Source organism: Pan troglodytes, chromosome 14 (assembly GCF_028858775.2).
Source record: "Pan troglodytes isolate AG18354 chromosome 14, NHGRI_mPanTro3-v2.0_pri, whole genome shotgun sequence".
In the NCBI taxonomy this organism is placed as follows: domain Eukaryota; kingdom Metazoa; phylum Chordata; class Mammalia; order Primates; family Hominidae; genus Pan; species Pan troglodytes.
The window spans coordinates 62,607,764-62,676,946 of NC_072412.2; the positions used below are offsets into that span (position 1 = coordinate 62,607,764).

The following is a 69,183-nucleotide window of genomic DNA, read 5'->3' on the forward strand; positions in this document are numbered from 1 at the left end:
AAATGACAGAAAACAATTAGAAAATATTGCCAATAAAACTGGTCTCTAGGAAACACTACAGGCTGAAGGTAAATGATACTTGAGGGAAACATGCATCTTCCAAAATGCAGAAGAAGTAACAGAAATAGTGAATAGCTATGCAAATATAAAAGACTACTATTTTCCTCAAGTTTCAAAAAATATCCAGGATTGAACAATTATATATATTATATACACATAAATATAAATATATGTGCATATATATATATATATGTCCCCCAAAATATAGAATTGTCACATATGTTAGAAAGTCTATTTATGTATGTAAAACCATGGACAATTTAGAATATTATCTTGCTTATAGAACTATACATTCTATTTATACAGGAAGCAAATACATTTTATATTTATGCTGACTTATAATTAAACTTTCATTCCAGTGATCTATCCAAACGGTGTAAAAAAATTGTTTTGAGGCCGGGCGCGGTGGCTCACGCCAGTAATCCCAGCACTTTAGGAGGCCGAGGCGGGCGGATCACGAGGTCAGGAGATCGAGACCATCCTGGCGAACACGGTGAAACCCTGTGTCTACTAAAAATGCAAAAAAATTAGCTGGGCGTGGTGACGGGCACCTGTAGTCCCAGCTACTCGGGAGGCTGAGGCAGGAGAATGGAATGAACTCGGGAGGCGGAGCTTGCAGGGAGCCGAGATCGCGCCACTGCACTCCAGCCTGGGCGACACAGCGAGACTCTGTCTCAAAAAAAAAAAAAAAAGAAAAGAAAAAAAAATTGTTTTGATTGGCAAACAAGTTTTTTTTTTAAGTTGCTTTATATATACACTTTATGGAGACAGTAAAGTTTTATCAGTTTCTGGATATGAGATATAAATGAGCAATTTTAAATTGTGAGTCTGATTATAAATTGGGGAGATTTCATTGGCTTCTGTTTTAATGATATTCGTAAATAACACAGGTCCACTTTTTTGTTTGCTTCTAAACCAATCTCTCTTTTACATGTACACAACAGGAAATAGAACGTTGCCTGCACATTCGTTGGAGGATATACTTTTCACTCGATGGTTGGACTCTTCGTAAAAAGACTGAAATGTTTGGGAGCAAGAGAGACACAGACACACACACATACATACACACACACACACACACACACACACACACACAGAGACAGACTTCAATCCTTTCCAGTTGAATCGCTTTTAAGTAATTAATTATCCCTTTTTTTGCTTTACATCTAGCTTTAAGCATAAACTTAGAATATTTACCTTTAAATGCCTACCTGTTTCAGGTTATTATCAGAACAGGGAGATCTTTGCTCAGGCAGATTGTTTTGCAGGACAAAAAACTATAACCCACTGGTGTGATTTGTTAGAAAATAATTTCATGATTTTAACAACACTAACAGAAAACAAAACATTAAAAACTCAATTGGTAGTTGGCAACATTTCACTTTTGGTAAACTTGGCAGCAGCTGTCTGTTCAGGATATCAAAGCAATGCCAGTCAAAAGGCAACATATAAAGAGAAAAAACACAGCGACAAATGGTAATTGAAGAAAATAAAACAAGTAATAAGTAACTGAGGTATACTACTCTCAATTTCTTCTCATGCTTCTATTCCAGTTTTTAGTCCTCTGAAATCAGTCCATTTGAAAGTCATTCACTTTCAATAAATTCAGTTGGCCATGATATTCGTTAGAATAATGAATATAGATCAAATACATTATACTGAATTTTCTCTACATGGAGTAAGGTGGCTTTTTTTTCTACAATAAAGTTAACGTGCTCTCTGGTACCAAATGCACTTTTATATTCACTTTCGTAAATAACTTAGAGAGCATTTGGATACTACACATATTTCTATAATGTCATAATAATTAGATTCAATGTGTTATCAGAGTGTGAATAGTTGAAGTTAATGGCATTTTAATGTTCTTTATATTCTCAGTGCGAGTCCCAATTATAGAAATTTTCCACCCTGGGACTACTAAGACTCCCAATTTCATATTTGAATGTCCCTCTAGACTCTGTCAACAGGACGCAGAGCTTTTATAAATTGTGACCCTACAAATCTCATCCTTTCTGCTCACATGGCGAGAACATTATTGTGTCCATCAGTTGTGAACATACAGGCTTATATTGTTTTAGAAAATGATCAACGTTTCCTAGAACATCAAGCTGGTTGTTTTTCTCTTCCTTTACTTTTTTTCTTTGTATTCAGTATCAAAGGACAAGTGGAAAGAGTAAGAGCAATAACCGAATTAGGCAGAGATAGACCCTATAGCTTATTCATAATTACTTTCCCTTTTAATTCAACTTACAAGTGTTTCCCAAGCATATATATTTTAAAAGCACTATTAATGCTAGTGGAGAAGGGAAGTTATTAGGATAATTAAAAGATCATAAATATTTTCAAAAATATACTGGAATGGAAGCAGGAAATTAAAAATACTTCAATAATGGATTATATTATTTTTCTCAGCAACTAATTCATTCTCTTCTCTGTTAGAAGATCAAGCATCCCCTCCCAATGTCACACATACGCAGAGCATCCTTCCTTACCTCATTTTCTGGCATTGTCATGTGGCTTTCTGGAACCAATGTGAGCAGAAGTGACAAGGTGCTAGTTCTAAGCTGAGACTTTTAAAGGAATCTCATGTTTTTGCCCCTTCTTGCCCTTTTCACTTGTCCTCAAGGGCAACAAGTTCCAAATAAGGGCTCAAATTTCAACATCAATTTCAGAAAAAGAAGTGTGGAGCAAATTAAATAGCTGAACTTGAATTGCTCATGATTAATATAATCTGAAAATAGATGTTTTGTTTAAATCACTGAGATTTGAGACTTCTTTGTTAATGAAACAAAACTGAGTAATACCATAATATTACAATACAAGCACTGAATGTTCAGTTCTATTTAAAAGCTTGAACAACCTGAAATTATGCCCATACATTTTTGTTGTTGTTGTTGTTTTTCTCCAATATTTCAAAAGACCTTTAAGGGGTATTCATATATGGAGATAAAATAAATTATTCCTTTAGACAACAAATGCCATTTGAAAAACTGAAATAATCAAAAAATTATATCTGGTAAATTTTTTAATGGTTTATACTTGATTATAATCTGGTCTTCACTGTAGAGAATAATAAAGAGTTTAAGTTATACATTTGTTTTATCAACTTGAATATATTATTATTTATTTCACAACTGGGTTATGTTACTTTGGAGAATTTGCTTTTTTTGATATTGACTTTAGTTTTCCTCCAATTATTTATAAGATTATTTATCTTCATTATAAATTACATAATGAACACATATAAACAACATTGATACACTGCTTTTAATGTGATAGTAAGCAAAATATCATCTGTCATGTTTCCTGAAAAAGAAGTCAATTTTAAAATTAGAATCTTCTGACTATAATTTAAGAAGAAATGCAATAAATCTCTTAACACATCAATTAAAGTTTTACTCTTTTCTCATGGAGTTGAGAGTTTGTCTTCATTATGGAGTTTCTCCTATCCTTCAAAGTTGAGTCCTAGAAAAAAAAAAAAAAAAGTCTTAAGAAATACTTCCTTTTTTAAAAATTTGGCTTTTGCTTTCTGAATCACGGTATTGGCCAACTCAGCATTTTGATATTTATTGAAAGGCCTTTATAAGGCAATTATTGCCTTTGGCTTGCCTTTCATATTCATTTTACTATAACTTTATGCTTCTCCAAGATCTCATAATGTAAATCAGTGTAGTGAATATTGCTAGCATTAACATCAAACATATTTTTGTAGTATAACATTTTCACATTCTTATCAGAAACAATGCTAGTTAGTTGCATTTTAAAATCTTGTTAAACAGTTACAATCATTTAAATGCATTTATCTGAGTAAATATATCTAACAGCTTATGCCTATTCAAGCAAATATATCTCAATAAAAGTGTCTGTAATTCTATTTATTTGTACATTTATTTTATCTCTTCTGTGTTTTTGTAACGAAGCCTGTATTTCATAAAAATCACAAGACTTTGTTTTACTTACTTTCTTTCTCTTCGTTTTCTTTCTCCATGCATGCTTGCTTGCATGTAGCAGTTTCAGTAGGGAGTAGTCACTAGCAATTGATTAACTTCACATCCCAACCTCCAAGCACAGCCCATAGGATTAATAAACTTGTTTGTCTTTCAAAGAACAATGAACCTTAGACCATGCAGACTTCCTTGATGGCAACTAGAAGTCGGATCAGGCCAAAGGACGCAAACAGCTTTGATTATAAGGGCATCTCACCCCTCACATACATACCTTACTCATAAAATCCACCAAATATGTTCAAAGACAGGTAGAATTTGACAGATTTCTCTCTCCTGCCCTCTTCTTTTAGCCAAATTGAATAAAACTCTCTCTGCTCCTAGAAGCTGAGGTGACAGTTTTTGGTTTACTATGTATCAGGAACATTAACCTAAATTGGGGGATTCTACAACATTTTGAACCAAGTACATGTGTTTCCCAAAATTGTTTATTACTTCATAATTTTTCTATTCAGACAGTGATAATTGCTAAAAACTAAGGTGTCCCCAAGTGCAACATTGTTTCTAGATCATAAACACAATGTGAAGCAGAATAGTATGTGTTTTGCTCAATATTTTACCCCTAGTCCCTAGACACTGCTTAGCCTGTAGTCATTAAAGGGACATCAGTGGAAAGACAACAACAACAAAAAAAAAAAAAAAAAAAAAAAAAAAAAGAGGAAGAAGAAGAAGGAGGAAAGAAGGAAAGCAGAAATGTGAGGATGAGCCAGGTTAGATATTGGGTTGTCAGTCAATTAATACAATCATGTCTAACACTTCTAAAAACACAGAAAGAAAATTTACAAGTCTCAACATTAGGTACTATTGCTCATTTTCTCTTTGACCTGCATGAAATTAAGAACTTGTCAAAATGCTTGGGATCTTAATTCAGACACAAAGTATATAGATTTATCAAGTATATAGGAAATACCGTATAGTCTTCCATGAAATCTTCATTACCCCATCCACCTTATCCATAATGTCCTCCACCTCCCAACTCCGTGTGCGCCCTTGCATCCCCTGAATAAAGAACTTACTATCTCGGGAGGGATATTCACAGCATAGAGGATTCCTTCCAAGCAGGAAACTGAAAGTTGCATGAGGAACAATTCTCGCCACTGATACAAAAGTTGGAAGGATTGTGGGATGGGTGGAGCAGGGGTGAGGGAATTTTTTTCTTTAATATTTGTTTAAATTATGCTTTAAGTTCTGGGATACATGTGCAGAACGTGCAGGTTTGTTACATAGGTATAAAGGTGCTATGATGATTTGCTGCACCCATTAACCCATCATCTACATTAGGTATTTCTCCTAATAGTCTCCCTCCCCTAGCTCCCCAGTCTCCCACAGGCCCCAGTGTGTAATATTCCCCTCCCTGTGTCTATGTGTTCACATTGATCGACTTCCACTTATGAGTCAGCACATGTGATATTTGGTTTTCTTTTCCTCTGTTAGTTTGCTGAGATGGGAGGTTGACAAAGGGACATGGACGCCAACTAAAGGAGTTCCCGGTGGCCAAAGCTGGCGACATTCAGTAACAAAGTAATTAACTAAATAATTAATAATTAAATAGTTGAGTAAAATATTTGACAAAATAATTAGTTCAATTATTAAATAATTCATCCCCTGAAGTATTGGAGTGTAAACCAAAGCATACAATAGGTGTCCATAAGTCCATACGGATATAAATAAGTGACTAAATAAACAACCATGTGGGGGAGAATGGGAAAATCCTCCACACAAGAGAACTCCACAGAATTTCGGTAGCTATTCCCCCGCAAGGAGATAAAGCAAAACTTCCCTTTTATTTAAGTATAGGCCACAGGTAGCGACTTCCAAAAAGTACAGTAGAGAAAGAGGTGGGAAAATCACTTTATGGTGGAGAAACCTAATCAACACTGCCCCAGCCAGGTGACCAGGACTAATAGCAGCAGTGATAAGCCGGCTTGATGGTGTGTACTCTAGACAGGATGGGATGGGAATGGCGCTTTCCCGCTGCAATCTTCCTTACAAAAACATATAATTCCAGTCAGATCACAAGGAATACATCACACGAACTTCAGGAGGGGACATCCCACAATATATCTGATCAGTATTCCAAGTGTCAAGGTCATCAAAAACAAGGCAAGTGTGAGAAACCGTCGCAGCCAAGGGGAACCGTGACGAATTGTAAGGTGGTACCCTGGATGGGGTCTTGGGACAGAAAAGGTATGTGAGGTGAAAACATAGCAAAACCTCACTTCAACAACATATACAACCCAAAAAAATAATTGGCCCGGCATGGTGGCTTGCGCCTGGGGTCCCAGCTACTCGGGAGGTGGAGCGGGAAGGACGGCTTGAGCTCAGGCCTTCCAAACAAGCCTGGGCACATAGCGAAACCTCGTCTCTCCAAAAAATCCGAAAATTGTCCCGATGTGGTGGCGCTCACCTGTAGTCCAGCTACTCCGGAGGCCGAGACAGGAGAATCACCTGAACTGATTCTCCTATCTCAGCCCCCCAAGTAGCCGCAGCGAGCCGAGATGGCACCGCTGCACTCCAGCCTGGGCTACAGAGCGACAACCCGTCTCTGTAAAAAAAAAAAAAAAACAAGGATGCAAACCAACCAAATAACCCACTGCCGGATTCCCCTCCAGTGTCCTGCTGTGTTTCCCGCTGTCTTCCTCCACCCGTGTGTGCAGCCACAGCAATAAAAGCCAGTGGTGTGGGTCTCACACGCATCTCCAGCCCCGTCGCCATCTCGCTGAGCTCGACTCTTTTTACAAAAGGCCACTCGACATCCTCACTTGGCAGTTCAAAAGCCCCTTCAGGCAGATGTGCGCAAGCCAAGCTCCGCAACTTCCCATTCAGAGCAGGTTCTCGGTCCACCTCTGCCTGAATGAACGGGCGGGCTACCAAGGCCGCAGTCTCTTCCTCAAGGGCTGTCCACACTGGGTCTGGCTTTCTCTGGGAAATTTCTCTCCCACCAGGGAACTTTCTCCTCCTCTACCTCCCTCAGTCTCAGTCTAACAGCACCCTGCGCCCAACCCCGAGGGCTGCAATAGCCTTCTTGCCTCTCCTGACTTAATTCTGCGGACCCTGGGTTGGCGCTCCTTCACAGCCAGGCTGGTCGTTTCTGAAATGTTAACCCGCTGCCGGACACCGTTCCACGGTTTTCCGCTGCCTTGGAACAAGACCAGCTCCTGCGCGGACCCTGCCTCCACCTCGCACCACCTCTGGGCCTGGACTTGGCCTCCGGTCCATTCCCAGAATGTGCCGGGCTCCCTTCCAGTCCGGGCCTCAGCACACCCTCTTCACTCCCTTTCCTTTCTCCCTGCCTCTCCCAACCCGGTTCAGGTTGACTAATTTCAAATTTTATGTTCCGGATTTCAGCCCAGATATCCCCCCTTTGGATGCTTTCCTTCACCGTGCTCAGATCTAAGCTAATCGCATCTTCCTATCAGCCGCTTTCCGGGCACCACACCCCATTGTGCTGACACTCAAAGGCCATTATGCATTTTGTCCCTCGATGATTAGATTAATCAATCAACCACGGGCGTCTAGAAATGGCGGCATCTCAGAAGGGCCCCATTTGACTGGCAGGGGACTGGCCCAATGCGCCTCGCAAGCCCAGCCAGGCCCGCCCCAGCCGGCCCCCCTCTGACGACGCCTGTCCCTTACGCGACTGCCTTGCTGCCATATAAGAGGGACCGCGCTCGGCCTCCAGCAGTCGGCTTTCTGCTGGGCTCGGAGCCAGAACCTGCTGCGTGCTCCCTCCAGACTCCCTGGCTGCCGGTGGACTACCTCAGAGCTACAGCGGTGAACCTGTGGACACCTCCGACTCCTCGGGCCTCTCTTCGTCGAAGAGTCTCCTAATTTTCAGATCTCCGGAGCCAGCTGTGGGAAGATCAGGTGTGTGTCTGGGAGTCCCGGAGGGGTGGACAGATCTTGGGTGGGTGCAGCTGGGGACAGAATCCTCATTCCCCTAGAAAGGCCACGGCCATCCCCCTGCCTTGTCACCTCTGTCTTCCTAAATCCGTTCTTGCTCTCTTGTTTTTCTCCCCAGCCCCTCCCGCCGATTGCTCATGGAGGAACCAAGGCCTTCGAAGCGACTTCGCTCCATGGCCCCTAATCAAGGTACATCAAACGCCTGCCACTCTCTTTTTGATTTCGTTTGTTCCCCAGTTCTTCCCCAATTGTTTGAATTCAAACTCAATCGAGCATTCTCTGTTTCACCTTCTCCTAGCCTGCCTCAACCTGGGCTGGTTGTTGGAAGTCAGCTCCCAGGTTCCACATCCTCTGGCAAATTCCCTTCCCTCTTTCGAACTGTAATCCCATTTCCCAAATCTGAGATTTGCTGTTGTTGTCGCTGTTTCCTTCTGTTTCGTTTTGTATTACTGTTTCTCCGTAGCAGAGCGAGTCCTCACGCTACGTCTTGATCTATGATAAACCGGTACTTCCACCTTGTTCTTTCCCGGAGGAGTTGGAATTTTACGGCTGTTGCCACGTTGTTCTCCAAAACATTTCCCTTCCTACGCTGAGTGTCCTAAATCTTTTAATCTTGTCTAGTTTGACAGATGCATAACAATAAAGCATCCACTGAAAGCAAATTCTTTAACATCTTGCTGGTCTGAAACATCTTCATTCTCCCCTCCCAGATTCTTTAGTGAAACTTTGGTTGGACAGGACACTTTAGGTGGGAAATTCATTTCCCTTGAAATTTCGAAGACATTTTCTGTTATGTTCTAGACTGAACTGCTGCTTTTGAGATGTCTGATTTTTGAGACATGTGGAATCCTAGCCCTTTCCATGTGACTTTTCCTTTCTCTGTCTCCCGCTCCCTACAATCTTTTAGAATCTTCTCTTTTTCCTCAGCACTCTGAAATTTTGTGGTGAAATGTCTCAGCCACAACATACCTCTAATTCTCTTATATTTCCTCCTTCTTTCCATCATTTTAGGTTTTTGCTTTGTTCTGTGGGAGATCTTCTCAACTTCATTCTCCAATTTCCATGGAGAGTTTTGTTTCTTCTCTGACAATTTTAACTTCAAAAATCCCTCTTTTCTCTGAGTATTTATTTTTAAAAGTATCCTATAACTGCTTGATGGGTAAAATTCCTTCTATCTCTCTCTGCTCACGCTCTGCTTCTCTTTTAGCCTCAGGTGGGCCTCCTCCAGAGCCAGGCTGCTGTGTTGCGGACCCTGAAGACTCCGTGGAAGCAGATGGGCCCGCACAGCCAGCCCAACCCGCAAAACCCATCGCTTACGTGAAACCCTTCAGATGGCAGCCCCCAGCTCGCCCAGAGTCACCCCGTCCTGCAGAGAGAGGCCGGCGCCGGGGAGGAAGCCGGCGGCCAGGGCGAGGCCGTGGCAGAAGGGCTGGGCCCCGCGGGGACGCTGGCCAGAGACAGGGGGCAGAAGGCGTGATGGGACCGGACGTGCACATCCCACTGGACCACCATGGAGAGCCAGGCCACCAGGGGGAACCGGAAATCACGGAGACCGCAGCCTTCTCTCTTTCTGAAACAGGTCCTCTGCCTGGAACTGTGCAGGAAGGCCCTGGCCCCGACGTGGCGCAACCTGAGCTGGGGTTTCAGGAGCCGCCCACTGCTCCTGGGCCTCAGGCTGTTGACTGGCAACCCGCGTTGACCCTCTATCCCTGCATCGGGTTTAGGGCTCTGGGGGACTCAGCTGTTTTACAAGTCATTCAAACCCCCCACGGCACCTATGTGCAAGGGGTCCCAGTGTTCCTCACCGACATTGCATATTGACCACTATCCGCCACCCACGTTGTTCCCAGCCTCCCTTTCTTCCACCTGGACGTTCCCCCCAGCCCCACTTCTGCTCCACTCCTCCCCCGACTGGACCTGAAGCCTGAGCTTCCCCTGAACTTAGAGTACGCAACTTGCAATATGCAAGCTGCCAAACCCCCTTTGTGTACAAGGCGATTGGAATGGAACTGTCATGTACAGTGAAAGTACACGTCACGTGTTTCAGCCAAGAAAGAGCCAAACCGGACAACCGGGAGGAAGTGGGATGCAACAAGGATCCGTAAGCATGGAAATTAGGAAACTGTATTCTTAAGTCCAGAGGAGTACGATTCTGGAAAAAGGATTGATGACCTAGAATTAAAATTCCAGAAGACACTCATATAGACATGTGGGGCATGCGAAAATTCAGAAGGAGCTAGAAGTTACTAAAGTTCTTGTCTAGTGCCTGGAGACGATAGACTGGCTGAATATAAGAGCGATAAAACTCTAGACTGACACATTTTTAAGTCTCAACGTGGGTACCCTTTGGAACCACTGAATGAATTGGAATAGAAGGTACAATTTCAAACAGATTGAGGAAAAAGTGGATCAAAGGACATTTGATGAATCAGACAAAAGGTGTCGGGGTGGTGGGGGGGAGGTTAACGGAAACAAGGAGAGTGCATGACTCACTGGAACCGCTAAATGAGGAATCAGTAATTTGACGGCAGTGTCCTTGGCTTCCTCCTGGCTTTAATGGGAATATTTTAAATGTTTCACCATTAACCAAGATGTTTGCTGTAAGTTTCTCATAGATGTTTAAGTTGAGTTAGTTCCCATCTTTTCAGAGTTTGATAAATGTTGTATTATGAATTTTTGTATTTTGTATTTTATTAAGTAGCCTCTTATTGGCTGGTTTTCACTCCTTTGTAAACGTCCAAATAAAATGCAGATAACTTTTTACATCAAAGATTTTTCTCTTGTGTATTCAATCCTTCTAAATAAACCTTTCTCTTCGGACTTATTTTATACAACAGTTCTTTCACTAAACTTTCACAAATCGCAAATATAAAATGTGTTTACTAAAAGCAGAAAGGAAGGTAGAAAAATGGCTCCAGTCTCTGTTCTCCATTCATATCGCATCTCTCCCCATAGTCACACAAGTCTACACCAACAAACGTACACATTAAGAGCATCGTTTGTGGCTCGCTTTTACAAACACCTGGCGTGCCATGTGCCAGGGGTCCTGCTGAAGTGACTATAAGGTCCAGGCAGGCAACACAGGTGTGGTCAGGAGCAGAGCCTCTGTGGAGTCCGTGCGTCTCCAAACTAGGAACAGGCGACTTCGTATTGAAGCATGGCATGGATCACAATGAGCACTGTGCAGTGGGAGCTGCTTCTTGGCTTGCCAGTGGGGTCTGTCATCCATAAGCCAGAAAGCCCCCTTGCAGTCATCCCACGCACATGTGCCACTCTCTTCCTGCTGTATATCTGTCTGGAAAGAGGCACAGGTTTTACATTACGCAGGTGGCGGTCTGCTGATACGCTACTTCCAGGACATTTCTACCACCAGAATGCTTCACTAAACATGTGTACGTGGAGTAAGACAGGGTCTCATTCAGTCATCCAGGCTGGAGTGCAGTGGTGCAATCACAGCTCACTGCAGCCCGCACCTCCTCAGCTCAGGTGATCCTCCAACATCAGGTTGCCAAGTAGCTCAGACTGCAGGCAGGCACCAAGACCCCTTGGTAATTCCTCCGGGTTTATTTATTCATTCATTTATTTATTTATTTATTTTGAAACAGACTCTCACTCTTTCACCCATGCTGGAGCGCGGTGGCTTCGGCTCACTGAGAACTCCAGTCCCGGGATTGAAGCGATTCTCATGTCTCGCCCTCATAAAAATAGAAAAATTAGCCAGGCACGGTGGTGGGCCACTGTAGTCCCAGCTGCTCAGGAGGCTGAGGCGGGAGAATCCTTTGAACCCAGGAGGCGGAGGTTGCAGTGAGCCCAGATTGCGCCATTGCAGTGATCCGAGATCATGCTATTGCACTCCAGCCTGGGTGACGGGAGCAAAACTTGGTCTCAAAATGGAAAAAAGAGAGAGAGAAGTTATCCCAATAAGAAAGATAAACGTTTTGAAGAGAAACTTCACAGAAGAATCTATGGGTTTGGTCAGTGAGCACACGAAATCCCAATCAGGATGAGAATATGCAAATAAGCATGGAGCATCCTGTGGTGCCAGGGAGAAAGGAGCCGCCCAAAACCAAACAAAACCAAAAGCCACAGCGATGGGAGGTTGACAAAGGGACACGGAAACCAACTAAAGGAGCTCCCGGTGGCCAAAGCTGGCGACATTCAGTAACAAAGTAATTAACTAAATAATTAATAATTAAATAGTTGAGTAAAATATTTGACAAAATAATTAGTGCAATTATTAAATAATTCATCCCCTGAAGTATTGGAGTGTAAACCAAAGCATACAATAGGTGTCCATAAGTCCATACGGATATAAATAAGTGACTAAATAAACAACCATGTGGGGGAGAATGGGAAAATCCTCCACACAGGAGAACTCCACAGAATTTCGGTAGCTATTCCCCCGCAAGGAGATAAAGCAAAACTTCCCTTTTATTTAAGTATAGGCCACAGGTAGCGACTTCCAAAAAGTACAGTAGAGAAAGAGGTGGGAAAATCACTTTATGGTGGAGAAACCTAATCAACACTGCCCCAGCCAGGTGACCAGGACTAATAGCAGCAGTGATAAGCCGGCTTGATGGTGTGTACTCTAGACAGGATGGGATGGGAATGGCGCTTTCCCGCTGCAATCTTCCTTACAAAAACATATAATTCCAGTCAGATCACAAGGAATACATCACACGAACTTCAGGAGGGGACATCCCACAATATATCTGATCAGTATTCCAAGTGTCAAGGTCATCAAAAACAAGGCAAGTGTGAGAAACCGTCGCAGCCAAGGGGAACCGTGACGAATTGTAAGGTGGTACCCTGGATGGGGTCTTGGGACAGAAAAGGTATGTGAGGTGAAAACATAGCAAAACCTCACTTCAACAACATATACAACCCAAAAAAATAATTGGCCCGGCATGGTGGCTTGCGCCTGGGGTCCCAGCTACTCGGGAGGTGGAGCGGGAAGGACGGCTTGAGCTCAGGCCTTCCAAACAAGCCTGGGCACATAGCGAAACCTCGTCTCTCCAAAAAATCCGAAAATTGTCCCGATGTGGTGGCGCTCACCTGTAGTCCAGCTACTCCGGAGGCCGAGACAGGAGAATCACTTGAACTGATTCTCCTATCTCAGCCCCCCAAGTAGCCGCAGCGAGCCGAGATGGCACCGCTGCACTCCAGCCTGGGCTACAGAGCGACAACCCGTCTCTGTAAAAAAAAAACAACAAGGATGCAAACCAACCAAATAACCCACTGCCGGATTCCCCTCCAGTGTCCTGCTGTGTTTCCCGCTGTCTTCCTCCACCCGTGTGTGCAGCCACAGCAATAAAAGCCAGTGGTGTGGGTCTCACACGCATCTCCAGCCCCGTCGCCATCGCGCTGAGCTCGACTCTTTTTACAAAAGGCCACTCGACATCCTCACTTGGCAGTTCAAAAGCCCCTTCAGGCAGATGTGCGCAAGCCAAGCTCCGCAACTTCCCATTCAGAGCAGGTTCTCGGTCCACCTCTGCCTGAATGAACGGGCGGGCTACCAAGGCCGCAGTCTCTTCCTCAAGGGCTGTCCACACTGGGTCTGGCTTTCTCTGGGAAATTTCTCTCCCACCAGGGAACTTTCTCCTCCTCTACCTCCCTCAGTCTCAGTCTAACAGCACCCTGCGCCCAACCCCGAGGGCTGCAATAGCCTTCTTGCCTCTCCTGACTTAATTCTGCGGACCCTGGGTTGGCGCTCCTTCACAGCCAGGCTGGTCGTTTCTGAAATGTTAACCCGCTGCCGGACACCGTTCCACGGTTTTCCGCTGCCTTGGAACAAGACCAGCTCCTGCGCGGACCCTGCCTCCACCTCGCACCACCTCTGGGCCTGGACTTGGCCTCCGGTCCATTCCCAGAATGTGCCGGGCTCCCTTCCAGTCCGGGCCTCAGCACACCCTCTTCACTCCCTTTCCTTTCTCCCTGCCTCTCCCAACCCGGTTCAGGTTGACTAATTTCAAATTTTATGTTCCGGATTTCAGCCCAGATATCCCCCCTTTGGATGCTTTCCTTCACCGTGCTCAGATCTAAGCTAATCGCATCTTCCTATCAGCCGCTTTCCGGGCACCACACCCCATTGTGCTGACACTCAAAGGCCATTATGCATTTTGTCCCTCGATGATTAGATTAATCAATCAACCACGGGCGTCTAGAAATGGCGGCATCTCAGAAGGGCCCCATTTGACTGGCAGGGGACTGGCCCAATGCGCCTCGCAAGCCCAGCCAGGCCCGCCCCAGCCGGCCCCCCTCTGACGACGCCTGTCCCTTACGCCACTGCCTTGCTGCCATATAAGAGGGACCGCGCTCGGCCTCCAGCAGTCGGCTTTCTGCTGGGCTCGGAGCCAGAACCTGCTGCGTGCTCCCTCCAGACTCCCTGGCTGCGGGTGGACTACCTCAGAGCTACAGCGGTGAACCTGTGGACACCTCCGACTCCTCGGGCCTCTCTTCGTCGAAGAGTCTCCTAATTTTCAGATCTCCGGAGCCAGCTGTGAGAAGATCAGGTGTGTGTCTGGGAGTCCCGGAGGGGTGGACAGATCTTGGGTGGGTGCAGCTGGGGACAGAATCCTCATTCCCCTAGAAAGGCCACGGCCATCCCCCTGCCTTGTCACCTCTGTCTTCCTAAATCCGTTCTTGCTCTCTTGTTTTTCTCCCCAGCCCCTCCCGCCGATTGCTCATGGAGGAACCAAGGCCTTCGAAGCGACTTCGCTCCATGGCCCCTAATCAAGGTACATCAAACGCCTGCCACTCTCTTTTTGATTTCGTTTGTTCCCCAGTTCTTCCCCAATTGTTTGAATTCAAACTCAATCGAGCATTCTCTGTTTCACCTTCTCCTAGCCTGCCTCAACCTGGGCTGGTTGTTGGAAGTCAGCTCCCAGGTTCCACATCCTCTGGCAAATTCCCTTCCCTCTTTCGAACTGTAATCCCATTTCCCAAATCTGAGATTTGCTGTTGTTGTCGCTGTTTCCTTCTGTTTCGTTTTGTATTACTGTTTCTCCGTAGCAGAGCGAGTCCTCACGCTACGTCTTGATCTATGATAAACCGGTACTTCCACCTTGTTCTTTCCCGGAGGAGTTGGAATTTTACGGCTGTTGCCACGTTGTTCTCCAAAACATTTCCCTTCCTACGCTGAGTGTCCTAAATCTTTTAATCTTGTCTAGTTTGACAGATGCATAACAATAAAGCATCCACTGAAAGCAAATTCTTTAACATCTTGCTGGTCTGAAACATCTTCATTCTCCCCTCCCAGATTCTTTAGTGAAACTTTGGTTGGACAGGACACTTTAGGTGGGAAATTCATTTCCCTTGAAATTTCGAAGACATTTTCTGTTATGTTCTAGACTGAACTGCTGCTTTTGAGATGTCTGATTTTTGAGACATGTGGAATCCTAGCCCTTTCCATGTGACTTTTCCTTTCTCTGTCTCCCGCTCCCTACAATCTTTTAGAATCTTCTCTTTTTCCTCAGCACTCTGAAATTTTGTGGTGAAATGTCTCAGCCACAACATACCTCTAATTCTCTTATATTTCCTCCTTCTTTCCATCATTTTAGGTTTTTGCTTTGTTCTGTGGGAGATCTTCTCAACTTCATTCTCCAATTTCCATGGAGAGTTTTGTTTCTTCTCTGACAATTTTAACTTCAAAAATCCCTCTTTTCTCTGAGTATTTATTTTTAAAAGTATCCTATAACTGCTTGATGGGTAAAATTCCTTCTATCTCTCTCTGCTCACGCTCTGCTTCTCTTTTAGCCTCAGGTGGGCCTCCTCCAGAGCCAGGCTGCTGTGTTGCGGACCCTGAAGACTCCGTGGAAGCAGATGGGCCCGCACAGCCAGCCCAACCCGCAAAACCCATCGCTTACGTGAAACCCTTCAGATGGCAGCCCCCAGCTCGCCCAGAGTCACCCCGTCCTGCAGAGAGAGGCCGGCGCCGGGGAGGAAGCCGGCGGCCAGGGCGAGGCCGTGGCAGAAGGGCTGGGCCCCGCGGGGACGCTGGCCAGAGACAGGGGGCAGAAGGCGTGATGGGACCGGACGTGCACATCCCACTGGACCACCATGGAGAGCCAGGCCACCAGGGGGAACCGGAAATCACGGAGACCGCAGCCTTCTCTCTTTCTGAAACAGGTCCTCTGCCTGGAACTGTGCAGGAAGGCCCTGGCCCCGACGTGGCGCAACCTGAGCTGGGGTTTCAGGAGCCGCCCACTGCTCCTGGGCCTCAGGCTGTTGACTGGCAACCCGCGTTGACCCTCTATCCCTGCATCGGGTTTAGGGCTCTGGGTGACTCAGCTGTTTTACAAGTCATTCAAACCCCCCACGGCACCTATGTGCAAGGGGTCCCAGTGTTCCTCACCGACATTGCATATTGACCACTATCCGCCACCCACGTTGTTCCCAGCCTCCCTTTCTTCCACCTGGACGTTCCCCCCAGCCCCACTTCTGCTCCACTCCTCCCCGGACTGGACCTGAAGCCTGAGCTTCCCCTGAACTTAGAGTACGCAACTTGCAATATGCAAGCTGCCAAACCCCCTTTGTGTACAAGGCGATTGGAATGGAACTGTCATGTACAGTGAAAGTACACGTCACGTGTTTCAGCCAAGAAAGAGCCAAACCGGACAACCGGGAGGAAGTGGGATGCAACAAGGATCCGTAAGCATGGAAATTAGGAAACTGTATTCTTAAGTCCAGAGGAGTACGATTCTGGAAAAAGGATTGATGACCTAGAATTAAAATTCCAGAAGACACTCATATAGACATGTGGGGCATGCGAAAATTCAGAAGGAGCTAGAAGTTACTAAAGTTCTTGTCTAGTGCCTGGAGACGATAGACTGGCTGAATATAAGAGCGATAAAACTCTAGACTGACACATTTTTAAGTCTCAACGTGGGTACCCTTTGGGAACCACTAAATGAATTGGAATAGAAGGTACAATTTCAAACAGATTGAGGAAAAAGTGGATCAAAGGACATTTGATGAATCAGACAAAAGGTGTCGGGGTGGGGGGGGGGAGGTTAACGGAAACAAGGAGAGTGCATGACTCACTGGAACCGCTAAATGAGGAATCAGTAATTTGACGGCAGTGTCCTTGGCTTCCTCCTGGCTTTAATGGGAATATTATAAATGTTTCACCATTAACCAAGATGTTTGCTGTAAGTTTCTCATAGATGTTTAAGTTGAGTTAGTTCCCATCTTTTCAGAGTTTGATAAATGTTGTATTATGAATTTTTGTATTTTGTATTTTATTAAGTAGCCTCTTATTGGCTGGTTTTCACTCCTTTGTAAACGTCCAAATAAAATGCAGATAACTTTTTACATCAAAGATTTTTCTCTTGTGTATTCAATCCTTCTAAATAAACCTTTCTCTTCGGACTTATTTTATACAACAGTTCTTTCACTAAACTTTCACAAATCGCAAATATAAAATGTGTTTACTAAAAGCAGAAAGGAAGGTAGAAAAATGGCTCCAGTCTCTGTTCTCCATTCATATCGCATCTCTCCCCATAGTCACACAAGTCTACACCAACAAACGTACACATTAAGAGCATCGTTTGTGGCTCGCTTTTACAAACACCTGGCGTGCCATGTGCCAGGGGTCCTGCTGAAGTGACTATAAGGTCCAGGCAGGCAACACAGGTGTGGTCAGGAGCAGAGCCTCTGTGGAGTCCGTGCGTCTCCAAACTAGGAACAGGCGACTTCGTATTGAAGCATGGCATGGATCACAATGAGCACTGTGCAGTGGGAGCTGCTTCTTGGCTTGCCATTGGGGTCTGTCATCCATAAGCCAGAAAGCCCCCTTGCAGTCATCCCACGCACATGTGCCACTCTCTTCCTGCTGTATATCTGTCTGGAAAGAGGCACAGGTTTTACATTCCGCAGGTGGCGGTCTGCTGATACGCTACTTCCAGGACACTTCTACCACCAGAATGCTTCACTAAACATGTGTACGTGGAGTAAGACAGGGTCTCATTCAGTCATCCAGGCTGGAGTGCAGTGGTGCAATCACAGCTCACTGCAGCCCGCACCTCCTCAGCTCAGGTGATCCTCCAACATCAGGTTGCCAAGTAGCTCAGACTGCAGGCAGGCACCAAGACCCCTTGGTAATTCCTCCGGGTTTATTTATTCATTTATTTATTTATTTATTTATTTTGAAACAGACTCTCACTCTTTCACCCACGCTGGAGCGCGGTGGCTTCGGCTCACTGAGAACTCCATCCCCGGGATGGAAGCGATTCTCATGTCTCGCCCTCATAAAAATAGAAAAATTAGCCAGGCATGGTGGTGGGCCACTGTAGTCCCAGCTGCTCAGGAGGCTGAGGCGGGAGAATCCTTTGAACCCAGGAGGTGGAGGTTGCAGTGAGCCCAGATTGCGCCATTGCAGTGATCCGAGATCATGCTATTGCACTCTAGCCTGGGTGACGGGAGCAAAACTTTGTCTCAAAATGGAAAAGAGAGAGAGAGAAGTTATCCCAATAAGAAAGATAAACGTTTTGAAGAGAAACTTCACAGAAGAATCTATGGGTTTGGTCAGTGAGCGCACGAAATCCCAATAAGGATGAGAATATGCAAATAAGCATGGAGCATCCTGTGGTGCCAGGGAGAAAGGAGCCGCCCAAAACCAAACAAAACCAAAAGCCACAGCGATGGGAGGTTGACAAAGGGACACGGAAGCCAACTAAAGGAGCTCCCGGTGGCCAAAGCTGGCGACATTCAGTAACAAAGTAATTAACTAAATAATTAATAATTAAATAGTTGAGTAAAATATCTGACAAAATAATTAGTTCAATTATTAAATAATTCATCCCCTGAAGTACTGGAGTGTAAACCAAAGCATACAATAGGTGTCCATAAGTCCATACGGATATAAATAAGTGACTAAATAAACAACCATGTGGGGGAGAATGGGAAAATCCTCCACACAGGAGAACTCCACAGAATTTCGGTAGCTATTCCCCTGCACGGAGATAAAGCAAAACTTCCCTTTTATTTAAGTATAGGCCACAGGTAGCGACTTCCAAAAAGTACAGTAGAGAAAGAGGTGGGAAAATCACTTTATGGTGGAGAAACCTAATCAACACTGCCCCAGCCAGGTGACCAGGACTAATAGCAGCAGTGATAAGCCGGCTTGATGGTGTGTACTCTAGACAGGATGGGATGGGAATGGCGCTTTCCCGCTGCAATCTTCCTTACAAAAACATATAATTCCAGTCAGATCACAAGGAATACATCACACGAACTTCAGGAGGGGACATCCCACAATATATGTGATCAGTATTCCAAGTGTCAAGTTCATCAAAAACAAGGCAAGTGTGAGAAACCGTCGCAGCCAAGGGGAACCGTGACGAATTGTAAGGTGGTACCCTGGATGGGGTCTTGGGACAGAAAAGGTATGTGAGGTGAAAACATAGCAAAACCTCACTTCAACAACATATACAACCCAAAAAAATAATTGGCCCGGCATGGTGGCTTGCGCCTGGGGTCCCAGCTACTCGGGAGGTGGAGCGGGAAGGACGGCTTGAGCTCAGGTCTTCCAAACAAGCCTGGGCACATAGCGAAACCTCGTCTCTCCAAAAAATCCGAAAATTGTCCCGATGTGGTGGCGCTCACCTGTAGTCCAGCTACTCCGGAGGCCGAGACAGGAGAATCACCTGAACTGATTCTCCTATCTCAGCCCCCCAAGTAGCCGCAGCGAGCCGAGATGGCACCGCTGCACTCCAGCCTGGGCTACAGAGCGACAACCCGTCTCTGTAAAAAAAAAAAAAAAAACAAGGATGCAAACCAACCAAATAACCCACTGCCGGATTCCCCTCCAGTGTCCTGCTGTGTTTCCCGCTGTCTTCCTCCACCCGTGTGTGCAGCCACAGCAATAAAAGCCAGTGGTGTGGGTCTCACACGCATCTCCAGCCCCGTCGCCATCGCGCTGAGCTCGACTCTTTTTACAAAAGGCCACTCGACATCCTCACTTGGCAGTTCAAAAGCCCCTTCAGGCAGATGTGCGCAAGCCAAGCTCCGCAACTTCCCATTCAGAGCAGGTTCTCGGTCCACCTCTGCCTGAATGAACGGGCGGGCTACCAAGGCCGCAGTCTCTTCCTCAAGGGCTGTCCACACTGGGTCTGGCTTTCTCTGGGAAATTTCTCTCCCACCAGGGAACTTTCTCCTCCTCTACCTCCCTCAGTCTCAGTCTAACAGCACCCTGCGCCCAACCCCGAGGGCTGCAATAGCCTTCTTGCCTCTCCTGACTTAATTCTGCGGACCCTGGGTTGGCGCTCCTTCACAGCCAGGCTGGTCGTTTCTGAAATGTTAACCCGCTGCCGGACACCGTTCCACGGTTTTCCGCTGCCTTGGAACAAGACCAGCTCCTGCGCGGACCCTGCCTCCACCTCGCACCACCTCTGGGCCTGGACTTGGCCTCCGGTCCATTCCCAGAATGTGCCGGGCTCCCTTCCAGTCCGGGCCTCAGCACACCCTCTTCACTCCCTTTCCTTTCTCCCTGCCTCTCCCAACCCGGTTCAGGTTGACTAATTTCAAATTTTATGTTCCGGATTTCAGCCCAGATATCCCCCCTTTGGATGCTTTCCTTCACCGTGCTCAGATCTAAGCTAATCGCATCTTCCTATCAGCCGCTTTCCGGGCACCACACCCCATTGTGCTGACACTCAAAGGCCATTATGCATTTTGTCCCTCGATGATTAGATTAATCAATCAACCACGGGCGTCTAGAAATGGCGGCATCTCAGAAGGGCCCCATTTGACTGGCAGGGGACTGGCCCAATGCGCCTCGCAAGCCCAGCCAGGCCCGCCCCAGCCGGCCCCCCTCTGACGACGCCTGTCCCTTACGCCACTGCCTTGCTGCCATATAAGAGGGACCGCGCTCGGCCTCCAGCAGTCGGCTTTCTGCTGGGCTCGGAGCCAGAACCTGCTGCGTGCTCCCTCCAGACTCCCTGGCTGCGGGTGGACTACCTCAGAGCTACAGCGGTGAACCTGTGGACACCTCCGACTCCTCGGGCCTCTCTTCGTCGAAGAGTCTCCTAATTTTCAGATCTCCGGAGCCAGCTGTGAGAAGATCAGGTGTGTGTCTGGGAGTCCCGGAGGGGTGGACAGATCTTGGGTGGGTGCAGCTGGGGACAGAATCCTCATTCCCCTAGAAAGGCCACGGCCATCCCCCTGCCTTGTCACCTCTGTCTTCCTAAATCCGTTCTTGCTCTCTTGTTTTTCTCCCCAGCCCCTCCCGCCGATTGCTCATGGAGGAACCAAGGCCTTCGAAGCGACTTCGCTCCATGGCCCCTAATCAAGGTACATCAAACGCCTGCCACTCTCTTTTTGATTTCGTTTGTTCCCCAGTTCTTCCCCAATTGTTTGAATTCAAACTCAATCGAGCATTCTCTGTTTCACCTTCTCCTAGCCTGCCTCAACCTGGGCTGGTTGTTGGAAGTCAGCTCCCAGGTTCCACATCCTCTGGCAAATTCCCTTCCCTCTTTCGAACTGTAATCCCATTTCCCAAATCTGAGATTTGCTGTTGTTGTCGCTGTTTCCTTCTGTTTCGTTTTGTATTACTGTTTCTCCGTAGCAGAGCGAGTCCTCACGCTACGTCTTGATCTATGATAAACCGGTACTTCCACCTTGTTCTTTCCCGGAGGAGTTGGAATTTTACGGCTGTTGCCACGTTGTTCTCCAAAACATTTCCCTTCCTACGCTGAGTGTCCTAAATCTTTTAATCTTGTCTAGTTTGACAGATGCATAACAATAAAGCATCCACTGAAAGCAAATTCTTTAACATCTTGCTGGTCTGAAACATCTTCCTTCTCCCCTCCCAGATTCTTTAGTGAAACTTTGGTTGGACAGGACACTTTAGGTGGGAAATTCATTTCCCTTGAAATTTCGAAGACATTTTCTGTTATGTTCTAGACTGAACTGCTGCTTTTGAGATGTCTGATTTTTGAGACATGTGGAATCCTAGCCCTTTCCATGTGACTTTTCCTTTCTCTGTCTCCCGCTCCCTACAATCTTTTAGAATCTTCTCTTTTTCCTCAGCACTCTGAAATTTTGTGGTGAAATGTCTCAGCCACAACATACCTCTAATTCTCTTATATTTCCTCCTTCTTTCCATCATTTTAGGTTTTTGCTTTGTTCTGTGGGAGATCTTCTCAACTTCATTCTCCAATTTCCATGGAGAGTTTTGTTTCTTCTCTGACAATTTTAACTTCAAAAATCCCTCTTTTCTCTGAGTATTTATTTTTAAAAGTATCCTATAACTGCTTGATGGGTAAAATTCCTTCTATCTCTCTCTGCTCACGCTCTGCTTCTCTTTTAGCCTCAGGTGGGCCTCCTCCAGAGCCAGGCTGCTGTGTTGCGGACCCTGAAGACTCCGTGGAAGCAGATGGGCCCGCACAGCCAGCCCAACCCGCAAAACCCATCGCTTACGTGAAACCCTTCAGATGGCAGCCCCCAGCTCGCCCAGAGTCACCCCGTCCTGCAGAGAGAGGCCGGCGCCGGGGAGGAAGCCGGCGGCCAGGGCGAGGCCGTGGCAGAAGGGCTGGGCCCCGCGGGGACGCTGGCCAGAGACAGGGGGCAGAAGGCGTGATGGGACCGGACGTGCACATCCCACTGGACCACCATGGAGAGCCAGGCCACCAGGGGGAACCGGAAATCACGGAGACCGCAGCCTTCTCTCTTTCTGAAACAGGTCCTCTGCCTGGAACTGTGCAGGAAGGCCCTGGCCCCGACGTGGCGCAACCTGAGCTGGGGTTTCAGGAGCCGCCCACTGCTCCTGGGCCTCAGGCTGTTGACTGGCAACCCGCGTTGACCCTCTATCCCTGCATCGGGTTTAGGGCTCTGGGTGACTCAGCTGTTTTACAAGTCATTCAAACCCCCCACGGCACCTATGTGCAAGGGGTCCCAGTGTTCCTCACCGACATTGCATATTGACCACTATCCGCCACCCACGTTGTTCCCAGCCTCCCTTTCTTCCACCTGGACGTTCCCCCCAGCCCCACTTCTGCTCCACTCCTCCCCGGACTGGACCTGAAGCCTGAGCTTCCCCTGAACTTAGAGTACGCAACTTGCAATATGCAAGCTGCCAAACCCCCTTTGTGTACAAGGCGATTGGAATGGAACTGTCATGTACAGTGAAAGTACACGTCACGTGTTTCAGCCAAGAAAGAGCCAAACCGGACAACCGGGAGGAAGTGGGATGCAACAAGGATCCGTAAGCATGGAAATTAGGAAACTGTATTCTTAAGTCCAGAGGAGTACGATTCTGGAAAAAGGATTGATGACCTAGAATTAAAATTCCAGAAGACACTCATATAGACATGTGGGGCATGCGAAAATTCAGAAGGAGCTAGAAGTTACTAAAGTTCTTGTCTAGTGCCTGGAGACGATAGACTGGCTGAATATAAGAGCGATAAAACTCTAGACTGACACATTTTTAAGTCTCAACGTGGGTACCCTTTGGGAACCACTAAATGAATTGGAATAGAAGGTACAATTTCAAACAGATTGAGGAAAAAGTGGATCAAAGGACATTTGATGAATCAGACAAAAGGTGTCGGGGTGGGGGGGGGGAGGTTAACGGAAACAAGGAGAGTGCATGACTCACTGGAACCGCTAAATGAGGAATCAGTAATTTGACGGCAGTGTCCTTGGCTTCCTCCTGGCTTTAATGGGAATATTATAAATGTTTCACCATTAACCAAGATGTTTGCTGTAAGTTTCTCATAGATGTTTAAGTTGAGTTAGTTCCCATCTTTTCAGAGTTTGATAAATGTTGTATTATGAATTTTTGTATTTTGTATTTTATTAAGTAGCCTCTTATTGGCTGGTTTTCACTCCTTTGTAAACGTCCAAATAAAATGCAGATAACTTTTTACATCAAAGATTTTTCTCTTGTGTATTCAATCCTTCTAAATAAACCTTTCTCTTCGGACTTATTTTATACAACAGTTCTTTCACTAAACTTTCACAAATCGCAAATATAAAATGTGTTTACTAAAAGCAGAAAGGAAGGTAGAAAAATGGCTCCAGTCTCTGTTCTCCATTCATATCGCATCTCTCCCCATAGTCACACAAGTCTACACCAACAAACGTACACATTAAGAGCATCGTTTGTGGCTCGCTTTTACAAACACCTGGCGTGCCATGTGCCAGGGGTCCTGCTGAAGTGACTATAAGGTCCAGGCAGGCAACACAGGTGTGGTCAGGAGCAGAGCCTCTGTGGAGTCCGTGCGTCTCCAAACTAGGAACAGGCGACTTCGTATTGAAGCATGGCATGGATCACAATGAGCACTGTGCAGTGGGAGCTGCTTCTTGGCTTGCCATTGGGGTCTGTCATCCATAAGCCAGAAAGCCCCCTTGCAGTCATCCCACGCACATGTGCCACTCTCTTCCTGCTGTATATCTGTCTGGAAAGAGGCACAGGTTTTACATTCCGCAGGTGGCGGTCTGCTGATACGCTACTTCCAGGACACTTCTACCACCAGAATGCTTCACTAAACATGTGTACGTGGAGTAAGACAGGGTCTCATTCAGTCATCCAGGCTGGAGTGCAGTGGTGCAATCACAGCTCACTGCAGCCTGCACCTCCTCAGCTCAGGTGATCCTCCAACATCAGGTTGCCAAGTAGCTCAGACTGCAGGCAGGCACCAAGACCCCTTGGTAATTCCTCCGGGTTTATTTATTCATTTATTTATTTATTTATTTATTTTGAAACAGACTCTCACTCTTTCACCCACGCTGGAGCGCGGTGGCTTCGGCTCACTGAGAACTCCATCCCCGGGATGGAAGCGATTCTCATGTCTCGCCCTCATAAAAATAGAAAAATTAGCCAGGCATGGTGGTGGGCCACTGTAGTCCCAGCTGCTCAGGAGGCTGAGGCGGGAGAATCCTTTGAACCCAGGAGGTGGAGGTTGCAGTGAGCCCAGATTGCGCCATTGCAGTGATCCGAGATCATGCTATTGCACTCTAGCCTGGGTGACGGGAGCAAAACTTTGTCTCAAAATGGAAAAGAGAGAGAGAGAAGTTATCCCAATAAGAAAGATAAACGTTTTGAAGAGAAACTTCACAGAAGAATCTATGGGTTTGGTCAGTGAGCGCACGAAATCCCAATAAGGATGAGAATATGCAAATAAGCATGGAGCATCCTGTGGTGCCAGGGAGAAAGGAGCCGCCCAAAACCAAACAAAACCAAAAGCCACAGCGATGGGAGGTTGACAAAGGGACACGGAAGCCAACTAAAGGAGCTCCCGGTGGCCAAAGCTGGCGACATTCAGTAACAAAGTAATTAACTAAATAATTAATAATTAAATAGTTGAGTAAAATATCTGACAAAATAATTAGTTCAATTATTAAATAATTCATCCCCTGAAGTACTGGAGTGTAAACCAAAGCATACAATAGGTGTCCATAAGTCCATACGGATATAAATAAGTGACTAAATAAACAACCATGTGGGGGAGAATGGGAAAATCCTCCACACAGGAGAACTCCACAGAATTTCGGTAGCTATTCCCCTGCACGGAGATAAAGCAAAACTTCCCTTTTATTTAAGTATAGGCCACAGGTAGCGACTTCCAAAAAGTACAGTAGAGAAAGAGGTGGGAAAATCACTTTATGGTGGAGAAACCTAATCAACACTGCCCCAGCCAGGTGACCAGGACTAATAGCAGCAGTGATAAGCCGGCTTGATGGTGTGTACTCTAGACAGGATGGGATGGGAATGGCGCTTTCCCGCTGCAATCTTCCTTACAAAAACATATAATGCCAGTCAGATCACAAGGAATACATCACACGAACTTCAGGAGGGGACATCCCACAATATATGTGATCAGTATTCCAAGTGTCAAGTTCATCAAAAACAAGGCAAGTGTGAGAAACCGTCGCAGCCAAGGGGAACCGTGACGAATTGTAAGGTGGTACCCTGGATGGGGTCTTGGGACAGAAAAGGTATGTGAGGTGAAAACATAGCAAAACCTCACTTCAACAACATATACAACCCAAAAAAATAATTGGCCCGGCATGGTGGCTTGCGCCTGGGGTCCCAGCTACTCGGGAGGTGGAGCGGGAAGGACGGCTTGAGCTCAGGTCTTCCAAACAAGCCTGGGCACATAGCGAAACCTCGTCTCTCCAAAAAATCCGAAAATTGTCCCGATGTGGTGGCGCTCACCTGTAGTCCAGCTACTCCGGAGGCCGAGACAGGAGAATCACCTGAACTGATTCTCCTATCTCAGCCCCCCAAGTAGCCGCAGCGAGCCGAGATGGCACCGCTGCACTCCAGCCTGGGCTACAGAGCGACAACCCGTCTCTGTAAAAAAAAAAAAAAAAACAAGGATGCAAACCAACCAAATAACCCACTGCCGGATTCCCCTCCAGTGTCCTGCTGTGTTTCCCGCTGTCTTCCTCCACCCGTGTGTGCAGCCACAGCAATAAAAGCCAGTGGTGTGGGTCTCACACGCATCTCCAGCCCCGTCGCCATCGCGCTGAGCTCGACTCTTTTTACAAAAGGCCACTCGACATCCTCACTTGGCAGTTCAAAAGCCCCTTCAGGCAGATGTGCGCAAGCCAAGCTCCGCAACTTCCCATTCAGAGCAGGTTCTCGGTCCACCTCTGCCTGAATGAACGGGCGGGCTACCAAGGCCGCAGTCTCTTCCTCAAGGGCTGTCCACACTGGGTCTGGCTTTCTCTGGGAAATTTCTCTCCCACCAGGGAACTTTCTCCTCCTCTACCTCCCTCAGTCTCAGTCTAACAGCACCCTGCGCCCAACCCCGAGGGCTGCAATAGCCTTCTTGCCTCTCCTGACTTAATTCTGCGGACCCTGGGTTGGCGCTCCTTCACAGCCAGGCTGGTCGTTTCTGAAATGTTAACCCGCTGCCGGACACCGTTCCACGGTTTTCCGCTGCCTTGGAACAAGACCAGCTCCTGCGCGGACCCTGCCTCCACCTCGCACCACCTCTGGGCCTGGACTTGGCCTCCGGTCCATTCCCAGAATGTGCCGGGCTCCCTTCCAGTCCGGGCCTCAGCACACCCTCTTCACTCCCTTTCCTTTCTCCCTGCCTCTCCCAACCCGGTTCAGGTTGACTAATTTCAAATTTTATGTTCCGGATTTCAGCCCAGATATCCCCCCTTTGGATGCTTTCCTTCACCGTGCTCAGATCTAAGCTAATCGCATCTTCCTATCAGCCGCTTTCCGGGCACCACACCCCATTGTGCTGACACTCAAAGGCCATTATGCATTTTGTCCCTCGATGATTAGATTAATCAATCAACCACGGGCGTCTAGAAATGGCGGCATCTCAGAAGGGCCCCATTTGACTGGCAGGGGACTGGCCCAATGCGCCTCGCAAGCCCAGCCAGGCCCGCCCCAGCCGGCCCCCCTCTGACGACGCCTGTCCCTTACGCGACTGCCTTGCTGCCATATAAGAGGGACCGCGCTCGGCCTCCAGCAGTCGGCTTTCTGCTGGGCTCGGAGCCAGAACCTGCTGCGTGCTCCCTCCAGACTCCCTGGCTGCGGGTGGGCTACCTCAGAGCTACAGCGGTGAACCTGTGGACACCTCCGACTCCTCGGGCCTCTCTTCGTCGAAGAGTCTCCTAATTTTCAGATCTCCGGAGCCAGCTGTGGGAAGATCAGGTGTGTGTCTGGGAGTCCCGGAGGGGTGGACAGATCTTGGGTGGGTGCAGCTGGGGACAGAATCCTCATTCCCCTAGAAAGGCCACGGCCATCCCCCTGCCTTGTCACCTCTGTCTTCCTAAATCCGTTCTTGCTCTCTTGTTTTTCTCCCCAGCCCCTCCCGCCGATTGCTCATGGAGGAACCAAGGCCTTCGAAGCGACTTCGCTCCATGGCCCCTAATCAAGGTACATCAAACGCCTGCCACTCTCTTTTTGATTTCGTTTGTTCCCCAGTTCTTCCCCAATTGTTTGAATTCAAACTCAATCGAGCATTCTCTGTTTCACCTTCTCCTAGCCTGCCTCAACCTGGGCTGGTTGTTGGAAGTCAGCTCCCAGGTTCCACATCCTCTGGCAAATTCCCTTCCCTCTTTCGAACTGTAATCCCATTTCCCAAATCTGAGATTTGCTGTTGTTGTCGCTGTTTCCTTCTGTTTCGTTTTGTATTACTGTTTCTCCGTAGCAGAGCGAGTCCTCACGCTACGTCTTGATCTATGATAAACCGGTACTTCCACCTTGTTCTTTCCCGGAGGAGTTGGAATTTTACGGCTGTTGCCACGTTGTTCTCCAAAACATTTCCCTTCCTACGCTGAGTGTCCTAAATCTTTTAATCTTGTCTAGTTTGACAGATGCATAACAATAAAGCATCCACTGAAAGCAAATTCTTTAACATCTTGCTGGTCTGAAACATCTTCCTTCTCCCCTCCCAGATTCTTTAGTGAAACTTTGGTTGGACAGGACACTTTAGGTGGGAAATTCATTTCCCTTGAAATTTCGAAGACATTTTCTGTTATGTTCTAGACTGAACTGCTGCTTTTGAGATGTCTGATTTTTGAGACATGTGGAATCCTAGCCCTTTCCATGTGACTTTTCCTTTCTCTGTCTCCCGCTCCCTACAATCTTTTAGAATCTTCTCTTTTTCCTCAGCACTCTGAAATTTTGTGGTGAAATGTCTCAGCCACAACATACCTCTAATTCTCTTATATTTCCTCCTTCTTTCCATCATTTTAGATTTTTGCTTTGTTCTGTGGGAGATCTTCTCAACTTCATTCTCCAATTTCCATGGAGAGTTTTGTTTCTTCTCTGACAATTTTAACTTCAAAAATCCCTCTTTTCTCTGAGTATTTATTTTTAAAAGTATCCTATAACTGCTTGATGGGTAAAATTCCTTCTATCTCTCTCTGCTCACGCTCTGCTTCTCTTTTAGCCTCAGGTGGGCCTCTTCCAGAGCCAGGCTGCTGTGTTACGGACCCTGAAGACTCCGTGGAAGCAGATGGGCCCGCACAGCCAGCCCAACCCGCAAAACCCATCGCTTACGTGAAACCCTTCAGATGGCAGCCCCCAGCTCGCCCAGAGTCACCCCGTCCTGCAGAGAGAGGCCGGCGCCGGGGAGGAAGCCGGCGGCCAGGGCGAGGCCGTGGCAGAAGGGCTGGGCCCCGCGGGGACGCTGGCCAGAGACAGGGGGCAGAAGGCGTGATGGGACCGGACGTGCACATCCCACTGGACCACCATGGAGAGCCAGGCCACCAGGGGGAACCGGAAATCACGGAGACCGCAGCCTTCTCTCTTTCTGAAACAGGTCCTCTGCCTGGAACTGTGCAGGAAGGCCCTGGCCCCGACGTGGCGCAACCTGAGCTGGGGTTTCAGGAGCCGCCCACTGCTCCTGGGCCTCAGGCTGTTGACTGGCAACCCGCGTTGACCCTCTATCCCTGCATCGGGTTTAGGGCTCTGGGTGACTCAGCTGTTTTACAAGTCATTCAAACCCCCCACGGCACCTATGTGCAAGGGGTCCCAGTGTTCCTCACCGACATTGCATATTGACCACTATCCGCCACCCACGTTGTTCCCAGCCTCCCTTTCTTCCACCTGGACGTTCCCCCCAGCCCCACTTCTGCTCCACTCCTCCCCGGACTGGACCTGAAGCCTGAGCTTCCCCTGAACTTAGAGTACGCAACTTGCAATATGCAAGCTGCCAAACCCCCTTTGTGTACAAGGCGATTGGAATGGAACTGTCATGTACAGTGAAAGTACACGTCACGTGTTTCAGCCAAGAAAGAGCCAAACCGGACAACCGGGAGGAAGTGGGATGCAACAAGGATCCGTAAGCATGGAAATTAGGAAACTGTATTCTTAAGTCCAGAGGAGTACGATTCTGGAAAAAGGATTGATGACCTAGAATTAAAATTCCAGAAGACACTCATATAGACATGTGGGGCATGCGAAAATTCAGAAGGAGCTAGAAGTTACTAAAGTTCTTGTCTAGTGCCTGGAGACGATAGACTGGCTGAATATAAGAGCGATAAAACTCTAGACTGACACATTTTTAAGTCTCAACGTGGGTACCCTTTGGGAACCACTAAATGAATTGGAATAGAAGGTACAATTTCAAACAGATTGAGGAAAAAGTGGATCAAAGGACATTTGATGAATCAGACAAAAGGTGTCGGGGTGGGGGGGGGGAGGTTAACGGAAACAAGGAGAGTGCATGACTCACTGGAACCGCTAAATGAGGAATCAGTAATTTGACGGCAGTGTCCTTGGCTTCCTCCTGGCTTTAATGGGAATATTATAAATGTTTCACCATTAACCAAGATGTTTGCTGTAAGTTTCTCATAGATGTTTAAGTTGAGTTAGTTCCCATCTTTTCAGAGTTTGATAAATGTTGTATTATGAATTTTTGTATTTTGTATTTTATTAAGTAGCCTCTTATTGGCTGGTTTTCACTCCTTTGTAAACGTCCAAATAAAATGCAGATAACTTTTTACATCAAAGATTTTTCTCTTGTGTATTCAATCCTTCTAAATAAACCTTTCTCTTCGGACTTATTTTATACAACAGTTCTTTCACTAAACTTTCACAAATCGCAAATATAAAATGTGTTTACTAAAAGCAGAAAGGAAGGTAGAAAAATGGCTCCAGTCTCTGTTCTCCATTCATATCGCATCTCTCCCCATAGTCACACAAGTCTACACCAACAAACGTACACATTAAGAGCATCGTTTGTGGCTCGCTTTTACAAACACCTGGCGTGCCATGTGCCAGGGGTCCTGCTGAAGTGACTATAAGGTCCAGGCAGGCAACACAGGTGTGGTCAGGAGCAGAGCCTCTGTGGAGTCCGTGCGTCTCCAAACTAGGAACAGGCGACTTCGTATTGAAGCATGGCATGGATCACAATGAGCACTGTGCAGTGGGAGCTGCTTCTTGGCTTGCCATTGGGGTCTGTCATCCATAAGCCAGAAAGCCCCCTTGCAGTCATCCCACGCACATGTGCCACTCTCTTCCTGCTGTATATCTGTCTGGAAAGAGGCACAGGTTTTACATTCCGCAGGTGGCGGTCTGCTGATACGCTACTTCCAGGACACTTCTACCACCAGAATGCTTCACTAAACATGTGTACGTGGAGTAAGACAGGGTCTCATTCAGTCATCCAGGCTGGAGTGCAGTGGTGCAATCACAGCTCACTGCAGCCTGCACCTCCTCAGCTCAGGTGATCCTCCAACATCAGGTTGCCAAGTAGCTCAGACTGCAGGCAGGCACCAAGACCCCTTGGTAATTCCTCCGGGTTTATTTATTCATTTATTTATTTATTTATTTATTTTGAAACAGACTCTCACTCTTTCACCCACGCTGGAGCGCGGTGGCTTCGGCTCACTGAGAACTCCATCCCCGGGATGGAAGCGATTCTCATGTCTCGCCCTCATAAAAATAGAAAAATTAGCCAGGCATGGTGGTGGGCCACTGTAGTCCCAGCTGCTCAGGAGGCTGAGGCGGGAGAATCCTTTGAACCCAGGAGGTGGAGGTTGCAGTGAGCCCAGATTGCGCCATTGCAGTGATCCGAGATCATGCTATTGCACTCTAGCCTGGGTGACGGGAGCAAAACTTTGTCTCAAAATGGAAAAGAGAGAGAGAGAAGTTATCCCAATAAGAAAGATAAACGTTTTGAAGAGAAACTTCACAGAAGAATCTATGGGTTTGGTCAGTGAGCGCACGAAATCCCAATAAGGATGAGAATATGCAAATAAGCATGGAGCATCCTGTGGTGCCAGGGAGAAAGGAGCCGCCCAAAACCAAACAAAACCAAAAGCCACAGCGATGGGAGGTTGACAAAGGGACACGGAAGCCAACTAAAGGAGCTCCCGGTGGCCAAAGCTGGCGACATTCAGTAACAAAGTAATTAACTAAATAATTAATAATTAAATAGTTGAGTAAAATATCTGACAAAATAATTAGTTCAATTATTAAATAATTCATCCCCTGAAGTACTGGAGTGTAAACCAAAGCATACAATAGGTGTCCATAAGTCCATACGGATATAAATAAGTGACTAAATAAACAACCATGTGGGGGAGAATGGGAAAATCCTCCACACAGGAGAACTCCACAGAATTTCGGTAGCTATTCCCCTGCACGGAGATAAAGCAAAACTTCCCTTTTATTTAAGTATAGGCCACAGGTAGCGACTTCCAAAAAGTACAGTAGAGAAAGAGGTGGGAAAATCACTTTATGGTGGAGAAACCTAATCAACACTGCCCCAGCCAGGTGACCAGGACTAATAGCAGCAGTGATAAGCCGGCTTGATGGTGTGTACTCTAGACAGGATGGGATGGGAATGGCGCTTTCCCGCTGCAATCTTCCTTACAAAAACATATAATTCCAGTCAGATCACAAGGAATACATCACACGAACTTCAGGAGGGGACATCCCACAATATATGTGATCAGTATTCCAAGTGTCAAGTTCATCAAAAACAAGGCAAGTGTGAGAAACCGTCGCAGCCAAGGGGAACCGTGACGAATTGTAAGGTGGTACCCTGGATGGGGTCTTGGGACAGAAAAGGTATGTGAGGTGAAAACATAGCAAAACCTCACTTCAACAACATATACAACCCAAAAAAATAATTGGCCCGGCATGGTGGCTTGCGCCTGGGGTCCCAGCTACTCGGGAGGTGGAGCGGGAAGGACGGCTTGAGCTCAGGTCTTCCAAACAAGCCTGGGCACATAGCGAAACCTCGTCTCTCCAAAAAATCCGAAAATTGTCCCGATGTGGTGGCGCTCACCTGTAGTCCAGCTACTCCGGAGGCCGAGACAGGAGAATCACCTGAACTGATTCTCCTATCTCAGCCCCCCAAGTAGCCGCAGCGAGCCGAGATGGCACCGCTGCACTCCAGCCTGGGCTACAGAGCGACAACCCGTCTCTGTAAAAAAAAAAAAAAAAACAAGGATGCAAACCAACCAAATAACCCACTGCCGGATTCCCCTCCAGTGTCCTGCTGTGTTTCCCGCTGTCTTCCTCCACCCGTGTGTGCAGCCACAGCAATAAAAGCCAGTGGTGTGGGTCTCACACGCATCTCCAGCCCCGTCGCCATCGCGCTGAGCTCGACTCTTTTTACAAAAGGCCACTCGACATCCTCACTTGGCAGTTCAAAAGCCCCTTCAGGCAGATGTGCGCAAGCCAAGCTCCGCAACTTCCCATTCAGAGCAGGTTCTCGGTCCACCTCTGCCTGAATGAACGGGCGGGCTACCAAGGCCGCAGTCTCTTCCTCAAGGGCTGTCCACACTGGGTCTGGCTTTCTCTGGGAAATTTCTCTCCCACCAGGGAACTTTCTCCTCCTCTACCTCCCTCAGTCTCAGTCTAACAGCACCCTGCGCCCAACCCCGAGGGCTGCAATAGCCTTCTTGCCTCTCCTGACTTAATTCTGCGGACCCTGGGTTGGCGCTCCTTCACAGCCAGGCTGGTCGTTTCTGAAATGTTAACCCGCTGCCGGACACCGTTCCACGGTTTTCCGCTGCCTTGGAACAAGACCAGCTCCTGCGCGGACCCTGCCTCCACCTCGCACCACCTCTGGGCCTGGACTTGGCCTCCGGTCCATTCCCAGAATGTGCCGGGCTCCCTTCCAGTCCGGGCCTCAGCACACCCTCTTCACTCCCTTTCCTTTCTCCCTGCCTCTCCCAACCCGGTTCAGGTTGACTAATTTCAAATTTTATGTTCCGGATTTCAGCCCAGATATCCCCCCTTTGGATGCTTTCCTTCACCGTGCTCAGATCTAAGCTAATCGCATCTTCCTATCAGCCGCTTTCCGGGCACCACACCCCATTGTGCTGACACTCAAAGGCCATTATGCATTTTGTCCCTCGATGATTAGATTAATCAATCAACCACGGGCGTCTAGAAATGGCGGCATCTCAGAAGGGCCCCATTTGACTGGCAGGGGACTGGCCCAATGCGCCTCGCAAGCCCAGCCAGGCCCGCCCCAGCCGGCCCCCCTCTGACGACGCCTGTCCCTTACGCCACTGCCTTGCTGCCATATAAGAGGGACCGCGCTCGGCCTCCAGCAGTCGGCTTTCTGCTGGGCTCGGAGCCAGAACCTGCTGCGTGCTCCCTCCAGACTCCCTGGCTGCGGGTGGACTACCTCAGAGCTACAGCGGTGAACCTGTGGACACCTCCGACTCCTCGGGCCTCTCTTCGTCGAAGAGTCTCCTAATTTTCAGATCTCCGGAGCCAGCTGTGAGAAGATCAGGTGTGTGTCTGGGAGTCCCGGAGGGGTGGACAGATCTTGGGTGGGTGCAGCTGGGGACAGAATCCTCATTCCCCTAGAAAGGCCACGGCCATCCCCCTGCCTTGTCACCTCTGTCTTCCTAAATCCGTTCTTGCTCTCTTGTTTTTCTCCCCAGCCCCTCCCGCCGATTGCTCATGGAGGAACCAAGGCCTTCGAAGCGACTTCGCTCCATGGCCCCTAATCAAGGTACATCAAACGCCTGCCACTCTCTTTTTGATTTCGTTTGTTCCCCAGTTCTTCCCCAATTGTTTGAATTCAAACTCAATCGAGCATTCTCTGTTTCACCTTCTCCTAGCCTGCCTCAACCTGGGCTGGTTGTTGGAAGTCAGCTCCCAGGTTCCACATCCTCTGGCAAATTCCCTTCCCTCTTTCGAACTGTAATCCCATTTCCCAAATCTGAGATTTGCTGTTGTTGTCGCTGTTTCCTTCTGTTTCGTTTTGTATTACTGTTTCTCCGTAGCAGAGCGAGTCCTCACGCTACGTCTTGATCTATGATAAACCGGTACTTCCACCTTGTTCTTTCCCGGAGGAGTTGGAATTTTACGGCTGTTGCCACGTTGTTCTCCAAAACATTTCCCTTCCTACGCTGAGTGTCCTAAATCTTTTAATCTTGTCTAGTTTGACAGATGCATAACAATAAAGCATCCACTGAAAGCAAATTCTTTAACATCTTGCTGGTCTGAAACATCTTCCTTCTCCCCTCCCAGATTCTTTAGTGAAACTTTGGTTGGACAGGACACTTTAGGTGGGAAATTCATTTCCCTTGAAATTTCGAAGACATTTTCTGTTATGTTCTAGACTGAACTGCTGCTTTTGAGATGTCTGATTTTTGAGACATGTGGAATCCTAGCCCTTTCCATGTGACTTTTCCTTTCTCTGTCTCCCGCTCCCTACAATCTTTTAGAATCTTCTCTTTTTCCTCAGCACTCTGAAATTTTGTGGTGAAATGTCTCAGCCACAACATACCTCTAATTCTCTTATATTTCCTCCTTCTTTCCATCATTTTAGGTTTTTGCTTTGTTCTGTGGGAGATCTTCTCAACTTCATTCTCCAATTTCCATGGAGAGTTTTGTTTCTTCTCTGACAATTTTAACTTCAAAAATCCCTCTTTTCTCTGAGTATTTATTTTTAAAAGTATCCTATAACTGCTTGATGGGTAAAATTCCTTCTATCTCTCTCTGCTCACGCTCTGCTTCTCTTTTAGCCTCAGGTGGGCCTCCTCCAGAGCCAGGCTGCTGTGTTGCGGACCCTGAAGACTCCGTGGAAGCAGATGGGCCCGCACAGCCAGCCCAACCCGCAAAACCCATCGCTTACGTGAAACCCTTCAGATGGCAGCCCCCAGCTCGCCCAGAGTCACCCCGTCCTGCAGAGAGAGGCCGGCGCCGGGGAGGAAGCCGGCGGCCAGGGCGAGGCCGTGGCAGAAGGGCTGGGCCCCGCGGGGACGCTGGCCAGAGACAGGGGGCAGAAGGCGTGATGGGACCGGACGTGCACATCCCACTGGACCACCATGGAGAGCCAGGCCACCAGGGGGAACCGGAAATCACGGAGACCGCAGCCTTCTCTCTTTCTGAAACAGGTCCTCTGCCTGGAACTGTGCAGGAAGGCCCTGGCCCCGACGTGGCGCAACCTGAGCTGGGGTTTCAGGAGCCGCCCACTGCTCCTGGGCCTCAGGCTGTTGACTGGCAACCCGCGTTGACCCTCTATCCCTGCATCGGGTTTAGGGCTCTGGGTGACTCAGCTGTTTTACAAGTCATTCAAACCCCCCACGGCACCTATGTGCAAGGGGTCCCAGTGTTCCTCACCGACATTGCATATTGACCACTATCCGCCACCCACGTTGTTCCCAGCCTCCCTTTCTTCCACCTGGACGTTCCCCCCAGCCCCACTTCTGCTCCACTCCTCCCCGGACTGGACCTGAAGCCTGAGCTTCCCCTGAACTTAGAGTACGCAACTTGCAATATGCAAGCTGCCAAACCCCCTTTGTGTACAAGGCGATTGGAATGGAACTGTCATGTACAGTGAAAGTACACGTCACGTGTTTCAGCCAAGAAAGAGCCAAACCGGACAACCGGGAGGAAGTGGGATGCAACAAGGATCCGTAAGCATGGAAATTAGGAAACTGTATTCTTAAGTCCAGAGGAGTACGATTCTGGAAAAAGGATTGATGACCTAGAATTAAAATTCCAGAAGACACTCATATAGACATGTGGGGCATGCGAAAATTCAGAAGGAGCTAGAAGTTACTAAAGTTCTTGTCTAGTGCCTGGAGACGATAGACTGGCTGAATATAAGAGCGATAAAACTCTAGACTGACACATTTTTAAGTCTCAACGTGGGTACCCTTTGGGAACCACTAAATGAATTGGAATAGAAGGTACAATTTCAAACAGATTGAGGAAAAAGTGGATCAAAGGACATTTGATGAATCAGACAAAAGGTGTCGGGGTGGGGGGGGGGAGGTTAACGGAAACAAGGAGAGTGCATGACTCACTGGAACCGCTAAATGAGGAATCAGTAATTTGACGGCAGTGTCCTTGGCTTCCTCCTGGCTTTAATGGGAATATTATAAATGTTTCACCATTAACCAAGATGTTTGCTGTAAGTTTCTCATAGATGTTTAAGTTGAGTTAGTTCCCATCTTTTCAGAGTTTGATAAATGTTGTATTATGAATTTTTGTATTTTGTATTTTATTAAGTAGCCTCTTATTGGCTGGTTTTCACTCCTTTGTAAACGTCCAAATAAAATGCAGATAACTTTTTACATCAAAGATTTTTCTCTTGTGTATTCAATCCTTCTAAATAAACCTTTCTCTTCGGACTTATTTTATACAACAGTTCTTTCACTAAACTTTCACAAATCGCAAATATAAAATGTGTTTACTAAAAGCAGAAAGGAAGGTAGAAAAATGGCTCCAGTCTCTGTTCTCCATTCATATCGCATCTCTCCCCATAGTCACACAAGTCTACACCAACAAACGTACACATTAAGAGCATCGTTTGTGGCTCGCTTTTACAAACACCTGGCGTGCCATGTGCCAGGGGTCCTGCTGAAGTGACTATAAGGTCCAGGCAGGCAACACAGGTGTGGTCAGGAGCAGAGCCTCTGTGGAGTCCGTGCGTCTCCAAACTAGGAACAGGCGACTTCGTATTGAAGCATGGCATGGATCACAATGAGCACTGTGCAGTGGGAGCTGCTTCTTGGCTTGCCATTGGGGTCTGTCATCCATAAGCCAGAAAGCCCCCTTGCAGTCATCCCACGCACATGTGCCACTCTCTTCCTGCTGTATATCTGTCTGGAAAGAGGCACAGGTTTTACATTCCGCAGGTGGCGGTCTGCTGATACGCTACTTCCAGGACACTTCTACCACCAGAATGCTTCACTAAACATGTGTACGTGGAGTAAGACAGGGTCTCATTCAGTCATCCAGGCTGGAGTGCAGTGGTGCAATCACAGCTCACTGCAGCCTGCACCTCCTCAGCTCAGGTGATCCTCCAACATCAGGTTGCCAAGTAGCTCAGACTGCAGGCAGGCACCAAGACCCCTTGGTAATTCCTCCGGGTTTATTTATTTATTTATTTATTTATTTATTTATTTTGAAACAGACTCTCACTCTTTCACCCACGCTGGAGCGCGGTGGCTTCGGCTCACTGAGAACTCCATCCCCGGGATGGAAGCGATTCTCATGTCTCGCCCTCATAAAAATAGAAAAATTAGCCAGGCATGGTGGTGGGCCACTGTAGTCCCAGCTGCTCAGGAGGCTGAGGCGGGAGAATCCTTTGAACCCAGGAGGTGGAGGTTGCAGTGAGCCCAGATTGCGCCATTGCAGTGATCCGAGATCATGCTATTGCACTCTAGCCTGGGTGACGGGAGCAAAACTTTGTCTCAAAATGGAAAAGAGAGAGAGAGAAGTTATCCCAATAAGAAAGATAAACGTTTTGAAGAGAAACTTCACAGAAGAATCTATGGGTTTGGTCAGTGAGCGCACGAAATCCCAATAAGGATGAGAATATGCAAATAAGCATGGAGCATCCTGTGGTGCCAGGGAGAAAGGAGCCGCCCAAAACCAAACAAAACCAAAAGCCACAGCGATGGGAGGTTGACAAAGGGACACGGAAGCCAACTAAAGGAGCTCCCGGTGGCCAAAGCTGGCGACATTCAGTAACAAAGTAATTAACTAAATAATTAATAATTAAATAGTTGAGTAAAATATCTGACAAAATAATTAGTTCAATTATTAAATAATTCATCCCCTGAAGTACTGGAGTGTAAACCAAAGCATACAATAGGTGTCCATAAGTCCATACGGATATAAATAAGTGACTAAATAAACAACCATGTGGGGGAGAATGGGAAAATCCTCCACACAGGAGAACTCCACAGAATTTCGGTAGCTATTCCCCTGCACGGAGATAAAGCAAAACTTCCCTTTTATTTAAGTATAGGCCACAGGTAGCGACTTCCAAAAAGTACAGTAGAGAAAGAGGTGGGAAAATCACTTTATGGTGGAGAAACCTAATCAACACTGCCCCAGCCAGGTGACCAGGACTAATAGCAGCAGTGATAAGCCGGCTTGATGGTGTGTACTCTAGACAGGATGGGATGGGAATGGCGCTTTCCCGCTGCAATCTTCCTTACAAAAACATATAATGCCAGTCAGATCACAAGGAATACATCACACGAACTTCAGGAGGGGACATCCCACAATATATGTGATCAGTATTCCAAGTGTCAAGTTCATCAAAAACAAGGCAAGTGTGAGAAACCGTCGCAGCCAAGGGGAACCGTGACGAATTGTAAGGTGGTACCCTGGATGGGGTCTTGGGACAGAAAAGGTATGTGAGGTGAAAACATAGCAAAACCTCACTTCAACAACATATACAACCCAAAAAAATAATTGGCCCGGCATGGTGGCTTGCGCCTGGGGTCCCAGCTACTCGGGAGGTGGAGCGGGAAGGACGGCTTGAGCTCAGGTCTTCCAAACAAGCCTGGGCACATAGCGAAACCTCGTCTCTCCAAAAAATCCGAAAATTGTCCCGATGTGGTGGCGCTCACCTGTAGTCCAGCTACTCCGGAGGCCGAGACAGGAGAATCACCTGAACTGATTCTCCTATCTCAGCCCCCCAAGTAGCCGCAGCGAGCCGAGATGGCACCGCTGCACTCCAGCCTGGGCTACAGAGCGACAACCCGTCTCTGTAAAAAAAAAAAAAAAAACAAGGATGCAAACCAACCAAATAACCCACTGCCGGATTCCCCTCCAGTGTCCTGCTGTGTTTCCCGCTGTCTTCCTCCACCCGTGTGTGCAGCCACAGCAATAAAAGCCAGTGGTGTGGGTCTCACACGCATCTCCAGCCCCGTCGCCATCGCGCTGAGCTCGACTCTTTTTACAAAAGGCCACTCGACATCCTCACTTGGCAGTTCAAAAGCCCCTTCAGGCAGATGTGCGCAAGCCAAGCTCCGCAACTTCCCATTCAGAGCAGGTTCTCGGTCCACCTCTGCCTGAATGAACGGGCGGGCTACCAAGGCCGCAGTCTCTTCCTCAAGGGCTGTCCACACTGGGTCTGGCTTTCTCTGGGAAATTTCTCTCCCACCAGGGAACTTTCTCCTCCTCTACCTCCCTCAGTCTCAGTCTAACAGCACCCTGCGCCCAACCCCGAGGGCTGCAATAGCCTTCTTGCCTCTCCTGACTTAATTCTGCGGACCCTGGGTTGGCGCTCCTTCACAGCCAGGCTGGTCGTTTCTGAAATGTTAACCCGCTGCCGGACACCGTTCCACGGTTTTCCGCTGCCTTGGAACAAGACCAGCTCCTGCGCGGACCCTGCCTCCACCTCGCACCACCTCTGGGCCTGGACTTGGCCTCCGGTCCATTCCCAGAATGTGCCGGGCTCCCTTCCAGTCCGGGCCTCAGCACACCCTCTTCACTCCCTTTCCTTTCTCCCTGCCTCTCCCAACCCGGTTCAGGTTGACTAATTTCAAATTTTATGTTCCGGATTTCAGCCCAGATATCCCCCCTTTGGATGCTTTCCTTCACCGTGCTCAGATCTAAGCTAATCGCATCTTCCTATCAGCCGCTTTCCGGGCACCACACCCCATTGTGCTGACACTCAAAGGCCATTATGCATTTTGTCCCTCGATGATTAGATTAATCAATCAACCACGGGCGTCTAGAAATGGCGGCATCTCAGAAGGGCCCCATTTGACTGGCAGGGGACTGGCCCAATGCGCCTCGCAAGCCCAGCCAGGCCCGCCCCAGCCGGCCCCCCTCTGACGACGCCTGTCCCTTACGCGACTGCCTTGCTGCCATATAAGAGGGACCGCGCTCGGCCTCCAGCAGTCGGCTTTCTGCTGGGCTCGGAGCCAGAACCTGCTGCGTGCTCCCTCCAGACTCCCTGGCTGCGGGTGGACTACCTCAGAGCTACAGCGGTGAACCTGTGGACACCTCCGACTCCTCGGGCCTCTCTTCGTCGAAGAGTCTCCTAATTTTCAGATCTCCGGAGCCAGCTGTGGGAAGATCAGGTGTGTGTCTGGGAGTCCCGGAGGGGTGGACAGATCTTGGGTGGGTGCAGCTGGGGACAGAATCCTCATTCCCCTAGAAAGGCCACGGCCATCCCCCTGCCTTGTCACCTCTGTCTTCCTAAATCCGTTCTTGCTCTCTTGTTTTTCTCCCCAGCCCCTCCCGCCGATTGCTCATGGAGGAACCAAGGCCTTCGAAGCGACTTCGCTCCATGGCCCCTAATCAAGGTACATCAAACGCCTGCCACTCTCTTTTTGATTTCGTTTGTTCCCCAGTTCTTCCCCAATTGTTTGAATTCAAACTCAATCGAGCATTCTCTGTTTCACCTTCTCCTAGCCTGCCTCAACCTGGGCTGGTTGTTGGAAGTCAGCTCCCAGGTTCCACATCCTCTGGCAAATTCCCTTCCCTCTTTCGAACTGTAATCCCATTTCCCAAATCTGAGATTTGCTGTTGTTGTCGCTGTTTCCTTCTGTTTCGTTTTGTATTACTGTTTCTCCGTAGCAGAGCGAGTCCTCACGCTACGTCTTGATCTATGGTAAACGGGTACTTCCACCTTGTTCTTTCCCGGAGGAGTTGGAATTTTACGGCTGTTGCCACGTTGTTCTCCAAAACATTTCCCTTCCTACGCTGAGTGTCCTAAATCTTTTAATCTTGTCTAGTTTGACAGATGCATAACAATAAAGAATCCACTGAAAGCAAATTCTTTAACATCTTGCTGGTCTGAAACATCTTCATTCTCCCCTCCCAGATTCTTTAGTGAAACTTTGGTTGGACAGGACATTTTAGGTGGGAAATTCCTTTCCCTTGAAATTTCGAAGACATTTTCTGTTATGTTCTAGACTGAACTGCTGCTTTTGAGATGTCTGATTTTTGAGACATGTGGAATCCTAGCCCTTTCCATGTGACTTTTCCTTTCTCTGTCTCCCGCTCCCTACAATCTTTTAGAATCTTCTCTTTTTCCTCAGCACTCTGAAATTTTGTGGTGAAATGTCTCAGCCACAACATACCTCTAATTCTCTTATATTTCATCTTTCTGTCCATCATTTTAGATTTTTGCTTTGTTCTGTGGGAGATCTTCTCAACTTCATTCTCCAATTTCCATGGAGAGTTTTGTTTCTTCTCTGACAATTTTAACTTCAAAAATCCCTCTTTTCTCTGAGTATTTATTTTTAAAAGTATCCTATAACTGCTTGATGGGTAAAATTCCTTCCATCTCTCTCTGCTCACGCTCTGCTTCTCTTTTAGCCTCAGGTGGGCCTCCTCCAGAGCCAGGCTGCTGTGTTGCGGACCCTGAAGACTCCGTGGAAGCAGATGGGCCCGCACAGCCAGCCCAACCCGCAAAACCCATCGCTTACGTGAAACCCTTCAGATGGCAGCCCCCAGCTCGCCCAGAGTCACCCCGTCCTGCAGAGAGAGGCCGGCGCCGGGGAGGAAGCCGGCGGCCAGGGCGAGGCCGTGGCAGAAGGGCTGGGCCCCGCGGGGACGCTGGCCAGAGACAGGGGGCAGAAGGCGTGATGGGACCGGACGTGCACATCCCACTGGACCACCATGGAGAGCCAGGCCACCAGGGGGAACCGGAAATCACGGAGACCGCAGCCTTCTCTCTTTCTGAAACAGGTCCTCTGCCTGGAACTGTGCAGGAAGGCCCTGGCCCCGACGTGGCGCAACCTGAGCTGGGGTTTCAGGAGCCGCCCACTGCTCCTGGGCCTCAGGCTGTTGACTGGCAACCCGCGTTGACCCTCTATCCCTGCATCGGGTTTAGGGCTCTGGGGGACTCAGCTGTTTTACAAGTCATTCAAACCCCCCACGGCACCTATGTGCAAGGGGTCCCAGTGTTCCTCACCGACATTGCATATTGACCACTATCCGCCACCCACGTTGTTCCCAGCCTCCCTTTCTTCCACCTGGACGTTCCCCCCAGCCCCACTTCTGCTCCACTCCTCCCCGGACTGGACCTGAAGCCTGAGCTTCCCCTGAACTTAGAGTACGCAACTTACAATATGCAAGCTGCCAAACCCCCTTTCTGTACAAGGCGATTGGAATGGAACTGTCATGTACAGTGAAAGTACACGTCACGTGTTTCAGCCAAGAAAGAGCCAAACCAGACGACCGGGAGGAAGTGGGATGCAACAAGGATCAGTAAGCATGGAAATTAGGAAACTGTATTCTTAAGTCCAGAGGAGTACGATTCTGGAAAAAGGATTGATGACCTAGAATTAAAATTCCAGAAGACACTCATATAGACATGTGGGGCATGCGAAAATTCAGAAGGAGCTAGAAGTTACTAAAGTTCTTGTCTAGTGCCTGGAGACGATAGACTGGCTGAATATAAGAGCGATAAAACTCTAGACTGACACATTTTTAAGTCTCAACGTGGGTACCCTTTGGGAACCACTAAATGAATTGGAATAGAAGGTAAAATTTCAAACAGATTGAGGAAAAAGTGGATCAAAGGACATTTGATGAATCAGACAAAAGGTGTCGGGGTGGTGGGAGGGAGGTTAACGGAAACAAGGAGAGTGCATGACTCACTGGAACCGCTAAATGAGGAATCAGTAATTTGACGGCAGTGTCCTTGGCTTCCTCCTGGCTTTAATGGGAATATTTTAAATGTTTCACCATTAACCAAGATGTTTGCTGTAAGTTTCTCATAGATGTTTAAGTTGAGTTAGTTCCCATCTTTTCAGAGTTTGATAAATGTTGTATTATGAATTTTTGTATTTTGTATTTTATTAAGTAGCCTCTTATTGGCTGGTTTTCACTCCTTTGTAAACGTCCAAATAAAATACAGATAACTTTTTACATCAAAGATTTTTCTCTTGTGTATTCAATCCTTCTAAATAAACCTTTCTCTTCGGACTTATTTTATACAACAGTTCTTTCACTAAACTTTCACAAATCGCAAATATAAAATGTGTTTACTAAAAGCAGAAAGGAAGGTAGAAAAATGGCTCCAGTCTCTGTTCTCCATTCATATCGCATCTCTCCCCATAGTCACACAAGTCTACACCAACAAACGTACACATTAAGAGCATCGTTTGTGGCTCGCTTTTACAAACACCTGGCGTGCCATGTGCCAGGGGTCCTGCTGAAGTGACTATAAGGTCCAGGCAGGCAACACAGGTGTGGTCAGGAGCAGAGCCTCTGTGGAGTCCGTGCGTCTCCAGACTAGGAACAGGCGACTTCGTATTGAAGCATGGCATGGATCACAATGAGCACTGTGCAGTGGGAGCTGCTTCTTGGCTTGCCAGTGGGGTCTGTCATCCATAAGCCAGAAAGACCCCTTGCAGTCATCCCACGCACATGTGCCACTCTCTTCCTGCTGTATATCTGTCTGGAAAGAGGCACAGGTTTTACATTCCGCAGGTGGCGGTCTGCTGATACGCTACTTCCAGGACACTTCTACCACCAGAATGCTTCACTAAACATGTGTACGTGGAGTAAGACAGGGTCTCATTCAGTCATCCAGGCTGGAGTGCAGTGGTGCAATCACAGCTCACTGCAGCCCGCACCTCCTCAGCTCAGGTGATCCTCCAACATCAGGTTGCCAAATAGCTCAGACTGCAGGCAGGCACCAAGACCCCTTGGTAATTCCTCCGGGTTTATTTATACATTTATTTATTTATTTATTTATTTATTTATTTATTTTGAAACAGACTCTCACTCTTTCACCCACGCTGGAGCGCGGTGGCTTCGGCTCACTGAGAACTCCATCCCCGGGATGGAAGCGATTCTCATGTCTCGCCCTCATAAAAATAGAAAAATTAGCCAGGCATGGTGGTGGGCCACTGTAGTCCCAGCTGCTCAGGAGGCTGAGGCGGGAGAATCCTTTGAACCCAGGAGGCGGAGGTTGCAGTGAGCCCAGATTGCGCCGTTGCAGTGATCCGAGATCATGCTATTGCACTCCAGCCTGGGTGACGGGAGCAAAACTTTGTCTCAAAATGGAAAAGAGAGAGAGAGAAGTTATCCCAATAAGAAAGATAAACGTTTTGAAGAGAAACTACACAGAAGCATCTATGGGTTTGGTCAGTGAGCGCACGAAATCCCAATAAGGATGAGAATATGCAAATAAGCATGGAGCATCCTGTGGTGCCAGGAAGAAAGGAGCCGCCCAAAACCAAACAAAACCAAAAGCCACAGCGATGGGAGGTTGACAAAGGGACACGGAAGCCAACTAAAGGAGCTCCCGGTGGCCAAAGCTGGCGACATTCAGTAACAAAGTAATTAACTAAATAATTAATAATTAAATAGTTGAGTAAAATATCTGACAAAATAATTAGTTCAATTATTAAATAATTCATCCCCTGAAGTATTGGAGTGTAAACCAAAGCATACAATAGGTGTCCATAAGTCCATACGGATATAAATAAGTGACTAAATAAACAACCATGTGGGGGAGAATGGGAAAATCCTCCACACAGGAGAACTCCACAGAATTTCGGTAGCTATTCCCCTGCACGGAGATAAAGCAAAACTTCCCTTTTATTTAAGTATAGGCCACAGGTAGCGACTTCCAAAAAGTACAGTAGAGAAAGAGGTGGGAAAATCACTTTATGGTGGAGAAACCTAATCAACACTGCCCCAGCCAGGTGACCAGGACTAATAGCAGCAGTGATAAGCCGGCTTGATGGTGTGTACTCTAGACAGGATGGGATGGGAATGGCGCTTTCCCGCTGCAGTCTTCCTTACAAAAACATATAATTCCAGTCAGATCACAAGGAATACATCACACGAACTTCAGGAGGGGACATCCCACAATATATGTGATCAGTATTCCAAGTGTCAAGGTCATCAAAAACAAGGCAAGTGTGAGAAACCGTCGCAGCCAAGGGGAACCGTGACGAATTGTAAGGTGGTACCCTGGATGGGGTCTTGGGACAGAAAAGGTATGTGAGGTGAAAACATAGCAAAACCTCACTTCAACAACATATACAACCCAAAAAAATAATTGGCCCGGCATGGTGGCTTGCGCCTGGGGTCCCAGCTACTCGGGAGGTGGAGCGGGAAGGACGGCTTGAGCTCAGGCCTTCCAAACAAGCCTGGGCACATAGCGAAACCTCGTCTCTCCAAAAAATCCGAAAATTGTCCCGATGTGGTGGCGCTCACCTGTAGTCCAGCTACTCCGGAGGCCGAGACAGGAGAATCACTTGAACTGATTCTCCTATCTCAGCCCCCCAAGTAGCCGCAGCGAGCCGAGATGGCACCGCTGCACTCCAGCCTGGGCTACAGAGCGACAACCCGTCTCTGTAAAAAAAAAAACAACAAGGATGCAAACCAACCAAATAACCCACTGCCGGATTCCCCTCCAGTGTCCTGCTGTGTTTCCCGCTGTCTTCCTCCACCCGTGTGTGCAGCCACAGCAATAAAAGCCAGTGGTGTGGGTCTCACACGCATCTCCAGCCCCGTCGCCATCGCGCTGAGCTCGACTCTTTTTACAAAAGGCCACTCGACATCCTCACTTGGCAGTTCAAAAGCCCCTTCAGGCAGATGTGCGCAAGCCAAGCTCCGCAACTTCCCATTCAGAGCAGGTTCTCGGTCCACCTCTGCCTGAATGAACGGGCGGGCTACCAAGGCCGCAGTCTCTTCCTCAAGGGCTGTCCACACTGGGTCTGGCTTTCTCTGGGAAATTTCTCTCCCACCAGGGAACTTTCTCCTCCTCTACCTCCCTCAGTCTCAGTCTAACAGCACCCTGCGCCCAACCCCGAGGGCTGCAATAGCCTTCTTGCCTCTCCTGACTTAATTCTGCGGACCCTGGGTTGGCGCTCCTTCACAGCCAGGCTGGTCGTTTCTGAAATGTTAACCCGCTGCCGGACACCGTTCCACGGTTTTCCGCTGCCTTGGAACAAGACCAGCTCCTGCGCGGACCCTGCCTCCACCTCGCACCACCTCTGGGCCTGGACTTGGCCTCCGGTCCATTCCCAGAATGTGCCGGGCTCCCTTCCAGTCCGGGCCTCAGCACACCCTCTTCACTCCCTTTCCTTTCTCCCTGCCTCTCCCAACCCGGTTCAGGTTGACTAATTTCAAATTTTATGTTCCGGATTTCAGCCCAGATATCCCCCCTTTGGATGCTTTCCTTCACCGTGCTCAGATCTAAGCTAATCGCATCTTCCTATCAGCCGCTTTCCGGGCACCACACCCCATTGTGCTGACACTCAAAGGCCATTATGCATTTTGTCCCTCGATGATTAGATTAATCAATCAACCACGGGCGTCTAGAAATGGCGGCATCTCAGAAGGGCCCCATTTGACTGGCAGGGGACTGGCCCAATGCGCCTCGCAAGCCCAGCCAGGCCCGCCCCAGCCGGCCCCCCTCTGACGACGCCTGTCCCTTACGCGACTGCCTTGCTGCCATATAAGAGGGACCGCGCTCGGCCTCCAGCAGTCGGCTTTCTGCTGGGCTCGGAGCCAGAACCTGCTGCGTGCTCCCTCCAGACTCCCTGGCTGCGGGTGGACTACCTCAGAGCTACAGCGGTGAACCTGTGGACACCTCCGACTCCTCGGGCCTCTCTTCGTCGAAGAGTCTCCTAATTTTCAGATCTCCGGAGCCAGCTGTGGGAAGATCAGGTGTGTGTCTGGGAGTCCCGGAGGGGTGGACAGATCTTGGGTGGGTGCAGCTGGGGACAGAATCCTCATTCCCCTAGAAAGGCCACGGCCATCCCCCTGCCTTGTCACCTCTGTCTTCCTAAATCCGTTCTTGCTCTCTTGTTTTTCTCCCCAGCCCCTCCCGCCGATTGCTCATGGAGGAACCAAGGCCTTCGAAGCGACTTCGCTCCATGGCCCCTAATCAAGGTACATCAAACGCCTGCCACTCTCTTTTTGATTTCGTTTGTTCCCCAATTCTTCCCCAATTGTTTGAATTCAAACTCAATCGAGCATTCTCTGTTTCACCTTCTCCTAGCCTGCCTCAACCTGGGCTGGTTGTTGGAAGTCAGCTCCCAGGTTCCACATCCTCTGGCAAATTCCCTTCCCTCTTTCGAACTGTAATCCCATTTCCCAAATCTGAGATTTGCTGTTGTTGTCGCTGTTTCCTTCTGTTTCGTTTTGTATTACTGTTTCTCCGAAGCAGAGCGAGTCCTCACGCTACGTCTTGATCTATGATAAACCGGTACTTCCACCTTGTTCTTTCCCGGAGGAGTTGGAATTTTACGGCTGTTGCCACGTTGTTCTCCAAAACATTTCCCTTCCTACGCTGAGTGTCCCAAATCTTTTAATCTTGTCTAGTTTGACAGATGCATAACAATAAAGCATCCACTGAAAGCAAATTCTTTAACATCTTGCTGGTCTGAAACATCTTCATTCTCCCCTCCCAGATTCTTTAGTGAAACTTTGGTTGGACAGGACATTTTAGGTGGGAAATTCATTTCCCTTGAAATTTCGAAGACATTTTCTGTTATGTTCTAGACTGAACTGCTGCTTTTGAGATGTCTGATTTTTGAGACATGTGGAATCCTAGCCCTTTCCATGTGACTTTTCCTTTCTCTGTCTCCCGCTCCCTACAATCTTTTAGAATCTTCTCTTTTTCCTCAGCACTCTGAAATTTTGTGGTGAAATGTCTCAGCCACAACATACCTCTAATTCTCTTATATTTCCTCCTTCTTTCCATCATTTTATGTTTTTGCTTTGTTCTGTGGGAGATCTTCTCAACTTCATTCTCCAATTTCCATGGAGAGTTTTGTTTCTTCTCTGACAATTTTAACTTCAAAAATCCCTCTTTTCTCTGAGTATTTATTTTTAAAAGTATCCTATAACTGCTTGATGGGTAAAATTCCTTCTATCTCTCTCTGCTCACGCTCTGCTTCTCTTTTAGCCTCAGGTGGGCCTCCTCCAGAGCCAGGCTGCTGTGTTGCGGACCCTGAAGACTCCGTGGAAGCAGATGGGCCCGCACAGCCAGCCCAACCCGCAAAACCCATCGCTTACGTGAAACCCTTCAGATGGCAGCCCCCAGCTCGCCCAGAGTCACCCCGTCCTGCAGAGAGAGGCCGGCGCCGGGGAGGAAGCCGGCGGCCAGGGCGAGGCCGTGGCAGAAGGGCTGGGCCCCGCGGGGACGCTGGCCAGAGACAGGGGGCAGAAGGCGTGATGGGACCGGACGTGCACATCCCACTGGACCACCATGGAGAGCCAGGCCACCAGGGGGAACCGGAAATCACGGAGACCGCAGCCTTCTCTCTTTCTGAAACAGGTCCTCTGCCTGGAACTGTGCAGGAAGGCCCTGGCCCCGACGTGGCGCAACCTGAGCTGGGGTTTCAGGAGCCGCCCACTGCTCCTGGGCCTCAGGCTGTTGACTGGCAACCCGCGTTGACCCTCTATCCCTGCATCGGGTTTAGGGCTCTGGGTGACTCAGCTGTTTTACAAGTCATTCAAACCCCCCACGGCACCTATGTGCAAGGGGTCCCAGTGTTCCTCACCGACATTGCATATTGACCACTATCCGCCACCCACGTTGTTCCCAGCCTCCCTTTCTTCCACCTGGACGTTCCCCCCAGCCCCACTTCTGCTCCACTCCTCCCCGGACTGGACCTGAAGCCTGAGCTTCCCCTGAACTTAGAGTAAGCAACTTACAATATGCAATCTGCCAAACCCCCTTTCTGTACAAGGCGATTGGAATGGAACTGTCATGTACAGTGAAAGTACACGTCACGTGTTTCAGCCAAGAAAGAGCCAAACCAGACGACCGGGAGGAAGTGGGATGCAACAAGGATCAGTAAGCATGGAAATTAGGAAACTGTATTCTTAAGTCCAGAGGAGTACGATTCTGGAAAAAGGATTGATGACCTAGAATTAAAATTCCAGAAGACACTCATATAGACATGTGGGGCATGCGAAAATTCAGAAGGAGCTAGAAGTTACTAAAGTTCTTGTCTAGTGCCTGGAGACGATAGACTGGCTGAATATAAGAGCGATAAAACTCTAGACTGACACATTTTTAAGTCTCAACGTGGGTACCCTTTGGGAACCACTAAATGAATTGGAATAGAAGGTACAATTTCAAACAGATTGAGGAAAAAGTGGATCAAAGGACATTTGATGAATCAGACAAAAGGTGTCGGGGTGGTGGGAGGGAGGTTAACGGAAACAAGGAGAGTGCATGACTCACTGGAACCGCTAAATGAGGAATCAGTAATTTGACGGCAGTGTCCTTGGCTTCCTCCTGGCTTTAATGGGAATATTTTAAATGTTTCACCATTAACCAAGATGTTTGCTGTAAGTTTCTCATAGATGTTTAAGTTGAGTTAGTTCCCATCTTTTCAGAGTTTGATAAATGTTGTATTATGAATTTTTGTATTTTGTATTTTATTAAGTAGCCTCTTATTGGCTGGTTTTCACTCCTTTGTAAACGTCCAAATAAAATGCAGATAACTTTTTACATCAAAGATTTTTCTCTTGTGTATTCAATCCTTCTAAATAAACCTTTCTCTTCGGACTTATTTTATACAACAGTTCTTTCACTAAACTTTCACAAATCGCAAATATAAAATGTGTTTACTAAAAGCAGAAAGGAAGGTAGAAAAATGGCTCCAGTCTCTGTTCTCCATTCATATCGCATCTCTCCCCATAGTCACACAAGTCTACACCAACAAACGTACACATTAAGAGCATCGTTTGTGGCTCGCTTTTACAAACACCTGGCGTGCCATGTGCCAGGGGTCCTGCTGAAGTGACTATAAGGTCCAGGCAGGCAACACAGGTGTGGTCAGGAGCAGAGCCTCTGTGGAGTCCGTGCGTCTCCAAACTAGGAACAGGCGACTTCGTATTGAAGCATGGCATGGATCACAATGAGCACTGTGCAGTGGGAGCTGCTTCTTGGCTTGCCATTGGGGTCTGTCATCCATAAGCCAGAAAGCCCCCTTGCAGTCATCCCACGCACATGTGCCACTCTCTTCCTGCTGTATATCTGTCTGGAAAGAGGCACAGGTTTTACATTACGCAGGTGGCGGTCTGCTGATACGCTACTTCCAGGACACTTCTACCACCAGAATGCTTCACTAAACATGTGTACGTGGAGTAAGACAGGGTCTCATTCAGTCATCCAGGCTGGAGTGCAGTGGTGCAATCACAGCTCACTGCAGCCCGCACCTCCTCAGCTCAGGTGATCCTCCAACATCAGGTTGCCAAGTAGCTCAGACTGCAGGCAGGCACCAAGACCCCTTGGTAATTCCTCCGGGTTTATTTATTCATTCATTTATTTATTTATTTATTTTGAAACAGACTCTCACTCTTTCACCCACGCTGGAGCGCGGTGGCTTCGGCTCACTGAGAACTCCATCCCCGGGATGGAAGCGATTCTCATGTCTCGCCCTCATAAAAATAGAAAAATTAGCCAGGCATGGTGGTGGGCCACTGTAGTCCCAGCTGCTCAGGAGGCTGAGGCGGGAGAATCCTTTGAACCCAGGAGGTGGAGGTTGCAGTGAGCCCAGATTGCGCCATTGCAGTGATCCGAGATCATGCTATTGCACTCTAGCCTGGGTGACGGGAGCAAAACTTTGTCTCAAAATGGAAAAGAGAGAGAGAGAAGTTATCCCAATAAGAAAGATAAACGTTTTGAAGAGAAACTTCACAGAAGAATCTATGGGTTTGGTCAGTGAGCGCACGAAATCCCAATAAGGATGAGAATATGCAAATAAGCATGGAGCATCCTGTGGTGCCAGGGAGAAAGGAGCCGCCCAAAACCAAACAAAACCAAAAGCCACAGCGATGGGAGGTTGACAAAGGGACACGGAAGCCAACTAAAGGAGCTCCCGGTGGCCAAAGCTGGCGACATTCAGTAACAAAGTAATTAACTAAATAATTAATAATTAAATAGTTGAGTAAAATATCTGACAAAATAATTAGTTCAATTATTAAATAATTCATCCCCTGAAGTACTGGAGTGTAAACCAAAGCATACAATAGGTGTCCATAAGTCCATACGGATATAAATAAGTGACTAAATAAACAACCATGTGGGGGAGAATGGGAAAATCCTCCACACAGGAGAACTCCACAGAATTTCGGTAGCTATTCCCCTGCACGGAGATAAAGCAAAACTTCCCTTTTATTTAAGTATAGGCCACAGGTAGCGACTTCCAAAAAGTACAGTAGAGAAAGAGGTGGGAAAATCACTTTATGGTGGAGAAACCTAATCAACACTGCCCCAGCCAGGTGACCAGGACTAATAGCAGCAGTGATAAGCCGGCTTGATGGTGTGTACTCTAGACAGGATGGGATGGGAATGGCGCTTTCCCGCTGCAATCTTCCTTACAAAAACATATAATTCCAGTCAGATCACAAGGAATACATCACACGAACTTCAGGAGGGGACATCCCACAATATATGTGATCAGTATTCCAAGTGTCAAGTTCATCAAAAACAAGGCAAGTGTGAGAAACCGTCGCAGCCAAGGGGAACCGTGACGAATTGTAAGGTGGTACCCTGGATGGGGTCTTGGGACAGAAAAGGTATGTGAGGTGAAAACATAGCAAAACCTCACTTCAACAACATATACAACCCAAAAAAATAATTGGCCCGGCATGGTGGCTTGCGCCTGGGGTCCCAGCTACTCGGGAGGTGGAGCGGGAAGGACGGCTTGAGCTCAGGCCTTCCAAACAAGCCTGGGCACATAGCGAAACCTCGTCTCTCCAAAAAATCCGAAAATTGTCCCGATGTGGTGGCGCTCACCTGTAGTCCAGCTACTCCGGAGGCCGAGACAGGAGAATCACCTGAACTGATTCTCCTATCTCAGCCCCCCAAGTAGCCGCAGCGAGCCGAGATGGCACCGCTGCACTCCAGCCTGGGCTACAGAGCGACAACCCGTCTCTGTAAAAAAAAAAAAAAAAACAAGGATGCAAACCAACCAAATAACCCACTGCCGGATTCCCCTCCAGTGTCCTGCTGTGTTTCCCGCTGTCTTCCTCCACCCGTGTGTGCAGCCACAGCAATAAAAGCCAGTGGTGTGGGTCTCACACGCATCTCCAGCCCCGTCGCCATCGCGCTGAGCTCGACTCTTTTTACAAAAGGCCACTCGACATCCTCACTTGGCAGTTCAAAAGCCCCTTCAGGCAGATGTGCGCAAGCCAAGCTCCGCAACTTCCCATTCAGAGCAGGTTCTCGGTCCACCTCTGCCTGAATGAACGGGCGGGCTACCAAGGCCGCAGTCTCTTCCTCAAGGGCTGTCCACACTGGGTCTGGCTTTCTCTGGGAAATTTCTCTCCCACCAGGGAACTTTCTCCTCCTCTACCTCCCTCAGTCTCAGTCTAACAGCACCCTGCGCCCAACCCCGAGGGCTGCAATAGCCTTCTTGCCTCTCCTGACTTAATTCTGCGGACCCTGGGTTGGCGCTCCTTCACAGCCAGGCTGGTCGTTTCTGAAATGTTAACCCGCTGCCGGACACCGTTCCACGGTTTTCCGCTGCCTTGGAACAAGACCAGCTCCTGCGCGGACCCTGCCTCCACCTCGCACCACCTCTGGGCCTGGACTTGGCCTCCGGTCCATTCCCAGAATGTGCCGGGCTCCCTTCCAGTCCGGGCCTCAGCACACCCTCTTCACTCCCTTTCCTTTCTCCCTGCCTCTCCCAACCCGGTTCAGGTTGACTAATTTCAAATTTTATGTTCCGGATTTCAGCCCAGATATCCCCCCTTTGGATGCTTTCCTTCACCGTGCTCAGATCTAAGCTAATCGCATCTTCCTATCAGCCGCTTTCCGGGCACCACACCCCATTGTGCTGACACTCAAAGGCCATTATGCATTTTGTCCCTCGATGATTAGATTAATCAATCAACCACGGGCGTCTAGAAATGGCGGCATCTCAGAAGGGCCCCATTTGACTGGCAGGGGACTGGCCCAATGCGCCTCGCAAGCCCAGCCAGGCCCGCCCCAGCCGGCCCCCCTCTGACGACGCCTGTCCCTTACGCCACTGCCTTGCTGCCATATAAGAGGGACCGCGCTCGGCCTCCAGCAGTCGGCTTTCTGCTGGGCTCGGAGCCAGAACCTGCTGCGTGCTCCCTCCAGACTCCCTGGCTGCGGGTGGGCTACCTCAGAGCTACAGCGGTGAACCTGTGGACACCTCCGACTCCTCGGGCCTCTCTTCGTCGAAGAGTCTCCTAATTTTCAGATCTCCGGAGCCAGCTGTGGGAAGATCAGGTGTGTGTCTGGGAGTCCCGGAGGGGTGGACAGATCTTGGGTGGGTGCAGCTGGGGACAGAATCCTCATTCCCCTAGAAAGGCCACGGCCATCCCCCTGCCTTGTCACCTCTGTCTTCCTAAATCCGTTCTTGCTCTCTTGTTTTTCTCCCCAGCCCCTCCCGCCGATTGCTCATGGAGGAACCAAGGCCTTCGAAGCGACTTCGCTCCATGGCCCCTAATCAAGGTACATCAAACGCCTGCCACTCTCTTTTTGATTTCGTTTGTTCCCCAGTTCTTCCCCAATTGTTTGAATTCAAACTCAATCGAGCATTCTCTGTTTCACCTTCTCCTAGCCTGCCTCAACCTGGGCTGGTTGTTGGAAGTCAGCTCCCAGGTTCCACATCCTCTGGCAAATTCCCTTCCCTCTTTCGAACTGTAATCCCATTTCCCAAATCTGAGATTTGCTGTTGTTGTCGCTGTTTCCTTCTCTTTCGTTTTGTATTACTGTTTCTCCGTAGCAGAGCGAGTCCTCACGCTACGTCTTGATCTATGATAAACCGGTACTTCCACCTTGTTCTTTCCCGGAGGAGTTGGAATTTTACGGCTGTTGCCACGTTGTTCTCCAAAACATTTCCCTTCCTACGCTGAGTGTCCTAAATCTTTTAATCTTGTCTAGTTTGACAGATGCATAACAATAAAGCATCCACTGAAAGCAAATTCTTTAACATCTTGCTGGTCTGAAACATCTTCCTTCTCCCCTCCCAGATTCTTTAGTGAAACTTTGGTTGGACAGGACACTTTAGGTGGGAAATTCATTTCCCTTGAAATTTCGAAGACATTTTCTGTTATGTTCTAGACTGAACTGCTGCTTTTGAGATGTCTGATTTTTGAGACATGTGGAATCCTAGCCCTTTCCATGTGACTTTTCCTTTCTCTGTCTCCCGCTCCCTACAATCTTTTAGAATCTTCTCTTTTTCCTCAGCACTCTGAAATTTTGTGGTGAAATGTCTCAGCCACAACATACCTCTAATTCTCTTATATTTCCTCCTTCTTTCCATCATTTTAGATTTTTGCTTTGTTCTGTGGGAGATCTTCTCAACTTCATTCTCCAATTTCCATGGAGAGTTTTGTTTCTTCTCTGACAATTTTAACTTCAAAAATCCCTCTTTTCTCTGAGTATTTATTTTTAAAAGTATCCTATAACTGCTTGATGGGTAAAATTCCTTCTATCTCTCTCTGCTCACGCTCTGCTTCTCTTTTAGCCTCAGGTGGGCCTCTTCCAGAGCCAGGCTGCTGTGTTGCGGACCCTGAACACTCCGTGGAAGCAGATGGGCCCGCACAGCCAGCCCAACCCGCAAAACCCATCGCTTACGTGAAACCCTTCAGATGGCAGCCCCCAGCTCGCCCAGAGTCACCCCGTCCTGCAGAGAGAGGCCGGCGCCGGGGAGGAAGCCGGCGGCCAGGGCGAGGCCGTGGCAGAAGGGCTGGGCCCCGCGGGGACGCTGGCCAGAGACAGGGGGCAGAAGGCGTGATGGGACCGGACGTGCACATCCCACTGGACCACCATGGAGAGCCAGGCCACCAGGGGGAACCGGAAATCACGGAGACCGCAGCCTTCTCTCTTTCTGAAACAGGTCCTCTGCCTGGAACTGTGCAGGAAGGCCCTGGCCCCGACGTGGCGCAACCTGAGCTGGGGTTTCAGGAGCCGCCCACTGCTCCTGGGCCTCAGGCTGTTGACTGGCAACCCGCGTTGACCCTCTATCCCTGCATCGGGTTTAGGGCTCTGGGTGACTCAGCTGTTTTACAAGTCATTCAAACCCCCCACGGCACCTATGTGCAAGGGGTCCCAGTGTTCCTCACCGACATTGCATATTGACCACTATCCGCCACCCACGTTGTTCCCAGCCTCCCTTTCTTCCACCTGGACGTTCCCCCCAGCCCCACTTCTGCTCCACTCCTCCCCGGACTGGACCTGAAGCCTGAGCTTCCCCTGAACTTAGAGTACGCAACTTGCAATATGCAAGCTGCCAAACCCCCTTTGTGTACAAAGCGATTGGAATGGAACTTTCATGTACAGTGAAAGTACACGTCACGTGTTTCAGCCAAGAAAGAGCCAAACCGGACAACCGGGAGGAAGTGGGATGCAACAAGGATCCGTAAGCATGGAAATTAGGAAACTGTATTCTTAAGTCCAGAGGAGTACGATTCTGGAAAAAGGATTGATGACCTAGAATTAAAATTCCAGAAGACACTCATATAGACATGTGGGGCATGCGAAAATTCAGAAGGAGCTAGAAGTTACTAAAGTTCTTGTCTAGTGCCTGGAGACGATAGACTGGCTGAATATAAGAGCGATAAAACTCTAGACTGACACATTTTTAAGTCTCAACGTGGGTACCCTTTGGGAACCACTAAATGAATTGGAATAGAAGGTACAATTTCAAACAGATTGAGGAAAAAGTGGATCAAAGGACATTTGATGAATCAGACAAAAGGTGTCGGGGTGGGGGGGGGGAGGTTAACGGAAACAAGGAGAGTGCATGACTCACTGGAACCGCTAAATGAGGAATCAGTAATTTGACGGCAGTGTCCTTGGCTTCCTCCTGGCTTTAATGGGAATATTATAAATGTTTCACCATTAACCAAGATGTTTGCTGTAAGTTTCTCATAGATGTTTAAGTTGAGTTAGTTCCCATCTTTTCAGAGTTTGATAAATGTTGTATTATGAATTTTTGTATTTTGTATTTTATTAAGTAGCCTCTTATTGGCTGGTTTTCACTCCTTTGTAAACGTCCAAATAAAATACAGATAACTTTTTACATCAAAGATTTTTCTCTTGTGTATTCAATCCTTCTAAATAAACCTTTCTCTTCGGACTTATTTTATACAACAGTTCTTTCACTAAACTTTCACAAATCGCAAATATAAAATGTGTTTACTAAAAGCAGAAAGGAAGGTAGAAAAATGGCTCCAGTCTCTGTTCTCCATTCATATCGCATCTCTCCCCATAGTCACACAAGTCTACACCAACAAACGTACACATTAAGAGCATCGTTTGTGGCTCGCTTTTACAAACACCTGGCGTGCCATGTGCCAGGGGTCCTGCTGAAGTGACTGTAAGGTCCAGGCAGGCAACACAGGTGTGGTCAGGAGCAGAGCCTCTGTGGAGTCCGTGCGTCTCCAAACTAGGAACAGGCGACTTCGTATTGAAGCATGGCATGGATCACAATGAGCACTGTGCAGTGGGAGCTGCTTCTTGGCTTGCCATTGGGGTCTGTCATCCATAAGCCAGAAAGCCCCCTTGCAGTCATCCCACGCACATGTGCCACTCTCTTCCTGCTGTATATCTGTCTGGAAAGAGGCACAGGTTTTACATTCCGCAGGTGGCGGTCTGCTGATACGCTACTTCCAGGACACTTCTACCACCAGAATGCTTCACTAAACATGTGTACGTGGAGTAAGACAGGGTCTCATTCAGTCATCCAGGCTGGAGTGCAGTGGTGCAATCACAGCTCACTGCAGCCCGCACCTCCTCAGCTCAGGTGATCCTCCAACATCAGGTTGCCAAGTAGCTCAGACTGCAGGCAGGCACCAAGACCCCTTGGTAATTCCTCCGGGTTTATTTATTCATTTATTTATTTATTTATTTATTTATTTATTTTGAAACAGACTCTCACTCTTTCACCCACGCTGGAGCGCGGTGGCTTCGGCTCACTGAGAACTCCATCCCCGGGATGGAAGCGATTCTCATGTCTCGCCCTCATAAAAATAGAAAAATTAGCCAGGCATGGTGGTGGGCCACTGTAGTCCCAGCTGCTCAGGAGGCTGAGGCGGGAGAATCCTTTGAACCCAGGAGGCGGAGGTTGCAGTGAGCCCAGATTGCGCCATTGCAGTGATCCGAGATCATGCTATTGCACTCTAGCCTGGGTGACGGGAGCAAAACTTTGTCTCAAAATGGAAAAGAGAGAGAGAGAAGTTATCCCAATAAGAAAGATAAACGTTTTGAAGAGAAACTTCACAGAAGAATCTATGGGTTTGGTCAGTGAGCGCACGAAATCCCAATAAGGATGAGAATATGCAAATAAGCATGGAGCATCCTGTGGTGCCAGGGAGAAAGGAGCCGCCCAAAACCAAACAAAACCAAAAGCCACAGCGATGGGAGGTTGACAAAGGGACACGGAAGCCAACTAAAGGAGCTCCCGGTGGCCAAAGCTGGCGACATTCAGTAACAAAGTAATTAACTAAATAATTAATAATTAAATAGTTGAGTAAAATATCTGACAAAATAATTAGTTCAATTATTAAATAATTCATCCCCTGAAGTACTGGAGTGTAAACCAAAGCATACAATAGGTGTCCATAAGTCCATACGGATATAAATAAGTGACTAAATAAACAACCATGTGGGGGAGAATGGGAAAATCCTCCACACAGGAGAACTCCACAGAATTTCGGTAGCTATTCCCCTGCACGGAGATAAAGCAAAACTTCCCTTTTATTTAAGTATAGGCCACAGGTAGCGACTTCCAAAAAGTACAGTAGAGAAAGAGGTGGGAAAATCACTTTATGGTGGAGAAACCTAATCAACACTGCCCCAGCCAGGTGACCAGGACTAATAGCAGCAGTGATAAGCCGGCTTGATGGTGTGTACTCTAGACAGGATGGGATGGGAATGGCGCTTTCCCGCTGCAATCTTCCTTACAAAAACATATAATTCCAGTCAGATCACAAGGAATACATCACACGAACTTCAGGAGGGGACATCCCACAATATATGTGATCAGTATTCCAAGTGTCAAGTTCATCAAAAACAAGGCAAGTGTGAGAAACCGTCGCAGCCAAGGGGAACCGTGACGAATTGTAAGGTGGTACCCTGGATGGGGTCTTGGGACAGAAAAGGTATGTGAGGTGAAAACATAGCAAAACCTCACTTCAACAACATATACAACCCAAAAAAATAATTGGCCCGGCATGGTGGCTTGCGCCTGGGGTCCCAGCTACTCGGGAGGTGGAGCGGGAAGGACGGCTTGAGCTCAGGCCTTCCAAACAAGCCTGGGCACATAGCGAAACCTCGTCTCTCCAAAAAATCCGAAAATTGTCCCGATGTGGTGGCGCTCACCTGTAGTCCAGCTACTCCGGAGGCCGAGACAGGAGAATCACCTGAACTGATTCTCCTATCTCAGCCCCCCAAGTAGCCGCAGCGAGCCGAGATGGCACCGCTGCACTCCAGCCTGGGCTACAGAGCGACAACCCGTCTCTGTAAAAAAAAAAAAAAAAAACAAGGATGCAAACCAACCAAATAACCCACTGCCGGATTCCCCTCCAGTGTCCTGCTGTGTTTCCCGCTGTCTTCCTCCACCCGTGTGTGCAGCCACAGCAATAAAAGCCAGTGGTGTGGGTCTCACACGCATCTCCAGCCCCGTCGCCATCGCGCTGAGCTCGACTCTTTTTACAAAAGGCCACTCGACATCCTCACTTGGCAGTTCAAAAGCCCCTTCAGGCAGATGTGCGCAAGCCAAGCTCCGCAACTTCCCATTCAGAGCAGGTTCTCGGTCCACCTCTGCCTGAATGAACGGGCGGGCTACCAAGGCCGCAGTCTCTTCCTCAAGGGCTGTCCACACTGGGTCTGGCTTTCTCTGGGAAATTTCTCTCCCACCAGGGAACTTTCTCCACCTCTACCTCCCTCAGTCTCAGTCTAACAGCACCCTGCGCCCAACCCCGAGGGCTGCAATAGCCTTCTTGCCTCTCCTGACTTAATTCTGCGGACCCTGGGTTGGCGCTCCTTCACAGCCAGGCTGGTCGTTTCTGAAATGTTAACCCGCTGCCGGACACCGTTCCACGGTTTTCCGCTGCCTTGGAACAAGACCAGCTCCTGCGCGGACCCTGCCTCCACCTCGCACCACCTCTGGGCCTGGACTTGGCCTCCGGTCCATTCCCAGAATGTGCCGGGCTCCCTTCCAGTCCGGGCCTCAGCACACCCTCTTCACTCCCTTTCCTTTCTCCCTGCCTCTCCCAACCCGGTTCAGGTTGACTAATTTCAAATTTTATGTTCCGGATTTCAGCCCAGATATCCCCCCTTTGGATGCTTTCCTTCACCGTGCTCAGATCTAAGCTAATCGCATCTTCCTATCAGCCGCTTTCCGGGCACCACACCCCATTGTGCTGACACTCAAAGGCCATTATGCATTTTGTCCCTCGATGATTAGATTAATCAATCAACCACGGGCGTCTAGAAATGGCGGCATCTCAGAAGGGCCCCATTTGACTGGCAGGGGACTGGCCCAATGCGCCTCGCAAGCCCAGCCAGGCCCGCCCCAGCCGGCCCCCCTCTGACGACGCCTGTCCCTTACGCGACTGCCTTGCTGCCATATAAGAGGGACCGCGCTCGGCCTCCAGCAGTCGGCTTTCTGCTGGGCTCGGAGCCAGAACCTGCTGCGTGCTCCCTCCAGACTCCCTGGCTGCGGGTGGGCTACCTCAGAGCTACAGCGGTGAACCTGTGGACACCTCCGACTCCTCGGGCCTCTCTTCGTCGAAGAGTCTCCTAATTTTCAGATCTCCGGAGCCAGCTGTGGGAAGATCAGGTGTGTGTCTGGGAGTCCCGGAGGGGTGGACAGATCTTGGGTGGGTGCAGCTGGGGACAGAATCCTCATTCCCCTAGAAAGGCCACGGCCATCCCCCTGCCTTGTCACCTCTGTCTTCCTAAATCCGTTCTTGCTCTCTTGTTTTTCTCCCCAGCCCCTCCCGCCGATTGCTCATGGAGGAACCAAGGCCTTCGAAGCGACTTCGCTCCATGGCCCCTAATCAAGGTACATCAAACGCCTGCCACTCTCTTTTTGATTTCGTTTGTTCCCCAGTTCTTCCCCAATTGTTTGAATTCAAACTCAATCGAGCATTCTCTGTTTCACCTTCTCCTAGCCTGCCTCAACCTGGGCTGGTTGTTGGAAGTCAGCTCCCAGGTTCCACATCCTCTGGCAAATTCCCTTCCCTCTTTCGAACTGTAATCCCATTTCCCAAATCTGAGATTTGCTGTTGTTGTCGCTGTTTCCTTCTGTTTCGTTTTGTATTACTGTTTCTCCGTAGCAGAGCGAGTCCTCACGCTACGTCTTGATCTATGATAAACCGGTACTTCCACCTTGTTCTTTCCCGGAGGAGTTGGAATTTTACGGCTGTTGCCACGTTGTTCTCCAAAACATTTCCCTTCCTACGCTGAGTGTCCTAAATCTTTTAATCTTGTCTAGTTTGACAGATGCATAACAATAAAGCATCCACTGAAAGCAAATTCTTTAACATCTTGCTGGTCTGAAACATCTTCCTTCTCCCCTCCCAGATTCTTTAGTGAAACTTTGGTTGGACAGGACACTTTAGGTGGGAAATTCATTTCCCTTGAAATTTCGAAGACATTTTCTGTTATGTTCTAGACTGAACTGCTGCTTTTGAGATGTCTGATTTTTGAGACATGTGGAATCCTAGCCCTTTCCATGTGACTTTTCCTTTCTCTGTCTCCCGCTCCCTACAATCTTTTAGAATCTTCTCTTTTTCCTCAGCACTCTGAAATTTTGTGGTGAAATGTCTCAGCCACAACATACCTCTAATTCTCTTATATTTCATCCTTCTTTCCATCATTTTAGATTTTTGCTTTGTTCTGTGGGAGATCTTCTCAACTTCATTCTCCAATTTCCATGGAGAGTTTTGTTTCTTCTCTGACAATTTTAACTTCAAAAATCCCTCTTTTCTCTGAGTATTTATTTTTAAAAGTATCCTATAACTGCTTGATGGGTAAAATTCCTTCTATCTCTCTCTGCTCACGCTCTGCTTCTCTTTTAGCCTCAGGTGGGCCTCTTCCAGAGCCAGGCTGCTGTGTTGCGGACCCTGAAGACTCCGTGGAAGCAGATGGGCCCGCACAGCCAGCCCAACCCGCAAAACCCATCGCTTACGTGAAACCCTTCAGATGGCAGCCCCCAGCTCGCCCAGAGTCACCCCGTCCTGCAGAGAGAGGCCGGCGCCGGGGAGGAAGCCGGCGGCCAGGGCGAGGCCGTGGCAGAAGGGCTGGGCCCCGCGGGGACGCTGGCCAGAGACAGGGGGCAGAAGGCGTGATGGGACCGGACGTGCACATCCCACTGGACCACCATGGAGAGCCAGGCCACCAGGGGGAACCGGAAATCACGGAGACCGCAGCCTTCTCTCTTTCTGAAACAGGTCCTCTGCCTGGAACTGTGCAGGAAGGCCCTGGCCCCGACGTGGCGCAACCTGAGCTGGGGTTTCAGGAGCCGCCCACTGCTCCTGGGCCTCAGGCTGTTGACTGGCAACCCGCGTTGACCCTCTATCCCTGCATCGGGTTTAGGGCTCTGGGTGACTCAGCTGTTTTACAAGTCATTCAAACCCCCCACGGCACCTATGTGCAAGGGGTCCCAGTGTTCCTCACCGACATTGCATATTGACCACTATCCGCCACCCACGTTGTTCCCAGCCTCCCTTTCTTCCACCTGGACGTTCCCCCCAGCCCCACTTCTGCTCCACTCCTCCCCGGACTGGACCTGAAGCCTGAGCTTCCCCTGAACTTAGAGTACGCAACTTGCAATATGCAAGCTGCCAAACCCCCTTTGTGTACAAGGCGATTGGAATGGAACTGTCATGTACAGTGAAAGTACACGTCACGTGTTTCAGCCAAGAAAGAGCCAAACCGGACAACCGGGAGGAAGTGGGATGCAACAAGGATCCGTAAGCATGGAAATTAGGAAACTGTATTCTTAAGTCCAGAGGAGTACGATTCTGGAAAAAGGATTGATGACCTAGAATTAAAATTCCAGAAGACACTCATATAGACATGTGGGGCATGCGAAAATTCAGAAGGAGCTAGAAGTTACTAAAGTTCTTGTCTAGTGCCTGGAGACGATAGACTGGCTGAATATAAGAGCGATAAAACTCTAGACTGACACATTTTTAAGTCTCAACGTGGGTACCCTTTGGGAACCACTGAATGAATTGGAATAGAAGGTACAATTTCAAACAGATTGAGGAAAAAGTGGATCAAAGGACATTTGATGAATCAGACAAAAGGTGTCGGGGTGGGGGGGGGGAGGTTAACGGAAACAGGGAGAGTGCATGACTCACTGGAACCGCTAAATGAGGAATCAGTAATTTGACGGCAGTGTCCTTGGCTTTCTCCTGGCTTTAATGGGAATATTTTAAATGTTTCACCATTAACCAAGATGTTTGCTGTAAGTTTCTCATAGATGTTTAAGTTGAGTTAGTTCCCATCTTTTCAGAGTTTGATAAATGTTGTATTATGAATTTTTGTATTTTGTATTTTATTAAGTAGCCTCTTATTGGCTGGTTTTCACTCCTTTGTAAACGTCCAAATAAAATACAGATAACTTTTTACATCAAAGATTTTTCTCTTGTGTATTCAATCCTTCTAAATAAACCTTTCTCTTCGGACTTATTTTATACAACAGTTCTTTCACTAAACTTTCACAAATCGCAAATATAAAATGTGTTTACTAAAAGCAGAAAGGAAGGTAGAAAAATGGCTCCAGTCTCTGTTCCCCATTCATATCGCATCTCTCCCCATAGTCACACAAGTCTACACCAACAAACGTACACATTAAGAGCATCGTTTGTGGCTCGCTTTTACAAACACCTGGCGTGCCATGTGCCAGGGGTCCTGCTGAAGTGACTATAAGGTCCAGGCAGGCAACACAGGTGTGGTCAGGAGCAGAGCATCTGTGGTGTCCGTGCGTCTCCAGACTAGGAACAGGCGACTTCGTATTGAAGCATGGCATGGATCACAATGAGCACTGTGCAGTGGGAGCTGCTTCTTGGCTTGCCAGTGGGGTCTGTCATCCATAAGCCAGAAAGCCCCCTTGCAGTCATCCCACGCACATGTGCCACTCTCTTCCTGCTGTATATCTGTCTGGAAAGAGGCACAGGTTTTACATTCCGCAGGTGGCGGTCTGCTGATACGCTACTTCCAGGACACTTCTACCACCAGAATGCTTCACTAAACATGTGTACGTGGAGTAAGACAGGGTCTCATTCAGTCATCCAGGCTGGAGTGCAGTGGTGCAATCACAGCTCACTGCAGCCCGCACCTCCTCAGCTCAGGTGATCCTCCAACATCAGGTTGCCAAGTAGCTCAGACTGCAGGCAGGCACCAAGACCCCTTGGTAATTCCTCCGGGTTTATTTATACATTTATTTATTTTTTTATTTAATTATTTATTTTGAAACAGACTCTCACTCTTTCACCCACGCTGGAGCGCGGTGGCTTCGGCTCACTGAGAACTCCATCCCCGGGATGGAAGCGATTCTCATGTCTCGCCCTCATAAAAATAGAAAAATTAGCCAGGCATGGTGGTGGGCCACTGTAGTCCCAGCTGCTCAGGAGGCTGAGGCGGGAGAATCCTTTGAACCCAGGAGGCGGAGGTTGCAGTGAGCCCAGATTGCGCCGTTGCAGTGATCCGAGATCATGCTATTGCACTCCAGCCTGGGTGACGGGAGCAAAACTTTGTCTCAAAATGGAAAAGAGAGAGAGAGAAGTTATCCCAATAAGAAAGATAAACGTTTTGAAGAGAAACTTCACAGAAGCATCTATGGGTTTGGTCAGTGAGCGCACGAAATCCCAATAAGGATGAGAATATGCAAATAAGCATGGAGCATCCTGTGGTGCCAGGAAGAAAGGAGCCGCCCAAAACCAAACAAAACCAAAAGCCACAGCGATGGGAGGTTGACAAAGGGACACGGAAGCCAACTAAAGGAGCTCCCGGTGGCCAAAGCTGGCGACATTCAGTAACAAAGTAATTAACTAAATAATTAATAATTAAATAGTTGAGTAAAATATCTGACAAAATAATTAGTTCAATTATTAAATAATTCATCCCCTGAAGTATTGGAGTGTAAACCAAAGCATACAATAGGTGTCCATAAGTCCATACGGATATAAATAAGTGACTAAATAAACAACCATGTGGGGGAGAATGGGAAAATCCTCCACACAGGAGAACTCCACAGAATTTCGGTAGCTATTCCCCTGCACGGAGATAAAGCAAAACTTCCCTTTTATTTAAGTATAGGCCACAGGTAGCGACTTCCAAAAAGTACAGTAGAGAAAGAGGTGGGAAAATCACTTTATGGTGGAGAAACCTAATCAACACTGCCCCAGCCAGGTGACCAGGACTAATAGCAGCAGTGATAAGCCGGCTTGATGGTGTGTACTCTAGACAGGATGGGATGGGAATGGCGCTTTCCCGCTGCAGTCTTCCTTACAAAAACATATAATTCCAGTCAGATCACAAGGAATACATCACACGAACTTCAGGAGGGGACATCCCACAATATATGTGATCAGTATTCAAAGTGTCAAGGTCATCAAAAACAAGGCAAGTGTGAGAAACCGTCGCAGCCAAGGGGAACCGTGACGAATTGTAAGGTGGTACCCTGGATGGGGTCTTGGGACAGAAAAGGTATGTGAGGTGAAAACATAGCAAAACCTCACTTCAACAACATATACAACCCAAAAAAATAATTGGCCCGGCATGGTGGCTTGCGCCTGGGGTCCCAGCTACTCGGGAGGTGGAGCGGGAAGGACGGCTTGAGCTCAGGCCTTCCAAACAAGCCTGGGCACATAGCGAAACCTCGTCTCTCCAAAAAATCCGAAAATTGTCCCGATGTGGTGGCGCTCACCTGTAGTCCAGCTACTCCGGAGGCCGAGACAGGAGAATCACTTGAACTGATTCTCCTATCTCAGCCCCCCAAGTAGCCGCAGCGAGCCGAGATGGCACCGCTGCACTCCAGCCTGGGCTACAGAGCGACAACCCGTCTCTGTAAAAAAAAAACAACAAGGATGCAAACCAACCAAATAACCCACTGCCGGATTCCCCTCCAGTGTCCTGCTGTGTTTCCCGCTGTCTTCCTCCACCCGTGTGTGCAGCCACAGCAATAAAAGCCAGTGGTGTGGGTCTCACACGCATCTCCAGCCCCGTCGCCATCGCGCTGAGCTCGACTCTTTACAAAAGGCCACTCGACATCCTCACTTGGCAGTTCAAAAGCCCCTTCAGGCAGATGTGCGCAAGCCAAGCTCCGCAACTTCCCATTCAGAGCAGGTTCTCGGTCCACCTCTGCCTGAATGAACGGGCGGGCTACCAAGGCCGCAGTCTCTTCCTCAAGGGCTGTCCACACTGGGTCTGGCTTTCTCTGGGAAATTTCTCTCCCACCAGGGAACTTTCTCCTCCTCTACCTCCCTCAGTCTCAGTCTAACAGCACCCTGCGCCCAACCCCGAGGGCTGCAATAGCCTTCTTGCCTCTCCTGACTTAATTCTGCGGACCCTGGGTTGGCGCTCCTTCACAGCCAGGCTGGTCGTTTCTGAAATGTTAACCCGCTGCCGGACACCGTTCCACGGTTTTCCGCTGCCTTGGAACAAGACCAGCACCTGCGCGGACCCTGCCTCCACCTCGCACCACCTCTGGGCCTGGACTTGGCCTCCGGTCCATTCCCAGAATGTGCCGGGCTCCCTTCCAGTCCGGGCCTCAGCACACCCTCTTCACTCCCTTTCCTTTCTCCCTGCCTCTCCCAACCCGGTTCAGGTTGACTAATTTCAAATTTTATGTTCCGGATTTCAGCCCAGATATCCCCCCTTTGGATGCTTTCCTTCACCGTGCTCAGATCTAAGCTAATCGCATCTTCCTATCAGCCGCTTTCCGGGCACCACACCCCATTGTGCTGACACTCAAAGGCCATTATGCATTTTGTCCCTCGATGATTAGATTAATCAATCAACCACGGGCGTCTAGAAATGGCGGCATCTCAGAAGGGCCCCATTTGACTGGCAGGGGACTGGCCCAATGCGCCTCGCAAGCCCAGCCAGGCCCGCCCCAGCCGGCCCCCCTCTGACGACGCCTGTCCCTTACGCGACTGCCTTGCTGCCATATAAGAGGGACCGCGCTCGGCCTCCAGCAGTCGGCTTTCTGCTGGGCTCGGAGCCAGAACCTGCTGCGTGCTCCCTCCAGACTCCCTGGCTGCGGGTGGACTACCTCAGAGCTACAGCGGTGAACCTGTGGACACCTCCGACTCCTCGGGCCTCTCTTCGTCGAAGAGTCTCCTAATTTTCAGATCTCCGGAGCCAGCTGTGGGAAGATCAGGTGTGTGTCTGGGAGTCCCGGAGGGGTGGACAGATCTTGGGTGGGTGCAGCTGGGGACAGAATCCTCATTCCCCTAGAAAGGCCACGGCCATCCCCCTGCCTTGTCACCTCTGTCTTCCTAAATCCGTTCTTGCTCTCTTGTTTTTCTCCCCAGCCCCTCCCGCCGATTGCTCATGGAGGAACCAAGGCCTTCGAAGCGACTTCGCTCCATGGCCCCTAATCAAGGTACATCAAACGCCTGCCACTCTCTTTTTGATTTCGTTTGTTCCCCAATTCTTCCCCAATTGTTTGAATTCAAACTCAAACGAGCATTCTCTGTTTCACCTCCTCCTAGCCTGCCTCAACCTGGGCTGGTTGTTGGAAGTCAGCTCCCAGGTTCCACATCCTCTGGCAAATTCCCTTCCCTCTTTCGAACTGTAATCCCATTTCCCAAATCTGAGATTTGCTGTTGTTGTCGCTGTTTCCTTCTGTTTCGTTTTGTATTACTGTTTCTCCGTAGCAGAGCGAGTCCTCACGCTACGTCTTGATCTATGATAAACCGGTACTTCCACCTTGTTCTTTCCCGGAGGAGTTGGAATTTTACGGCTGTTGCCACGTTGTTCTCCAAAACATTTCCCTTCCTACGCTGAGTGTCCTAAATCTTTTAATCTTGTCTAGTTTGACAGATGCATAACAATAAAGCATCCACTGAAAGCAAATTCTTTAACATCTTGCTGGTCTGAAACATCTTCCTTCTCCCCTCCCAGATTCTTTAGTGAAACTTTGGTTGGACAGGACACTTTAGGTGGGAAATTCATTTCCCTTGAAATTTCGAAGACATTTTCTGTTATGTTCTAGACTGAACTGCTGCTTTTGAGATGTCTGATTTTTGAGACATGTGGAATCCTAGCCCTTTCCATGTGACTTTTCCTTTCTCTGTCTCCCGCTCCCTACAATCTTTTAGAATCTTCTCTTTTTCCTCAGCACTCTGAAATTTTGTGGTGAAATGTCTCAGCCACAACATACCTCTAATTCTCTTATATTTCATCCTTCTTTCCATCATTTTAGATTTTTGCTTTGTTCTGTGGGAGATCTTCTCAACTTCATTCTCCAATTTCCATGGAGAGTTTTGTTTCTTCTCTGACAATTTTAACTTCAAAAATCCCTCTTTTCTCTGAGTATTTATTTTTAAAAGTATCCTATAACTGCTTGATGGGTAAAATTCCTTCTATCTCTCTCTGCTCACGCTCTGCTTCTCTTTTAGCCTCAGGTGGGCCTCCTCCAGAGCCAGGCTGCTGTGTTGCGGACCCTGAAGACTCCGTGGAAGCAGATGGGCCCGCACAGCCAGCCCAACCCGCAAAACCCATCGCTTACGTGAAACCCTTCAGATGGCAGCCCCCAGCTCGCCCAGAGTCACCCCGTCCTGCAGAGAGAGGCCGGCGCCGGGGAGGAAGCCGGCGGCCAGGGCGAGGCCGTGGCAGAAGGGCTGGGCCCCGCGGGGACGCTGGCCAGAGACAGGGGGCAGAAGGCGTGATGGGACCGGACGTGCACATCCCACTGGACCACCATGGAGAGCCAGGCCACCAGGGGGAACCGGAAATCACGGAGACCGCAGCCTTCTCTCTTTCTGAAACAGGTCCTCTGCCTGGAACTGTGCAGGAAGGCCCTGGCCCCGACGTGGCGCAACCTGAGCTGGGGTTTCAGGAGCCGCCCACTGCTCCTGGGCCTCAGGCTGTTGACTGGCAACCCGCGTTGACCCTCTATCCCTGCATCGGGTTTAGGGCTCTGGGTGACTCAGCTGTTTTACAAGTCATTCAAACCCCCCACGGCACCTATGTGCAAGGGGTCCCAGTGTTCCTCACCGACATTGCATATTGACCACTATCCGCCACCCACGTTGTTCCCAGCCTCCCTTTCTTCCACCTGGACGTTCCCCCCAGCCCCACTTCTGCTCCACTCCTCCCCGGACTGGACCTGAAGCCTGAGCTTCCCCTGAACTTAGAGTACGCAACTTGCAATATGCAAGCTGCCAAACCCCCTTTGTGTACAAAGCGATTGGAATGGAACTGTCATGTACAGTGAAAGTACACGTCACGTGTTTCAGCCAAGAAAGAGCCAAACCGGACAACCGGGAGGAAGTGGGATGCAACAAGGATCCGTAAGCATGGAAATTAGGAAACTGTATTCTTAAGTCCAGAGGAGTACGATTCTGGAAAAAGGATTGATGACCTAGAATTAAAATTCCAGAAGACACTCATATAGACATGTGGGGCATGCGAAA

General features: G+C 48.6%; 7 protein-coding genes across 7 annotated transcripts; all 7 read left to right on the forward strand.

Moving 5' to 3' along the window:
* Positions 1–8,104: 8,104 nt before the first annotated feature.
* Positions 8,105–9,788, forward strand: LOC129136746 (proline-rich protein 20E). The gene is made up of 2 exons (XM_054665021.2): positions 8,105–8,156; positions 9,175–9,788. The coding sequence occupies exons 1-2, from the start codon at positions 8,105–8,107 to the stop codon at positions 9,786–9,788; spliced, it is 666 nt and encodes a 221-aa protein (XP_054520996.1).
* A 4,851-nt stretch (positions 9,789–14,639) lies between these two features.
* On the forward strand, positions 14,640–17,283 carry LOC129136747 (proline-rich protein 20E). Its single transcript, XM_054665022.2, has 2 exons — positions 14,640–14,704; positions 15,723–17,283. Exons 1-2 carry the CDS (start codon positions 14,653–14,655, stop codon positions 16,334–16,336), a joined length of 666 nt encoding a protein of 221 aa, XP_054520997.1. The 5' UTR covers positions 14,640–14,652; the 3' UTR covers positions 16,337–17,283.
* Positions 17,284–21,192: 3,909 nt separating this feature from the next.
* LOC129136750 (proline-rich protein 20E) lies at positions 21,193–23,836 on the forward strand. Its single transcript, XM_054665025.2, has 2 exons — positions 21,193–21,257; positions 22,276–23,836. Exons 1-2 carry the CDS (start codon positions 21,206–21,208, stop codon positions 22,887–22,889), a joined length of 666 nt encoding a protein of 221 aa, XP_054521000.1. The 5' UTR covers positions 21,193–21,205; the 3' UTR covers positions 22,890–23,836.
* Positions 23,837–34,298: 10,462 nt separating this feature from the next.
* Positions 34,299–36,942, forward strand: LOC129136752 (proline-rich protein 20E). Its single transcript, XM_054665027.2, has 2 exons — positions 34,299–34,363; positions 35,382–36,942. Exons 1-2 carry the CDS (start codon positions 34,312–34,314, stop codon positions 35,993–35,995), a joined length of 666 nt encoding a protein of 221 aa, XP_054521002.1. The 5' UTR covers positions 34,299–34,311; the 3' UTR covers positions 35,996–36,942.
* Positions 36,943–40,864: 3,922 nt separating this feature from the next.
* Positions 40,865–43,495, forward strand: LOC134808217 (proline-rich protein 20E). Its single transcript, XM_063792637.1, has 2 exons — positions 40,865–40,916; positions 41,935–43,495. Exons 1-2 carry the CDS (start codon positions 40,865–40,867, stop codon positions 42,546–42,548), a joined length of 666 nt encoding a protein of 221 aa, XP_063648707.1. The 3' UTR covers positions 42,549–43,495.
* A 3,931-nt stretch (positions 43,496–47,426) lies between these two features.
* LOC129136753 (proline-rich protein 20E) lies at positions 47,427–49,110 on the forward strand. The gene is made up of 2 exons (XM_054665028.1): positions 47,427–47,478; positions 48,497–49,110. The coding sequence occupies exons 1-2, from the start codon at positions 47,427–47,429 to the stop codon at positions 49,108–49,110; spliced, it is 666 nt and encodes a 221-aa protein (XP_054521003.1).
* A 17,986-nt stretch (positions 49,111–67,096) lies between these two features.
* LOC129136756 (proline-rich protein 20E) lies at positions 67,097–68,780 on the forward strand. The gene is made up of 2 exons (XM_054665032.1): positions 67,097–67,148; positions 68,167–68,780. The coding sequence occupies exons 1-2, from the start codon at positions 67,097–67,099 to the stop codon at positions 68,778–68,780; spliced, it is 666 nt and encodes a 221-aa protein (XP_054521007.1).
* Positions 68,781–69,183: the final 403 nt, after the last annotated feature.

Bases quoted from the DNA above. Each gene is read 5' to 3' on its own strand.
- LOC129136753 (XM_054665028.1), top strand. From the start codon at position 47,427: ATGGAGGAACCAAGGCCTTCGAAGCGACTTCGCTCCATGGCCCCTAAT. The intron at 47,479-48,496 runs GTACATCAAACG...CTTCTCTTTTAG, and splicing joins CTCCATGGCCCCTAATCAAG to CCTCAGGTGGGCCTCCTCCA.
- LOC129136756 (XM_054665032.1), top strand. From the start codon at position 67,097: ATGGAGGAACCAAGGCCTTCGAAGCGACTTCGCTCCATGGCCCCTAAT. The intron at 67,149-68,166 runs GTACATCAAACG...CTTCTCTTTTAG, and splicing joins CTCCATGGCCCCTAATCAAG to CCTCAGGTGGGCCTCCTCCA.
- LOC134808217 (XM_063792637.1), top strand. From the start codon at position 40,865: ATGGAGGAACCAAGGCCTTCGAAGCGACTTCGCTCCATGGCCCCTAAT. The intron at 40,917-41,934 runs GTACATCAAACG...CTTCTCTTTTAG, and splicing joins CTCCATGGCCCCTAATCAAG to CCTCAGGTGGGCCTCCTCCA.
- LOC129136747 (XM_054665022.2), top strand. From the start codon at position 14,653: ATGGAGGAACCAAGGCCTTCGAAGCGACTTCGCTCCATGGCCCCTAAT. The intron at 14,705-15,722 runs GTACATCAAACG...CTTCTCTTTTAG, and splicing joins CTCCATGGCCCCTAATCAAG to CCTCAGGTGGGCCTCCTCCA.
- LOC129136746 (XM_054665021.2), top strand. From the start codon at position 8,105: ATGGAGGAACCAAGGCCTTCGAAGCGACTTCGCTCCATGGCCCCTAAT. The intron at 8,157-9,174 runs GTACATCAAACG...CTTCTCTTTTAG, and splicing joins CTCCATGGCCCCTAATCAAG to CCTCAGGTGGGCCTCCTCCA.
- LOC129136750 (XM_054665025.2), top strand. From the start codon at position 21,206: ATGGAGGAACCAAGGCCTTCGAAGCGACTTCGCTCCATGGCCCCTAAT. The intron at 21,258-22,275 runs GTACATCAAACG...CTTCTCTTTTAG, and splicing joins CTCCATGGCCCCTAATCAAG to CCTCAGGTGGGCCTCCTCCA.
- LOC129136752 (XM_054665027.2), top strand. From the start codon at position 34,312: ATGGAGGAACCAAGGCCTTCGAAGCGACTTCGCTCCATGGCCCCTAAT. The intron at 34,364-35,381 runs GTACATCAAACG...CTTCTCTTTTAG, and splicing joins CTCCATGGCCCCTAATCAAG to CCTCAGGTGGGCCTCCTCCA.